General features: G+C 36.5%; 4 protein-coding genes and 1 pseudogene across 7 annotated transcripts; 3 read left to right on the top strand and 2 right to left on the bottom strand.

Annotated features, from left to right (window-relative positions):
- Window positions 1-13,021: 13,021 nt before the first annotated feature.
- Window positions 13,022-16,242, bottom strand: LOC137715508 (calcium-dependent protein kinase 17). The gene is made up of 8 exons (XM_068454857.2): window positions 15,440-16,242; window positions 14,972-15,115; window positions 14,708-14,860; window positions 14,479-14,591; window positions 14,148-14,315; window positions 13,845-13,972; window positions 13,597-13,696; window positions 13,022-13,481 (listed from the first exon to the last, which is right to left on the bottom strand). Exons 1-8 carry the CDS (start codon window positions 16,140-16,142, stop codon window positions 13,386-13,388), a joined length of 1,605 nt encoding a protein of 534 aa, XP_068310958.2. The 5' UTR covers window positions 16,143-16,242; the 3' UTR covers window positions 13,022-13,385.
- Window positions 16,243-29,026: 12,784 nt separating this feature from the next.
- On the bottom strand, window positions 29,027-38,780 carry CLT1 (CRT (chloroquine-resistance transporter)-like transporter 1). Its single transcript, XM_068454533.2, has 10 exons — window positions 37,643-38,780; window positions 34,291-34,436; window positions 33,724-33,761; window positions 32,979-33,094; window positions 31,784-31,883; window positions 31,659-31,694; window positions 31,270-31,320; window positions 31,013-31,136; window positions 30,180-30,305; window positions 29,027-29,642 (listed from the first exon to the last, which is right to left on the bottom strand). The coding sequence occupies exons 1-10, from the start codon at window positions 38,095-38,097 to the stop codon at window positions 29,470-29,472; spliced, it is 1,365 nt and encodes a 454-aa protein (XP_068310634.2). The 5' UTR covers window positions 38,098-38,780; the 3' UTR covers window positions 29,027-29,469.
- An 8,040-nt stretch (window positions 38,781-46,820) lies between these two features.
- LOC148697948 (uncharacterized) lies at window positions 46,821-47,853 on the top strand (annotated as a pseudogene).
- Window positions 47,854-50,121: 2,268 nt separating this feature from the next.
- On the top strand, window positions 50,122-52,440 carry LOC137715733 (uncharacterized). Of its 2 annotated transcripts, XM_088691044.1 has the most exons (4): window positions 50,122-50,348; window positions 50,578-50,611; window positions 51,804-51,960; window positions 52,080-52,440. In XM_088691044.1, the coding sequence occupies exons 3-4, from the start codon at window positions 51,805-51,807 to the stop codon at window positions 52,125-52,127; spliced, it is 204 nt and encodes a 67-aa protein (XP_088547170.1). In that variant the 5' UTR covers window positions 50,122-50,348; window positions 50,578-50,611; window position 51,804; the 3' UTR covers window positions 52,128-52,440. The 2 variants fall into 2 exon arrangements, with proteins under 2 accessions (XP_088547170.1, XP_068311177.1); XM_068455076.2 differs by lacking the exon at window positions 50,578-50,611 and having other exon boundaries at window positions 50,132-50,348.
- Window positions 52,441-55,804: 3,364 nt separating this feature from the next.
- LOC137715112 (rho GTPase-activating protein 7) lies at window positions 55,805-69,939 on the top strand. 3 transcript variants are annotated; one of them, XM_068454339.2, is made up of 22 exons: window positions 55,805-56,787; window positions 57,583-57,619; window positions 58,620-58,696; window positions 59,509-59,579; window positions 59,656-59,734; window positions 59,850-59,994; window positions 60,084-60,203; window positions 61,376-61,453; window positions 61,629-61,684; window positions 61,771-61,840; window positions 62,189-62,276; window positions 63,220-63,463; window positions 65,097-65,318; window positions 65,938-66,285; window positions 66,847-66,896; window positions 67,080-67,140; window positions 67,227-67,310; window positions 68,109-68,222; window positions 68,315-68,484; window positions 68,684-68,753; window positions 69,055-69,261; window positions 69,434-69,939. In XM_068454339.2, the coding sequence occupies exons 1-22, from the start codon at window positions 56,731-56,733 to the stop codon at window positions 69,617-69,619; spliced, it is 2,634 nt and encodes an 877-aa protein (XP_068310440.1). In that variant the 5' UTR covers window positions 55,805-56,730; the 3' UTR covers window positions 69,620-69,939. The 3 variants fall into 3 exon arrangements, with proteins under 3 accessions (XP_068310440.1, XP_068310439.1, XP_068310438.1); XM_068454338.2 differs by having other exon boundaries at window positions 55,816-56,787; window positions 57,580-57,619; XM_068454337.2 differs by having other exon boundaries at window positions 55,816-56,787; window positions 57,571-57,619.
- The last annotated feature ends 1,868 nt before the right edge of the window (window positions 69,940-71,807 follow it).

Here is a 71,807-nt window from a genome sequence, read left to right as displayed (position 1 = left end):
TCCAGGTATGATGACTTTACTTCTGGTTAGAGGATGCCCAAAATGGCGCATCACGGATCATCCTAGATATCCCAAACGTACATCCATAGTGAAAATTCCTTCGAAATCACGAGCTTCTAGCCGGCCACATAGTGGGCCTAAATAGGTGTAATCCACTAGTTAAGTGTTCCATCTTCTCTAGAATATGCTTCTGGTTATATTTGTATGAAGTGCAATATGGTAATATGCCAAGGAATTTTACTCCATTTTCCCCATTGGTTTCAATATGGAAATAATGCTCTCGAATATCCTTAAAGCTCAAAAGGCGTTCTTTCGGAATGAGTGAGTATAAGGTTTCCCTTTATGGTAAAATTAGTAACATTGGACAATATAAGGCAGTGCCATGCCCCACAATCAGGTTAGATAAGCCTGAAAGGTTGTCAGGGGATGATTAGGGATGAAGTTAGCACAGAACCAGTCAGCTAACTTCCCCACAAAACATACCTAAGCATGAGTTAATTGTATTAGTCACATATGGTAATTTTCGTTAATTAACTTTTATTTGAGAATAATCGTGACATCCAAACACCAATCTTAAATCCAAGAATAAAATAAATTATTCACAAAGTAAACCAAATATACAAAGGGGTTCGCCCAATACAGTCTTCCATGTCAAATTTTGCTCGCCAAATGTGTTAGGTGGAGCAAAATTGGTCTCACAGATTGACTACGGGAATGGTACTCCTCAACAAAATTGGTAGAGGCACATACAAGTGTATAACCAATGATCTATTTCATCAAAACTGAATTAGATTATACAGGGTTAAGGTTTGGGAATACTATTCCTTATTTTTTAAGTTTTAGGTGCCAATGATCATGTTTCAGGCATGATACCACCTCTTGGCAGGCCAAGATTCTACCATAGGTTGTAAAACAAACTCGAAATTAGATTGTATGAGATATAAACAGACCCAGACTTGGGTTCGGTAGGCTCCAATAGAAACTGAAGGGGTCTGTTCTATAGCCTCTGCTGAAGCAGAGCAATAACATTCGGTGCACCTCTGCCGAAACAGAGCATACCCTTTGGTGCACCTCTACCAAAGCAAAGCATGCATGTCGGTGTATCCTTGCCGAAGCAAGGCACCACCATTCGGTAGACTCCAGTCGAAACTGGGTTTATACTATTCGGTAACTCCCAACCAAATTGCTGGGGTACCATTATTTCACAAGTGTGGTAGTAATTAGATTCGAGAATTTAGTAAACTTCCACTCTTTATACTACTACATCAGGAGCAATTTAGATGCAAAAAGACGAGAAAGATTTTCTTCCAGTCAAAATTGGATCAGATATAAACTTCATAATTGTACTTATTCATGGACGTAAAAAGGATTCAATCATGTTTTGCTTTAGGCAAGAATTCATCTTTGTATAATTTACAACAGTCCATAGTGAGTCAAAGAGCCATAGAGTCCTTAGCAGTGAGTTACGTTCATTTGATATGCTTCAGGCATAAGTCTTCGAATCAAGATCATGGTGGAGGCTTATTTAGCTTTTCCACACCGTAACTGGCTACAATGATTTCGCAACTAGTCATAGTTAAGTAGGGTGTCACGTCTTGTATCCACATAAAGTAGTTTCTTATTTGAAACTTCCAAATCAATGAAATCGAACTTGTTATGGTTCGACAATACGCTGAATGGCAGAAACAAGAATGTGATTGGTGTTTTAGGAAATAAAATTTCCATAAACATCAAAGTTAGAACATTCATGTTCTAAGACATGTTTGGTTTAAACGGATTTAAGCATGGAGAACTTCGAGTCTCAACATGAGTGTTGTGCGTTAAGAAACTTTAGGTTTCTATGGCATTTTTCCGAAACTTCGAGTTCAGAAGTATGAACTTCAGGTTCATAAACCTGCAAACAAATGCAATATATACAAGACAAAAATATATAAAGCAAGGGAAAACAAACATATTATAATGGGTAGCTTTGGGACCCTTTGTGTGAAAGTTTAAGGAAACGGCCCTAAAAATGGTATGGAGCTTTAGGTCTAAAAATTATTATTTTAATCAGCCTGGCTACAAGCTAGCGAAAAAAATTTGGATTAATAAAATCCAGGCCCAAATATGGGCTAAGAAAGAAAAAGTGAAAACCAAATCACGATTTATAGGGTTTAGGGTTTCATACGGGCTAAGTAAATAGGCCCAAAAAACACACACACACACACTTTTTCTTTCACATGAATTGGACTGCAGGTCCAACCAAAAAAACAAAGGCTGAAAACCCAAAAAAAATTGGAGAATGAGCCCAAGCTCAGAATGGGCTGCTAGGCTGGCTGCTGATGCAACAGGTCTAAAACCCAAATGGGCTGAGAGGTTCTAGGCCCAAATTGGGGCTATTTGTTGGGTGTGGGCTGAGAGTAGTGCAGGTCCAAGGCCTTTAGGGGATGTAATCTGAGCCCATCTGCGATGACACACCCCAACCTGAAATGTCCACCTGGACTTTGAATCGAGCTATGATGGTCGACACCCAGAGGGTGACGAAGCCATAAAGTGTAGTGATGTGGAAAATGTGAATAAATTCGAACCTAAAAGTGCCTAAATATAAGAGTGCACTGGTGAGCGAGAATGAACCCATTTCACACGTGACGTCAGAGCATAAGTAAAGTACAGTAAGGTAGGATGAAAATCGTACCATCGAAGGTAACCATCTATACCAAGATTTGCCAAGAATCTTCGTCGACAAAAACCTCAACCACTAAAACCTGGAAGGGCGAAAAATAAGGGTGAGTAGGCCTAAAAATAAAGATTTGTAAAAACCTTTTTGAAAACATAATAACCTCTCGTCGTAAAACAAGTATAGTTTCCAAAATATACATACTACATATAGTATGAATATACTTACCAGAGTCAGCAGTATCTCAAGAATGCCATACGTCACAAACTTTCATAAATAAACGCATGACATCTGTAAGCGCAGTTCATGCAGAGGTATTATGACATGAACAGGACTGGGTGTAACAATAATATATGCTCTAGTACTACAATCACGTGAAGAATGGTGCTATGCGTAGCACATACGAGTCTTAATTGCCTATACCAATCTAGGACAGGACTGGCATCTACAATGGATCCAAAGTGAGCGTACGGTACGATGTGCACATATTCGTGAAAGTTTGGCTATGTAGTTGATAGGAGCATATTTAGGCAACTTAGTTGGCTTGTTCTTATGCATTTACGTTGTTATTTCTTAGTTCTTTAAGTCTTTTAAGTTATTTTCGTATGTTTTCAGGTTCTAAGGGCTAAAGGAGCAAAGAAGTGCATTTTGGAGCCTTTTGGAGCACTTTTGGGCTAAGGATGGATAGCTTATGCTTGGAGCCAAAGTGTTGGACGAAATTGAAGGCCTTGTATGCACTTTAGGACATAAAACAAATGGCCTAGCCCATTCTAACACCTTGCCGTGCATCCAACACACATTCTCTCCCAAAAACCGTACACACCATTCACCTTAGATTCTAATCAGCCAATCACTCATAAACCCTAAACTACAACCTCGCAGCCTCTCCACCATTCCTCACTCCCATTCCCCATCCACTCATTCATCAAACCATCTCAGCCACAAAAATCCCTTTAATCCGTAGCCTCCCATTGATCTATGAAACCATCTCAGCCGCACCTATTTTCTAACCCAAGGGCCTTTTCATTGTTTCATTTTTCATTTACATATTCATTCAGCCACTTTCACACACATATCAACCCTACATGCATTCATTCTTCATAAATCAGCCACATGCACCCATAATCATTCACACCTTGCAGCCACATGCATTCCCCTTTGCAATTCCAGCTTTCCACCAACCAACCTAGCTGTTTTTCCACTCTCTCCCATTCTTTAAATCAGCCACATGCACATTCACCCCTTTCTCTCCCTATAAAACCATGCAATGCATTCATACACACCATTACCATTCACGCCAGAAATTCATTCCCTCTCTCTAACACAGCCATACTTCACCATTCTTCATATTTTCTGCCCAAAAACACTCCTTGTCTTCCCCTACATCCATCCCTACCCTAAACACATCATTCTACATCATCCATAACCCCCAAAACTCACCAAAACCCCTTGTGCCGCAGCAACTAGAGGAGAAGAGGCCTAAACGTTCATACAATTCAAGTTTGAGTTGTTGGAATTTTTAGGTGTACTTCGTTCTTGATGTTTACTTTGTTATTACTCTCTAAGTTTGTTGTAATCATGAGTGGCTAAACCCCTAATTAGTTAGGGGAAAGTTTGAAGCCATGAACATATTTGAAATATGAATTGATTTCTTCCAATTGTGATTTGTTAAGTTGTGATTGCAATTCAATTATCTGTTTATTAAAAACTTGTTTTTGTATGTTGATTAGGGATGCATACTTAGTCTTCATGCATAAACTCGATGCTAGTTTATAAACGAGTTTCACCTAATCGTCACAAGTTTATAAACATGAGTAGTGAAGGTTGCTAGTCACAACCGCGTTAATTGAATTCTTGGCAAGAGTATCATGCATTCATAGTTACAATTGCCTCGTCAACACTTATAATTTTCATAGAGCATAATGATCTCTCATTGTATCTCTTCTATGCATTCATGTTGAGAACCATTGGAGAATGATTTGAATTGTCGCATGCATCATCCAATTCAATAACATAAGGAAAATTCGAGAGTTAATTAGTGCATCACGGTTAACTTGGGGTGTTGAGCATCGTAGTTAATGAAAAGCAATTGGAGAATCGATTCATATACAAATGTGTCATGTGTGGAGAATGGACCTCTAACTAATCCATCCATTATCTTGTTTTCAAGGAATTCGTTTTACAATCTGCCTAGTTTATTTACTTGTTTTGTTATTTCAATTTTCGTCAAATCAAAACCCCCCTTTACTTTCTTGTTCTTTAGTGTTTAGAATCTGTTTAGTTTACGTTTTAAAGTGTTTTGAATCAAGCCATAATTCTAAATTCGTCCAAAATTGGGTTTCAGGTCAGAAACTGCCTAGTTAGTGTTGTTAGGCAGTTTTGAGTCTTTTGAACTTGTTTTGAGTCCTTTGAGTCTTTGTGAACGTTTTTAACTTTGTTTTTATGTTTTTGAGTCAATTTAGAGGTTTTAGCAAGCCCTCCTAATCCTCGGTCTAGAACGATCCCTACTTGCATCCTTACTACAATTTGACAACAAGAGGGTTAATTTGTGTGCTTAACTATTTTCGCATCAGTAGTCATGCCACAGTGACTCGAGAACTCTAGTCAACACCACATTATTCATGAACATAAATATAATTAAGGCATCCCCTTATAATAAGCTTACATGAGCATCCCGTAGGATTATTTTATACTTTCCCAACCATGAGGCATTTCTTATGAACCTTAATTTAATTATGACAATCACATAAAGAATTCATTACTGGATGTATATATAGAGACTAAATAAATATATGTATATATCAAAGAAAAAACCTACTCACATTTCATGTCGTCGAGTCGAACCCGCCTCGTAGTATCGAGAGTCCTTGCGATGCGTTTTACCCAGAAACGAAACCATTTATATAAATACGCAACGTACGGAGAACTATTTTAAAACAATCGAATTTCAAAAAACGAAGGGCGGATTTGGATCCAGCACGTCGAGAAACCTAATGAGGGACCTCAGGTTCCTCCATGCGCTGCCACAAGTGGCTGTAAAGGCAGCCACACGCCGCACTCGCTGACTGCCCTCACAAGTCCACACGTGCCCATGTGCCTGCGAGTACAAATGTATTAAGCCCAGGTTTGGCCTGATTTCTGAGCCAACTTCTAGAGTTAATATCTAGATCAAATCACCACCAAAATCGATGATACAATAACCAATTTGAAGCTAGAAATGTAGGGAATCAGTTTATACCCATTGAGGGACCAATCGTGGTCAGTGTTGGCCAGGAATTTGGTCTGAAAGTGGTCGGATGGTCACAGTTTCCATTTCCCAGAAATCTAGAAAAATCTTCTCCCCCGTCTAATCCGCACTAACCTTTCCCCAAATCACATTCAAAGGTTAAAAAAATGGTACCAGATGACGTTTAAAAGGAAAATCAGAAGGACTTCAAGACTTACCATGGTGGTGCAATGCTTCTGTGCACATAGAGTGGAGAGAGTGTTCGTGTGGAAAGACGACAAGGTGAAGGACGAGATGGTGTGGTCTGGCTTGCTAGAATGGTCATTGTCGTGAATGGCTAACAGTGGTGTTGTCTACTGCAACTTCTTGTTTCACTGAGAGAGAAGAGAGTTGTTAAGAAGAGAGGTCAAGAAAGAGATGAGAGGGAATGTGAGAGAACAGATGAAAGAGTGACAAAGTGATATGGTTACCTGAGGACTCGCCGAAGTACGCAACAAACAACAATGGGGCTCTTTGCCTTGCGTTGCACAGAGAGCATAGAGAGAGAGTTTGAAGATAAGAGGTGATGGGTGAAAGAATATGAAATAGAGGTCCGAAAGAAAGATGAGGGGTGAGAAAGAGAGAATCATGGTAGTCGACGATGGTCCATGATTAATCCTCATGGTCGTGCTCGCCGTTCCGGCCAGAGTAGTGCAGTGTGACTTCTGTGTTTGTACAAAGAGAGATGAATACTAGCTGAGAGGAAGAGAGAGTGTGAAGAGAGAGAGAGACGTGACCAATGAATGAACAGTCCGGAAAATGGGGGGCACGGAAGAAAGAGAGAGACGTGACCAATGAATGAACATCGTAACTCTAATTTTGATTCCGCTTATGCTTACGCATTCGTATCATTGCATACTACGCAAATACACCAAAAGAACAAGTCATAAATCTCTCTAAAAAATGGTTAATGAAAGTCAAAATCCTTGCTTCTAGGGGCATTTTCATCAATTCACACTTTTAAAATTTATAAAATCGTAGAATTAGGAACAGGTTGTCACATGCGATAGGTGAGAGGTTTCATATGGAAAAATTAGAGGCCGATGGCATCATGGGGGCGAGCATGAATCACAAGTGTCGAGGTCTAGGCCGTCGTCGTGGAATCTTGAAAAGTGAGACGGTGGAAGATGGTTAGGGAGGCTCCAGGAATCTCAATGGGTATCTAAAGAAATCTGACAAAGTGTTTCGACCGGAAAAATTGATCGCCATCATTGAGATCGATGGTGGTGGACAAATTCTAGCATCACCACTCTCCTACAATCACTGAGATTTGGTGATGAGTGCGGCTACGGGCACAGTCCTCGATTCCGTTGAGGTGCAAAAGGCTAGAGGAAGAAGACGTCCAAAATGACGTCGTTCTGTGCTGGGGCCATAAGCTATATAGCTCAACTGGGCTTGGCTCAGCCGTGGGTTGCAAACCATGGTTTAGACACAGGCCAACGCGAGCTTAGTGCTCAAGCACTGGGCTCTCATAAATCAAGCCCAAATCTGAAACATATATATATATATATATATATATATATATATGTTTTCAGGCCCTAGTCGAGTTCTAGGGTTTTCTTCTTTCTTTTTGCTTTCTTTATTCACACATATTTAATTCACATAATAAAACTATTATGGATATAATGCATAAACAATTTATGTAGAATCTAAAATTTGTAAATCATAAAGTTGGGTCATGCATTATGGTGAAGGTTCATGCAATGAAGGTTGAAAAAATATTGCGATAAACACCGTTGTTTTAGAAGAACCTGGATTGCGTGATGAATATTGTGAACGAGTTTGTAAAAATTCTTTCTTCAATTTCGGCTTTCATCTTCAAGCTGGATTGCGTGATGAATATTGTGAATAGGTTTGTGGAAATTCTTTCTTCAATTTCGGCTTTCATCTTCAAACTTGTATCACATTCAACATAAGAAAAGAAAATAAATTGAATCAATAAAAGTATACGAATTCAATAAAATCAAAATTTAATCAATTAAAAATAATTGAAACGTAATACTCCCATGATTGAACATGAATAAAGTCTTTTTAGCACAGTGTGAAGAGCGTGCAAATAACGTGTTGTGGCCTATATTTAAATGAGGGATGCGGCCTAGATAGAAAGATAGTGGAGAATAGGCTTGAGGAATTATGTATTAATTCCCCAGTCCTTGTGCCTTTATTTATAGTAATAAGGAGGAGAGAAACTTGTTCTCCAAGTAATACAAAGTCTATTAGGAAAGATCTTCTAAATTCCAAAGGATTATTAATCTATCTCTACTTAGGATTTACACAATCACAATATTGATAAGAACATATGTCACAACAATATATATATATATATATATATATATATTATTTTATACATTAAACTCAAATGTTAGACTTCATCTTTATATGATTTGGGCATAACTTTTTCTGTTTGCTTAGATCATGTACATTAGCTCATCGAAGATTCATTGTTATCTTGTTATCTTGGAGGAGCTGATTTTCCTCGAGATCATATTTGCATTTCTACATTTCTAAAGTGACAAGGATAACCTATAGCCTTCATTAGTTAGAAGCCAAATCTGCAAGGGAGAGAATCTTTGTTAGGTACTTAGCTACCACATAGAGAATAGGATATATTCTTAAGTGATTAAGCTTGATTGTACTTATTTGACAGCTTTTTACTATATCTTGTTCTTAGGTGTGGTCTGCTGAATGACCCCCAATTTTCCAAGTGGAGATTTCTAGTAATCAATCTTGTTACATATCTAGTTCTTGTTTTTTACTCACTTTGTGTTTACATACAATTTGGATATATTGCTTGAGTGAGAAGTTTCAAGTGTAAAGTGTATTATTCATTACTGCGAGGAATCAAATCTTGCTTATTGTAAACTGTTGGCCTTTAATGAATCCGAGCAAGATCTATCCTCCCATTCATTTGCATCATCTGTTTGCAGTGTTGGTTTTTAGCTTTAAAGAGTAAGAGGCTTAAAACCTATTTTTATCTGCCTCGAAATTTTTGCATCAGTAACTACTCCCTGTGTTAGGATGCCAAGTGGCATCATCACAATGTGCCAAATGCACTGTCAAGATGACAGAATATTAATAGATAAGGTTGGTTTGTTAGAAGTTGTTAGAAGGTAGCTTATGGAGTGAGCTAGGAAAGTTACTATATAAGGAATGAGTTATAATAATTAGACAGTTATATTGTAATGTTGATTGGTTAATGCACGATATTACTATACAATTGTGAAGATGTAGAAAAGGTTTCTAATATTGGTATCAGCCAATCCAGGATTCTTCTCGATCCTTCGATGTTGTATGACTCGCCAAGTTTCCCGGAAAGCTATGGAATCCAGAGTTTCTAATCTGGAAACCATGATCGCCGATCTCAAAATTGAGTTCAAGAACAGTCAATAGATGATTCTGAAGCAGCTACAATCATTGGCGGCCAAGGGCAACGATGGTTCTTGCGGCGAGTCCTATGAAGCTATGCCGATGAATTTGAACCTGCAGGATGGAGTAAACCCTACTTTTGGCCCCAATTATGGTCGTCAGGATTATGGTCAGAATCCTACCTAGCAAGTGCAATCTCCGTTCTTGAAGATGGACTTCCTAAGATTCATGGAGGGTGATGACCCCTTGGGATGGGTTTATAAAACCGAGCACTACTTTAAATTCTTCAATATTGAAGACTCAAAGAAAGTAAAAATGGCGTCTTTCCACATAGAGGGTGAAGCTGTCCAATGGTTCCAGTGGGCAAAATGTCTCACAAATTACTCAACTTGGGAAGATTTCATGAAGATCCCTTGTCAAAAATTCGGACCCTCTGAGTTTGAAGATTTTGCAAAGAATTTGGTTAAGTTAAAGCAGACAGGAACTCTTCGAGATTATATCTTGGATTTTTGTCGACTATCCAATCGCACAAAAGATATAAGTCTTACTCTTCTCAAATCTTGTTTCATTGGTGGGTTAAAAGCAAAATTGAGGTATGATGTGAAGCTTCTTAAACCTAAAGATGTTCTTGAAGCTTCTGCATTTGCCCAACAAATTGATGCTAATCTCTCAGATTTAAAGGTAAAATCTTGGCACAAATCACCAACAATTCAACCTAGTTTTCAATCACTAGTCTTGGAAAATGCCACTAACCAAGCAGTGGTTGATAATTTTCCTAAGTTTAACAATGTTTGAAGGTTAACGCCTAAAGAAGTAGACCACTGTAGGAAAAATAGGTTATGTTTTCACTACAAAGAGAAATATGTAAGGGGTCACTCTTGTGAGGATAAGCAATAACTGCTTATTGATGTTCAAGATGTTCAAAATCCTGAGATTGCAGAAGTAGAAAATGAAGATTGGAAAATGAAGAACTAGAAATTACTGCATGTGCTTTATTCGACACTCTTGCACCTTCTACAATTAATACCGTGAAAGTTTCTGGATTTATCAAGAACTGTCCTATTACAATTCTTATTGATTCAGGCAACTCTCATAATTTTGTTGATATTGGTTTAGTTAAGAGATTGACTAGACACATTTTTAATATAAAGATTGCAGAATGGCTATAAAAGATACCTTGGCTCAAACCATTGTTAAAATTCAGGATTTCAGTTGCACTACATATGTTTATGTAGATCCTTTAAAGCGTTGTGAAGTGGTATTGGGAGTTCAATGGCTTCGAACCCTTGGACCAATTCTATGGGACTTTGACAAGCTCTATATGCAATTTTCAAAGGGTTCGCAGACCTTATGTATTATTAGTCAAGGGTCCTCTCTCACTCAAATTGAAGATATATCAGCTTTTCAAATGCAAAAGCTTCTACTGCAAGAAAGTATAGTAAGAGTAGTTCTTTACCTTATGGAAACTGATTTTTCCTAATTGCATTATGTGGAAAATTCTATGGTGGATCAACACTCTGAGCATCTCACTGAGCTTCAACAGCACGAATTACATTTCTTATTGGAAGAATTTGAAGTATTGTTTTCAAATCCTAGCACTTTACATCCAAATAGAGTTCATGATCACATAAAACCCTTAATTGAAGGCAGCAAACCTCCAAATAGTAGACTTATAGATATGGCCATGTGCAGAAAACTAAGATTGAGAAATACGTTCAAGAATTATTGAAAGCGTGTTTCATAAGAGTTAGTAATAGCACTTACTCATCTCCAATCATTTTAGTTAGAAAAAGGAGGGCACTTGGAGGATATGCATGGATTATAAAGGTCTTAATTGGATCACTATCAAGGATAAATTCCCAATTCCTCTTATTGATGAGCTTTTGGATGAATTGTTTGGTGCTCATTATTTTTCTAAATTTGATTTGAGAGCTGGTTACCATTAAATAAAGATGCACCTTAATGATATAGAGAAGACAACTTTTTAGAACACATGATGGCCACTATGAATTTTCGATTATGCCATTTGGTTTAACCAATGCACCTGCTGCATTTCAATGTTTTATGAATGAAATATGTATGCCCTATCTCATGAAGTGTACATAAGTATAGTTTTATGATATATTGGTGTATAGTTCAACTTGGGAATCTCATATACAGCACTTGAGAATAGTGTTTGAAATTTTGCAAAATCACAGTTTGTTTGTTAAGAATTCTAATTGTGCATTTGGAACATATAAGGTGGAATACTTAGGTCATATTGTATCCAAGGAAGGTATGGCTGCAGATTCTACAAAATTAAACTCATATACCCAATTCTGTTAAAACGTTGATAGGGTTTTTAGATTTAACTGGATAACACAAAAAGTTCATTCCCCATTTTGGAAAAATCATTGGTCCATTAACAACCTTAACCAAGAAAGACAATTTTAAATGGGATGATGAAGCTACAAGGGCATTTCATACTCTTTAAAGACGTCATGTTGTCAACTCAAGTCTTCACTTTATCAGATTTTTGCAAACCTTTCATTATTGAGAGTGATGCTTCTGGGCAAGGTATAGGTGCAGTATTGCAGCAGGATGGAAAGCTTATTGCTTTCACAAGCAAGGCTAAGTCCTAGGTTTCAAACTTTCTTAACTTATGAAAGAGAGATGTTGGCTATCATTCATGCAATTCACAAGTGGCATTCTTATTTGGTGGGCAGCATTCACTTCATAATTCAAACTGATCATCATAGTTTGCATTAATTTTTTTTACAAGGAATGGCTTATACTTAATTCCAACAGAAATGGGTGACCAACCTCATGGGATTCGATTATGAAATTCAATATAGACAAGGGTGTGACAACCAATTGCTGATGTTTTATCCAGAAGTCCATTAGTTACTAATCTTTCCTTAAATCAGGAATTCAGTCTGGAATGTTCGGCTATATCATATCCTTATTCAACTTAGAGTGATGATCTCAGAAGACATTGAGAAAGATACTTGGTTCATTAAGAAAACTCAGAAGGTGATGGCTACTTCATCTGAGTTAGCACCAATTGGGAATCTCAGGTTTCAGGTTGACAATCGATTTTCGAAGTATTGCAGAAGAAGGCTTGAGGTTTGGGCTTGCAGGCAGTAGCGTTGGCCAACGTTGACACTTTCTGGCAAAGGCTGGTAACCTCGACGAGGATCAAAAGGGAAAGAATGGTGGTTGAGCTATGCGAGGTGACGCAACGGCATATGAGGGACGGGTGTTGCAGAGGGAGAACCTGGTGTTGGGGTTGGAGAGAATGGTGTAAGTGGAGAAGACGATGGCAAGGGTGTTATGGGGGAGGAGAATGGGGGCATGGAATTGGAGAAGAAAGAAGGGAGAAGGGATGGTAGGGGTGCGGGTTGCAGAAGAAAGAATGGAGGGAGAGGGTGTAAGGGACGGGTGGGGTTTTTTTTTTTGTGTTTTTTTTTTTTTTTAATTTTTTAATATTGAAGTGGGCCCATATTGACACGTGGCGCTCATTTATTATCCACATGGGCGCCACGTCATCAGTTAGCAGAAGTTCTAACGGAAAACTTAACGGATGTATGAAACTGTCCCAAAATTAAGACTTGAGGTATGACTGTGGAATAAAAAAAACTTCATATACCAAATGTTGAAAACCACGAAACTTTAGAGTAGTAAACTGAAATTAACCCTAAAATTTTAGAAGAAAAAAAATACAAACAAAGAAGCTTGAAAAGATTGTGCAAGCATTGTCTAGTGTCTTGTCAGCAAGTCAACAAGAAGTCTACTAATGGACAAGAATAGATTATACATTAGTTAAACACGTACAAATTGATTCCTAACCATTAGTTAGCGATGAAATACATTTGACGTACAATTTTCACAAACCAACACACATTGAGTTTTCTTGAGCCACCTCCTCTCCCATTCCCTCCCCTTTTCTTGTCTTTTTTATAGATACTGTACATGATGAACATCCATGAGCACCCAAATTAGTTTCTCTCCCGAAATTATTCTTCCTTAATCTCGTCGGATAATTTAAATTACGCATGGTGATGGCCACTTTCCCCAGTTAATATGTTATCTGCATGCTTGTGTACCACCGCAAATTGATCAAACAAATACATCCTCACGCCGCTTCTTCGGGTTGGCTTCTGGGTTTCCTTTTCTCATCATTGCTACAAATTCATCGTAATTAATTCGACCGTCCTGCAGGACATTATCCAGAAAAAAAATATGTTAATTAGCATCACAGTTAATTTCATATTACTATCTGTATTCAATTAATCAAAACTGATCATGCATGAATTGATCTGGAACTTACATTATCAGCGTCAATTTCAGCAATGATTTCCCTGATATCCCTTCCATCATGCATGCCGTATTCGCGGAGGACTTGCTCTAGTTCTTCCGTCGTGATAAACCTGATAATCAGAATGCATTTTGGCAACATTGTTATAAATAAGATGTTGACGATGATGAGTTATAACCTTACTCACGGCTTATGTAACTGAAATTTAAGAGCATTATGTAAAAGGAACACAAAAACCCATCTATTTGATCTCTGCATACCCGCTGCTGTCTTTATCGAAGTGTTGGAAGGCAGTGTAGAGATGTTCTTCTTTATCCATCCGGTTCAAGTGCATCGTTGCTGTGATGAACTCATCATAGTCTATGGTTCCGTTGCCATCAGCATCAGCCTAATGAAAAGACATTAATTAGAACCAAATGTGCTAGGAATTAACGTAGTTTATAAACCAAATTTACATGCATGTGTATGGCGACTGAACATGCACAGGTAAAGCATAAGTAAAAGCATTTCCGACTGAGAAAAAAAGAGATTTAGAGAGTATAGCAAAAGGAGCAAGCACTCACTGCTTCCATTAATTGTTGAGCTTCAACTTCAGACAGCTTTGTCCCTTGCTTAGCAAGTCCTTGCCTTAGCTCTTCAAGTGTTATTGTTCCACTGTTGTCTGTATCAATGCCCTTGAACATCTCTTTTAGCCCCATGATTTCTTCCTCTGATAAGCATCCCGCAATTACCTATATATAGTATTCATATGCATGTTCATTTCAACAAATTAAGTAACATGCTAAATACACTTCTTCAATTCATCAGAGCTTAAAACATCAAACACAGATACGTAGATGTATATTTTATATTTATGGTGAGTGACCAATAGAGAGATAAGGATGAAAGACATACCCGAAGCGCAACTTTCTTGAACTGGTTCATTGCTTTAAATTGTTTGAGCCGGCTGAGCACAGCATTGTCCAGAGGAACGTCAGGTGCTTCATCATCCTTAATCCATGGATGATCTGTTGAAAACCATATACATTATATATGTAAATGCATGTTAGAAATCATGTTTGGGATGTATATTAATTAAAACTTGTATTATGTAAGTGTATGATTTTATCATTAATGAACTTACTAAGAACTTGGAAGGCTGTCAATCTCTGTTTGGGGTCTGAATTCAACATCCTCCTCACAAGATCTTTCGCTTGAGTTGATATTGAAGGCCATGGGTCGCTTGAAAAGTCTAGGTGGCCTCGTAAGATTGCGTTGAAGATTCCATGTTCCGATTCTGTCAATCAATCAATTATTAATCTATAACTTATAATGAATTCTATCTTGCATACATAATTAGTTTCCATCTCCCGATTAATTGATAGACTGATTGATTAAATTATGTTACCTGCCCAGAAGGGAGGAACTCCACTGAGAAGAATATACAACATGACTCCAACACTCCAAATATCGACTTCTGGCCCATATCTCCTCTTCAACACTTCTGGTGCAATGTAATATGCACTGCCCACAATATCCTTGAATACTTCTCCTGCACTTATCATCACATAGAGCATTAATTTTTATATTTGTCGATTGGAATCCGATGAACAAAGTACAAAATTTAAAACATTCCTTTTCCATATATCTCGTAGTTAATCAAAATGATTTAGCGCTCGGTTCAAAAAGCCATTATTTGGCTGATTGAAAAGAACTAACTAGAATTCCGAGCTACCATTAACATTGGAGATGAAATTAGGTTAAATTTACAAACATGATTACTGAGGCTAAAACCAAAGCTTGAAAATATGTATGTGGTTTAATTGTTACATAAATGAAATGAAACGAAGAGACAAGATTATCCTTAATTACATACCTTGTTTGTAAAAGACGGATAGACCAAAATCTGTAGCCTTGAGCGGAGAGTTTTCATCTTTATTGAGCAAAAGGAAATTCTCAGGCTTTAGATCTCTGTGAATAACGCCCATGGTATGACACGTGTGCACGATCTGAACTATAGTCCTTAACAAGGCAGCGGCAGCGCGCTCCGTGTAATGTCCTTTTGAGATGATCCTGTCGAAAAGCTCACCTCCGGCGCACAACTCCATGACCAAATGAACGGACTGCTTGTCCTCATAAGCTCCCTTGAGTTCCACAATGTTTTGCTGCCCCGTCAAATGATGCATGATTTGTACCTCCCTCCTCACATCCTCAATATCCTCCTTGTTCACCAGCTTCCGCTTGGCAATTGTCTTGCAGGCGAACTGCTCTCCCGTGGCCTTGTGCGTGCACAAGTGGGTAACACCGAACTGGCCCCGCCCCAGCTCCTTGCCGATGTTGTACGTGGTACGGACGTCCTCCATGGGGCGGCCTAGGACGGGTCCAATAGGGCCCGGCTTGGCGACCTTTCCAGGGTGAGTTGGGGAGGCGGAAGGTTTATTGGGGTGAGTAGCGTGGCTGGAGGGGTTGGGGGCGGAATTGGCAGCGCTAGGGTTATTGTCCGTGGCATTGTTGTTGTCTCCCTTATTGTTGTCATTGGGGGCATCCTCGGTGTTGCGTTGAGAGCAACAGTTGCCCATGGCGGAAGAAAGAGAGAGAGAGAGAGGTAGGGATGTTGGGCGTGGCCAAGAGAGGCAATGTTGGATTAATTTTTGGGGCTGAAGAAAGGGTAGGGGTGGAGAAAGACAATTAGGAAAAGAAAGAGAAAGAGAAAGAGAGAGAAAGGTGGCAAAGGAAACAAGGGTTACAGGTTGGACTGACGAGGGTAATGCAGAGTACTGATGACGAGGGATTGTAGGAGTTTGGTAGTTTGGTAGGTTTGGAAGCTTGGAAAGGGGTTTGAAACGGTCTTAGGCGCGTCTCCTATGTGGGAGCCTCTCATTTTTGTATATTTGCCATATTTTCCCGGGAAACGGTAACAATCTGTTAGGCTTCCCTCTCTACGTGAACACAACTCTTCATCACAACCTACATTTTGTATACATATATTTCCGCATTCATAATGCAACATTGTTAATTAATAGTTAAATTATTGTTACAACTGTTCTAGAAATTTAATATTATTTTATATTATCAACTTTTAGGTAATTCCCAGTTTACTACCATGAAATTTCTTGATTTTCAATATTTCATACATCAAGTTTTTTCATCTTAATATGATACGTAAATGTGATAATTCTGGGACACTTTCATACATCTTTAAGCTTTCTGTTAAAACTGTCATTAACTTGTCACGTGGCGCCGATGTGGACAATGATGGGGCGTCACGTGTCAACTTGGAGACCACATGGATATTAAAAATTAAAAAAATAATAATTTTGAATTTTGAAATTTAAAATTTAAAAAAACCTAAATTCATGAAAATGGAGTCCTACCATCAACCTTGTATCAATGTCTGAAGTTCTACAGAGGTGGACTAAAAACAATACACGGTGATACTAAGTCGTTCACCGAAGGGGAGTCGCATTTTGCCGACACCAAATTTTACATGGATGAAGATATGGTGTCGGAGGCTCTCCCTGCGAAAATTCAATCAATAGGCAAAGCTAGGCCTGGGAAGGAAAAGCAACAAGCAGTGTCTCATATGAAGAAAAGAAGTGACAAGCAGTCAAAGGGCTCAACGTTTGAGGAGAGCGAAGCATTCTCAAAAGGATCGAACACACCAGTCCTTCAATACATCCCGGTGTCACGAAGAAAGAATTAGGAATCCTCATTTGAGGAAGAGACAAACAATGAGCATTCGAGAAAGCTGTAGAAAGAAAATGTAAAGCTCCTAAAAGCAACCATGGTCATGCATCTACCTAACCTAGAAAATTCAAGCGTTTAGAAGCCATTGTTACAGAGTTTTGTCAGACCGATTCAAAGTGTGACAGAGCATGACTTTCTTCCCACCAAGAGAACCAAGGTAAGAAACTCTTTACAAGGACCTCATACCCCTAAACACATGATCCCAAAGTTCCATCGAAACCCTACCACAACCCCACCGCTCGTACGCACGACGTCTCTCCAGCTCGCCGTCGCATGCCTTCGCACATCGAAGAAAGGGGCGTTGTCACTTGGAAAGCAATCCCTCAAACCATTAGAGGCAATGGGGTGGGAGAAGCGGAAGATAGAAATTATTGAAACACCAGAATATTGTAAGAATTAATCCTACTTTTTGAATATGCTTAGGGTTTTAGGTTTTGTGATTTTTCAATTCTGATTTTTAGGGCTTTGTGACTTTTCCCTTCCGATTAGTTTTTCGTATGTTTCTAGAATTTTGTTTTGTAGTGGGTGTCTCCATGGTTTAGTGTTTTCAATGTGCATGTCTGGTTTTCTATCTCTATTTGATGGTCCCAATTGCATTGCTACAAAAGTAAATAAATAAATAAATAAAAACCTTTAGTGATGGTCCCCATGGTTTGGTTGTCTGATTTTTGTCTTCATCAGGCTTACAAAACCCTTCTAGTCTTACATGTTTCTGTTTTATGGCTTTTAAAACCCTTGGTATTGACTTTGTAGGCATGCTAGATTTGTTTACCCTCAAGATTAACCATGGTGGGAAATGGTCCAAAAATGCATATGTAGGAAGGCTTGAGGATTGGTTTGACTATTGATAGGAGCATATTTAAGCAACTTTGTTATCTTATTTCTTTGCATTTATTTAGTTAATTTCTATTTATTATAGTAATTTAAGTTATTTTCATATTTTTGTAGGTCCAATTGGTAAAGATGACAATAAATGGCAAAATGGAGCAATTTGGAGCAGTTTTGGGCTTGGATTAGATAGCATGCGTGGATAGCATATGGGCTAAACGTTTTTGGTGTTTAAATGGTGCTAGACATGTGCTAAAATCTAGAGAAATTAAAGTTGAGGCTTAGATGGCAAGGAATTACACAAGAAAGAGGAACCCTAATTGGAAAGGAACATTATCTTATCCTATCCTATCTTAGAGATAATTAGGGAAATCTGAGAGATAATTAGTGTTGTTCACAGTTAATTTAGGGCATTGTCATTCATGGTTTATAGGAAGAATAACTGGAAATCGATTTTTATGCATATGTTTCATGTGTGAAGAAGAATCCTTTAGCTATCCTTTCATCCATATTTCATTCACAACTTAATTTACTTGCTGCCCTTTACTTTTGTTTTAATTAAATTCCTCCAAAATCTCCCCCCTCATTGTTTTCATGTTAGTTTAACTTAGTTTTCAGTTTTATAAGTTTAGTTTAGCATCCCTTCTAATCCCCGGAATAGAACGATCTCTACTTACTCATACTACAATTGCATAATTTATAGGGTTTAATTTGTGTGTTAGTTTCTACCACATCAACTATGTAGACAAAGACTTTACGTCTTTCTTTTTAGATTGATTCGGTGGTTAAGGAGTTAGGGTACGAAGGGTTCATTTTTGTATCATTATAGGATTCTTGGGATGTCTCATAGGAATGGATTAAGGCTAATTGAATGTGACCAAGATGTGGATAACATGTGCAAGTATGTTCCAGGATCTAGGGAAATAGAATTGTACCTAGAAATCTAAACCCAAAGCAAACTTCCCTAAAACATAAGTTTTTGATGAATCTAGATGAGAGTGGCATAGTAAAAAAGGGGTAACTATAGAAGATATTGAGGATCGGAGGGTTGCACTATATATTACAAAGGGTAGTTGATCAAAATTGAAGAAACTAAAGAAAAAGAAGGTGATGATCCCTTAGAAAATGACTATGCATTTTGAATGAAATAGCCTACTATACTAATTTAGAATATAATAGATACGAGAGTGATGGTAGTGTAGGTGTTGGAAGGAATGACAATAAGGGAGGACAAGGAGTAGAAAATGAAGGTGGAGAAATTGGTATTGATGAAGGTATTGATGAAATGGCTAATGAAGGTAATATTTTAGCTGATGAATGGGCTGAAAATGTGTTGCTGCTGAAAGTAATCTTGAAAACATTTAATTTTGCAATTTTATTGAAAGTATTCAATTGTTTTGTACTGAAAACACTTTTTTGAATAATTTGCATTGTAAATGGTAGGTAATGCAGAGGATGACACTACTAATAGTGAATTTGTGGACAGTGACTACATTTGGATAATGAGGATGGTGGTGCAACAGATGAAACTATTCTTGATGATCTTATTAGAGAAGTTGAAAAGGGTGAATGGTTTGGTAATGATGGGAACTCAAACAACCAACATCCTGAAGATTTTTTAATGCAAGAGATGTAGAAGATGTTCCCCTCAATGATGGAAAAGATGACTCAGATGGTCTGCACTGTGTAGATGAATCAAGTTCTAATGTTGATGAGAAGATCATCTACCATAAGTTCAATAAAGAATTTGACAGGGATAGGGGTGGGCACTTGAAACTGAAAATCAAAACCGAAACATGAACCAAATAGAACCTCACTGAACGGTTCAATTTTGCAGTTTTGAAACCAAATCGTAGTGTAGGACAACTGTTTGGTTTCTATTTTTTGCTTTTGAAAACCACATCGAAACCGAAAACACACCTCAAATTAGATATCATGTTTTAATTAGTTGTTTGTTAGAATCCATAAATTTAATATGGACTCAACCACACTAGAATGTCATCTCTTTCCACTCGTATTCGACAAAATCAAATTATCGCTCATCAATCTCTTCTCTCTCTCTCTCTCTCTCTCTCTCTCTCTCTCTCTCTCTCTCTCTCTCTCTCTCTCTCTCTCTCTCTCTCTCTCTCTCTCTCTCTCTCTCTCTCTCTCTCTCTCTCTCTCTCTCTCTCTCTCTCTCTCTCTCTCTCTCTCTCTCTCTCAATACTTATTTGATGACTCATCTCATCTCTTCGACAAGTTCAACAACACTAGCCAACTTTTTAGTGGCTTAATTTGTTAATTTATTTTCTTCTACAACATCTAAGCATGATGACAATAGTAGTTTCACACTGTTCCTCTTCTAAAAAAATCACAGCTTAGAATAACCTTAACTTTTGATTCAGTATAATATGTTACTATAACTTTATCTTTTGATTCATTTTATTTCATTTTTGCAAATGTAGAAGGGTGAAGATGAACAAGTAAATAACTCTTATTCAAGAAAACGTAGTTGGATTTGGGATCATTTTACAACCTATTACATGATGAAAAAATGATGAAAATCAAGAAAAGGGGAAGAAATTTGAGGTGGGAGTAAACGGTTTGGAAAATGAGACCGTCTTATGCGTAGATAGGTGTAAATTTTAAATTTTACTTTTAAAAATAAAAAACCGAACCGAACTAAATGGTTTGCTTTCATTTTGGTTTGGCTTCATAATCGCACCGAACCGTGCCATAAAAAGTTTCAATTTAGGTTTCACTCAAAACCGCACTGAACCAAACTGTGCTCAATTAAGATGAAGGTACTGCCTTATGATGATGATCATGTATATTCCAGAGGATTTACATTTGATTGGATGGTGTCACTTGAAAGGAGCTTTCAAAGGCTAGTTATTGTTTGCATTGGGAATGGATGCAAATAACCAAACTTGGGTTATTGCATGTGCTATAGTAGAGAATGAGAACAAGGACAGCCGGGTTTAGTTTCTGGAACTACTTGCCGCTTATCTCAAAATTGTGAACCATTACAATTGGACTTTTATTTCTGATAAACAAAATGGATTAATACCAGCTTTCCTTGATAAACTCTTCTTTTGGTTGCGACGATTGCGACAAATTTTCTTCTTCAACAAACTCGAACTGACTAGAAGAATCAAAATCCTCTGTCCCCTTGAACAAAAGCTAATATAAGCTCTTCTCTATTCCAAATCTACCAAAGAATTTCAAATTTAAGCACGTTGGAATTTCAAAAGTTGATATGAGCTCTTCTGTGTTGAAAATCTATTCAGAACCCTTGAAAGCTCAAATATTGAGACTTAGGTCTTTTTGCTTGTGAGAGTTGTCTGATTTTAACTCTAAAAGTTGTGTTTACATCAACAATGTTAATAAACTTTGGAATAAAGCCAGCAGCATTCGGTTGAATTTTTAACCTTGCTTCTGGCAAATACTCAAAGTTTGTAAATCTACGATCAACTTCCACCAGACCACCGCAAGTAGCACCAATCTTTTGAAACCAATTGTTGGTCCAAAGATGCGGCGGCAATCCCTCAATAGCAATCCAGACACCATAACTGTTTTTTGAACATCTGATTTGAGGCTTTGCACCACCCAGACAACAACAAATCTAGAAAATCACTCACTGGCATTCATTTCAGTTTCACATAGTAACACATCATCGTCCATAAATGATTCGAAAATCATTAAATCCATGTTTTAAAACAAAACCCAAGATAAGAATTATCCATAAAGCAACAATACAAAAAAGAACAGTGCTTTAGAGATTGATTAATTAATGATGGTTCCGCTAATACTAAGCTTTGGCTTTTATATTTAGGGGTTTCTTTAACATTAATCCTTGAAAAAAAATTGAAATTTAATAAAAACCTAGTGTCAAATTACATTTGAATTTATTAATATACACATTTTAATTTATTTTTTCACCAAAAAAAAAGTTCTTTTAATTTATTAATTTTATTTAACATTTTTCAAACTTGAAAGACTCAACTAATGTGCCCAAATGTTAGTACCAAAATGTATGTATTGAATGTCTATACCGAATTTATTATATTGACTTAATATACCTAAATGTTAGTACCGAAATATATGTACCGAAATATATGCACCTAAATGTTTTATATTGAATTAATGTACCTAAATATGTGTACCGAAATGGATATCCTAAAATGTATTAAATGATTTAATGTACATAAATGAAGAACACAATTATATTGTAAACAAAAATTAGTTTATCTAATTATTTACAACAAAATATATTATGAAAAATCAAATGAAAATTAAAATTATATAATGAAGTATAATTAATACATTAAAATTAGGAAGAAAAAGAGAAATAATTAAAACATCAAAATATAATTAATAAATAAAAGATTAATGTATTAAGGGACCAATATTAGATTAGATTTTGATTTTACTCATAGAGAAGGAATGAGGAGTAAGAAGCTCTTAACACTTTCGTCCTTCCCCTTTCCAATTTGATAGATTAGGACTTGCGAGATTGATTCAAAGAGAGAGAGTGTGGTAGTGGTGTTCAAAACTTCACTACAATCTTCTAAATAAATTTGGAATCAATTTTAAACGAATGTGTCGCTCATGTGTTTACTAACAACTATGGATTTGAAAAGAAAAGAAAAAAAAGAGCAAGTGATTACAAATTGTGTTTGCTAATAGGATACGTTCCTTTTCATGGTAAATAAACATGTCTTTATCTCATACAGTTATGAGAATGGGTACAGGATAAACACACTCCCTCAGTAATTTCATCTCATGCCTTCACTTTTCAAGTATGTCGTACCCAAAATCAACATGACCAATCTACTTTTAGATTCCTATACTTGTTGGTAAACATATTCTTTGCAAACACATTCCTTACAAATAAACTTGCCAACAGTTTCGACAAATAAAAATTAAAAAAATAAATAAAATAAAATAAAAACTTGCCAACAACGTATAAAGTGTTGTTTCTCTCTCTCATATCCTCATACATTACACTGTTGTATTCATTCTTCCTCAACTGAGAAATATACAGACAACTCTACCCAGACGATAAACAGTAGCTCAAACACTACAAAAGATTAACAACTGTGTTGGAGAACAATTCAGAAATAAATAAAAATAATAGAAATAATAGAACTTGAAATACTTTAATGACGAAAAATATTTGCTATACATAATGAAATAACATGAATAAATACAGGAATTAAATTGGTACTAACTTGATTAACCATAGGTAGAGGCTAGCGCAAAAGCTATATCTTTCGTACAGTATTTCCGTCCCACTCTTGTGCTTATGGTTCTACAACGTCTGCTCGACTAAGATACAACTACCTAATTCTATAACCCGCACTAGATTATAAAATTCTAGTGAATTGTTTTGTGTGTTTCCTCTCTGGAAATTTTGTACGGAAGAGAAAGAGGAAGAAAATGATGATTCTATTTGGAAACTGTGATTGCAAATATATAGGTTGTTTCACACCCTTTCAAATACCTGTTGAGCATATTTGAAAACACACAACTCTTTCTAAGATCTGTGCCTCTTAATTAAACGTTTATTAATTAATATGTTAATTAAAAAACTTAATCCGAAATTAAAAGTAATGAACTTGGATTAATTTTAACTTCCAAGGCCCCAAGGCCCAAGGCCCTTGTCTTGATTAATTAATATTAATTGTACTAGGCTATATTATACAAACCTAATCCACATAACCATAAGGCCCAAGCCTTTAATCCATTTCCAAATGGTCCAAGTTGTAATTACTAAAACAAAGGACTAGAACTATATAAATGGCAATGGGAACTAAAAGTTCCCCGATGTGGGACACTAAGAGTCTCAAAACTCCAACAATACCTCACATTTTGAGACGACTACGTGGTCCTAGAGAAACTAAGATACAAGAGTAAACAATAGATGTGACATACATCAAGAGAGGTCTCTTTTGGACTTAAACCTACCTTAGTATATACTTATCGGATTTACTAGATGACGCAATGAATATAAAATCTTGAATTGTTCATCTCCGCAGTAAACCAAGACAATAAGAAAAATATATGCCACATAAACACATCACAAATTCATACGTTTGTATTCTTTTTGGTCCTAAACAAATCCTAGATTCATGAGAGCTTTAGAGAAGGTAGCCATATAATTCTCATAAATGCGACCCCACATTTACTCTCATATAGCTGATATTGATTAAGAATAGGCTGCTACTATTCCACTTGATTTACAAGAATCAATATCATTAAACTAATGTATCATACACCCGTCAGCAGTCACCACACTTCTTCCATCATAGGAATAGGTTTGTAAGTGTGTTTCTTCTTTGAATCTAGCCAAACCAATTTGCCTATTAAACCTAGATCATGGGATCTCCAATCAACTAGGTTAGGTTTCCGTTTGGCAGCTTCATTTTACTCTATTGGTTTTAAACCCATTCTCCTCGATGTATGCTTAACTTGCTCTCTAGATAAACCTTTAGTAAGCGGATCCGCAATATTATCTTTTGACTTGACATAGTCAATAGAAATTACACCACTAGAGAGCCATTGCTTTATTGTATTATACCTTTATTTAATTTGTCTAGACTTCCTATTGTATACACTATTTTTAGCTCGATATTGTGCAGCTAAACTATCACAGTGTATACATATTGTCGTTACAGGTTTAGGCCATATGGGAACATCTTCCAAAAAATCTCTTAGCCACTCAACTTCTTCTCTAGCCTTATCGAGAGCTATAAATTCTAATTCCATCGTTGATCGGGCTATGCACGTTTGTTTGGAAGATTTCCAAGATATTGCTGCTCCTCCCAAGGTAAATACATATCCACTTGTGGATTTCATATCAGTACTATCAGATATCCAATTCACATCAGTAAATCCTTCAAGAACAGGAGGATACCTCATATAATGCAATCCATAATTCATTGTATGCTTTAAGTATCTCAATACTCGAATTAAAGTTTCCCAATGATCATGCCCAGGATTGCATGTATATCTACTAAATCTACTCACTGAGTATGCTATATCAGGCCTTGTATAGTTCATAATGTACATATGGCTTCCAATAACTTGTGAATATTCACGTTGAGATATAGCATCACCACTATTTTTCTTTAGTTTGCTATTGGCATCAAAAGGAGTAATTGCATCTTTACTTTCCAAATGACCATACTTTCTAAGTGTAGCTTCTATATAATGGGATTGTGTGAGAGTATCCTTCTTGGTTTCTTTTGATTTTTATACCAAGAATCACATCAGCTAGACCAAGATCTTTCATATTGAAACTTGATTTCAATATCTTCTTGGTCCAATTTATTATCTCTTTATTAGTTCCCATTATAAGCATATCATCTACATATAAACACAATATAAAGCAAGCATTTTTTTGAGTTTTTGTGTAGACAGACTTATCACACATTTATCTTAAACCCATGTGTGATCATACTATGGTCAAATTTTTCATGCCATTGCTTTGGAGCTTGTTTAAGCCCATATAGTGATTTCACAAGTTTACAAACTTTGTGTTCTTGACCTTTAACCACAAACCCCTTGGGTTGTTCCTTACATATTTCCTCATCTAAGTCTCCATTTAAGAACGTAGTCTTTACATCCACTTGATGTATTTCCATGTTATGGAGTGCAGCTATAGCAATCAACAATCTTATTGAAGTAATTTTCATTACAGGCCAACTATGTATCAAAGAAATCCAAACCATGTTTTTGACGGTATCCTTTAGCTACCAAGCAAGCCTTATATTTGTCAATTGTACCATCTAGTTTTAATTTCTTCTTAAAGATCCATTTGTACCCAATTGGCTTATTGCCAGGGGGCAAATCTACTAATTCCCATGTATGATTTTGCATAATGGAATCTACTTCACTGTTAATTGCATCCTTCCAAAATGGAGCTTCAAGAGTGGACATGGCCACCTAGAATGATTAAGGTTCTGTCATAGTTAATAAGGTCACCAAATCAAGTCCAAATTCCTTTCAAATTTTTGTCATTTTACTCCTTCTAGGTTCAAGTTCTTCTTCTTGAACTATAGACAAGGATGAACCATCATCATGTTGTCTAGGTTTGTTATTAACCTCGGATACGTCATCATGTAATCTCTTTTTCAACAAATTAGACTTGCCTATTTTGTATGGAAATATATCCTCAAAAATATTGCATTTATAGATTCTATAATAGTATTGACATGTATATCGCTTACTTCGGAATGAAAAACTATGAATCTATAAGCTGAACTATTAGATGCAAAACTAATAAGAACATAATCTATAGTTTTAAGCCCTAATTTTGTTCTCTTTGGCAATGGGACTTGTACTTTTGCCAGGCAACCCCACACTTTAAGCAATTTAAACATTGGGGGTTCTTTCTTTCCATAATTCATATGGTGACTCCTTTCTCATTTTAGGTGGAATCGATTCAAAATTTTATTTGCAGTAAGTAAAGCTTCACCCCACAAATTGTGTGGAAGCCCAGAGCTATTTAACATAGAATTGATCATGTCTTTAAAAGTACTATTTTTCCGTTCGGCAACACCATTTTGTTGCGGTGTATAGGGAGCTGTTGTTTGATGAATTATGCCATGTGTGGCACAAAATTTAGCAAAGGCATGAGACTCATATTCTCCTCCCCTATCGGACCTTAAGACTTCAATGTTCTTGTTAAGTTGATTCTCAACTTCTGCCTTATATGTCTTAAACATATCCAAGGTCTCATCTTTACTATGAAGTAAATAAACATAACAATACTTACTGAAATCATCTATAAAAGTTACATAATAGTTCTTTTCACCACGAGTTGGATATGATCTAAAATCACACAAGTCACTATGAAATAAATCTAATAAATCATTGGATTTTTCATGCACTATTTTAAGGCTTTGACTTGCAAATTTCAATTCTGTACAAGTCTCACATTTAACATTATCTAAATAGTCAAGTTTGGGCAGCAAACCTACCTTATGCATTCTAAAAAGAGAACGAAAATTTACATGTCCTAACCTAGAGTGTCATAAATTAGACGAGTCAACAATATAAGCAGAAGCATTATTTATTTCATTCATAGCATTAGCAAGTACATTCAGTTTGAATCATCCATCAGCAAGGTAACCCTTTACCACAAAAATTCCCCCTTTAGTTTATACAAACTTATTGGACTCAAAAACTAATTTGAATCCCTTATTACTAAGGATAGGACCAGAAACAAGATTCTTCCTTATATCGGGGACATGCAGCACATCAAGAAGGGTTAATTCCTTTCCAAAAGTGAATTTCATAACACATTTCCCTATTCCAGCCACAACAGATGCAGATGCATTTCCCATGAACAGCTGCTCGTTCTTCTCTACTTTCTGGTATAAAGAGAACATATTTATATCACCACACATGGTGAGTTGCACTAGTATCTATCCACCAATCAACATGGTCATATACAAGGTTGATTTCAAAAATCATTGCAACCAATGCATCCACATCATTTTCAATTAGGTTTGCGTAGTTGTTGTTGCCTTGATTTTCAAGACCTTGATCCCTTCGATGGCGACATTCTTGAGCCCTATGGCCTAGCTTTCCACAAACCCAACAACTTCCCTTAATTTTTTGAAAGTCTTTGCCTTTCACACCAAGGACAAAGTTCTTTTCCTTCTTAGTTTTCTGGAATTTCGGCCTTTGCTTTGATGAACTTCCTTCAACAACATTCGCCTTGGCTTCCATACTAAAAAACCAGGCCTTTCTCATTCTTTCTATTATCTTCCTCAATTCTTAGCCTTACAATGAGATCTTCGAGGGTCATCTCCTTACGTTTGTGCTTGAGATAATTCTTGAACTCCTTCCAAGAAGGTAGCAATTTCTCTATGAAAAACACCACTTGAAAAGACTCATTGATCACCATCCCTTCAACATGAATGTCATGGATGATTTTTTGGAGATCTTCGGTTTGAGAGACAACGGACTTGGAATCCACCATTTTGTAGTCCAAAAATTTGCCCACGACAAATTTCTTTAAACCAGCATCCTCGGTTCTATATTTTTTTTTTCTCAAGTGATTCACAAAGTTCCTTGGCTGTCTTGCATACCACATAGACATCATACAGTGAATCATCTAATGCATTGAGAAAATAATTTCTGCAGAGGAAATCATTATGATTCCAGGCATCTATAGCCCTCAAAGTTTCTGTAGGAATATCATCTCCTTCTACACTAGGCATAGTCTCACGCATGACATTAGCCAGATTCAAAGTTGTCAAATAAAATAGCAGATAGCCTCACGCATGACATTAGCCAGATTCAAAGTTGTCAAATAAAATAGAATTTTCTGCTGCCATCTTTTGAAGTCTCCACCCTTAAATTTCTCAGGCTTTTCAGAATGAGGTTTAGTTCCTAATTGTTCCATACTATTAGAAGATTGTTGGAGAACAATTCAGAAATAAATAAAAATAACAGAAATAACAGAACTTGAAATACTTTTTTGACGAAAAATACTTGCTATACAAAATGAAATAACAAGAGTAAATACAAGAATTAAATTCGTACTAACTTGATTAACCACAGGTAGAGACTAGCACAAAAACTATGTCTGTCGAACAGTATTTCCGTCCCACTCTTGTGCATGTGGTCCGTCCCACTCTTGTGCACTCTTGTGCATGTGGTCCGTCCCACTCTTGTGCATGTGGTTCTACAATGTCTGATTGACAAGGATACAACTACCTAATTCTATAACCCGCACTAGATTGTAGAATTCTACCGAATTGTTTTGTGTGATTACTCTCTCGAATTGTTTTGTATTGATTAATTAATTAATATTAATTGTATTAGGCTATATTAGCCAAACCTAATCCACACAACCATAAGACTCAAGCCTCCAAATGGTCCAAGTTGTAGGTACTGGGACAAAGGACTAGAACTATATAAATGGCAATGGGAACTAAAAGTTCCCCGATGTGGGACACTAAGAGTCTCAAAACTCCAACAATCACAAAGGAAGATTACATGTAATAGACTTACAACAAACAAAAGCAACTACCAAACTCCCTACGAAATCAAACTCCGCTCTCTTTCCAGCAAATGCTCTCACAAAATTTTTTTTCTCTGGGTCATGAATGCGCACACCGGGAACTTTTCTTCATAGGAAAAACAGAAAATTCACAATCAAGCTTTCTTGTTTTCTCTCTTCAAATATGACGGATCTTCATCTCTACAGCTTGTGAATGAAGTTTCATCAATGGACATTGGCCAATTTCCACACAAGGAGTAAATCCTTCTGTATTTTCCTCCTGTCTTTCTTAACCATGACGAGACCAATCCCTTGCTTTTTGGCTTTGACCATCAGACAGTAGGAGGTGATGGGGAGGCATTAGTTGGATAGACTGAAGGTGTCCAGGCATAGATGAGCAAGCCAATTACAAGAACAACGGTCCCAGAGACAAAGCCTGTGGGCAACGAGGCTGCAACACCTAGGTATGGTAGTGGCAGCGTGAAGACATACACAGATATCGGCACTGCAATGCATGCCCCAAACGATGCCAACATATGAATTTGGTCAATCCACAAAGCACAAATAACAAGAGGAAAATATATCAAATTTAGTCTCCTATTTGTTATGTTGTAGTTACGGGCTTTTGTTGCTATTTTTCTGATGCGATGCCCGCTTTTATGGATTTACTCATAATGGGAAAACTGAACTGTAAATAAAAAGGCTAATAAACCTTCCAATTATCCAATAATGTCTGCCTTTAAAAAGCTAATATATGTTTAAGGCAGGTTGGTTTTAGTTTTTCAGGTGATGTTCTAAAATTTAAATCCAAACCAACGCCAAACCAAATGCACAATGCATGGTGAGCACCGACCATTTAGTGACCCATCATTCAGCTTCGTGGAAGAGCAACCACATCAACGAAGCCAAAATTTCAGGTTTCCCATTTTGCATGAACCAACTATGGTAGTTTAGTTGTATATACCTTTCAAATGGATTTTTTTTTTTTTCCTCTTTTAATATCAGTCTTCATATTGAAGTTACTGCAATAAAATTGACATACCTGAAAATGTCGATGCGAGGGAAGATACCACAGCAGAAGATATCTTGAGAAGATGCAGCAATGATATGTTAAAGCCCATGTTGACAATAACAAATAGTAACGGGAGTAATGGAGCACCATCACATCCTGTAGCCAGCCAATATCAATGTAATCAAATAAGTTACTCCAGTGGTTTAGATTACTCAACATAAGTAAAGAAGGACGAAATGATATTTTAATATTGAGTGGCCCTAACAAACCTATATTGGTGTTTTATATTCTCAAATGCAGACAACAAATTCTTTGCATAAAATGGAAATATTACGCTTCTCTTTTCTTATTTTGAATAAGTAGCATTGTTGTATGGAAGACAAAGAAACTGACAGATATATTGTTCTATGCAAAATATGACATGTACGTACTATGCCAGACAATTATTCTTCTATTTTTTTGTGTTTAAGCAAATCTACCTTGGATACAAGAGCCTAATGATCTGAATTTCAAACGATATGAATGACCAAATCTGAGAGAGAGCCATCTCGTAAATAAATCAACTAGATGGGAAACAACATACATTAAGCTTCCCACTAGTTCCCACACCACCACCACCCAACCGCCACACACCCCCCCCCCCCCCCCCCCAAACAAAAATCATTGGTTTTTCTCTGAAGCCATTTGATTCTTTTTGCCTTCATAGCCATTTATCGTAAATACATTTCATTTAAAAATTGAATATCGACAAATTAAATCTGAATAAGAAAGCCAACTGTAGGCTGAGCTGATATGATATTTAGTATGAGAAATTAAATGAATTTAAGTAAGTTTCAAAGAGAATGCAACAGATAATGTCTTACCTGTTGATAAGGTACCCATGTTTAGAAAGCAAGCTGCACCGTCTTTAAGATAGTTTGGCAGTTGACCAAATGGAATCCCCCATAATTTCGACATAAACGGCAAGAGGAGGCATATGAATAGTGCCTGCAATTCACATTTACAATAGATAATTGGCTTTCATTACAATTTTTTTAAGAAGACAACACAACAAGGTGAACTCAACTTCGGGACACCAAAAACCTAAATTTGAAGTCACTGTTTGACAGTTGATACTTACTTGGAAAGCAGATCCAAAGGAATTCACAACAAATAGGTCCACCGATCTTCCCTGTAATAGATTGAATGTAATAATAATTCTCAGATCAAAAGAACCCAAAAGAATTAATCTCATTAGAAAATAAATAAATGAATTTGTTTGATCTCTATACCCGATTGTGTTAGAACGTTTAGAATAACATCACATTCCAATAAGTTATGCCATATTGATTTTCGGTCTTGGTTTCAGTGGTAATTCTTATTTTTTGTGATAACACATTTTCGCAACTCAAATGCAATGTAGCCATATGGGTTATATCCTATATCTTGTTGCTTCCAAATCCTTTAGAAAGCAGAAGATACAACGAATCTAGGAACATAGAAATGAGAACTGTACATGGCCATTAGTACCTTTAACCGCTGACGAGCATCCAGAAAGATTACTTCCTACAAAACGATAAAAAGTTTCCTGTTACAGGGAATGTAATAAAATGTCAAAACGTCAAAAAATTAAACAACCATAAAAATATTACAACCTTCAGCACTGTATCAGCTGCTTGGAACAAAAATGAAACTATCATGAGAAGACTCCAAAATACACCAGCTTCTTTTAACGAATTTCCAGCACTAGATCCACTTCAGACAAAGACAGATGTAAGTACTTGACATGCTAACACTGTACATAAGACAATCAACACGAACCTACTTAAGAGGTATCCAAATTCTACTTGAGACCAATTTATAGAGATAATTGACAACTGCAGAATGGACTCAGAAAAAACTAAAAAGTAAAATAACAAAGATCAGTTTATGAAGTAAATCACGTAAGATTGGTTTTGTCTGGAATTTTACAGTTTGACCATTTGACTTAGTGAAACAATCAACTACTTAACAAGGCCATAAGAACACAGGAGGGAAGAAGTACGTAACTGTGGTTGGGGTAATTAGGATTTTTTCCATTCCAAAACTTATCAAGGATTTTTTTTACCCAAGTTTTATCAACGAAATCAAGAAAATACCCGCAGTTTCTCTATAATTAGAGAAAGGTATTACACATCTAAGCTTTTTGTGTCAACTTTAAACCTATAGGAAAGGATCTAGTAATCAGTGTGATGGCCAACGCCCATCAATGCTGCATATGTGATCAATGCAATTAACACCTTATAGTCATATGCGACATCCACGACACTCCACAAGTTAAAATCCACCTCTAGTGCATGTGTGTGGCTGTCCGTTTCAAGTTAGTTTGCCCGTATTTTTTGTTTTCTTTTCGCAGGGGAGTTCCTTGAACCCAAAGAGCATCTGAGCAACAGAACCTGTAGGGATGGAGGCAAAATTTTCAAGTTGGCTGGGCTATACTTATCTTTAGAAGAATTGGTTGCCTGAAAATACAGGGGCTGGCCTTTATTCATGCCGATTGAATCTATAATCCTAAATAGTTTTGAATTCTCAGTGCTTGTTCAGAATCTACATTACTCTGTGAGACAGCTATGACCAAAATATTGCAAGTTAGTTTTTTCTTTAAAACCAGTATCCTCGAGGAAGCTGCACTTGAAGAATACTTTTTCAATGTTTTTGCCCTCAGTCAATTTACATCACTCAAACTTCACAATCCACAGAGGAACAGATTGGTCGTGTTGACACAGAAATATCAAATGAATATAGTTCATACACAAGCTTCATCGTAAGGTGATAAGTTTAATCAAAATGATGTTAAAGTATATGTCTTACCTTGCTACAGTTATGATTACACCAATGGCTACAAGAACGCACCCTAAAAGTTGATTGACCCTGTATCTCCTTCCAAGGAAAATAATTGACAGGAGAATTTGCCAAACAAGAAACGTCTGCAAAATAATTATGAGAATAAATCAAACATCCAACTTTCAGTATTCCATTACTTGCGTCAAAAGGTGCCAAGCCATGTCATTTAGTGGAAAAACATATGGAGATTTGGTACAAAGGCTAATTTTATCATGTCGTTTTCCTCTTTTCAGCCAATCCAATTGTTATGTTTCTCAACTGCAGTCGGCTTGAGTCCACCAGCAGCAATTTTTTAATAACACGAAGTGAAATTTTAAATCCCAGAACACTGACTGATTATCCCTGGCATAAAACTTGACCAGCAGAGTTCAGTAGTTACATAGTTCCTACATTGGTTCTATTTGTTAATCGGCTTGCCTATAAAAACATTAATATTTTTAATTGTGCTGCATGCTTCAACTCCACTCAGTACTCTACCAAAATTTTAATATTTTTACATGTATAATTGCATTTATTTCTCTTTTTTCAATTTCGTCTCTAAAGCCATCATCTAATTGGACTGTCCCTTCATTTCAAACCACAACGTGCTAGCTTAGGAAATTCACAGATACACTTATTTCAGAAAACATGGCATAATTAGAGCACCAGAACAGAATTACTTATATCAGAACAAATAGCTGTATCCAGGAAGTGAGCACTGAAACCGGCTTACCTGAGACAAAACTGGAATTGATGCTCCACAAAGAATTGCTGATTCAAGAAAGAGGAAATAAATAAATAAATGATATTTGCGTATCAATCTTAATGTTCAGCAGCAAATAATGCTTAGTATTATATGAATACTCAAACCCTACAATATACAACAAATTCACGAACAGTACTACAAAGCTTGCATAAGAAGGGCCAACATTCAGCAGTGGGTTGGTTTGCCATCATACAGATACAACCAATAAATTCAAAATGAGTGCATGAGAACTAGTGAAGACCCGGACTTGACAAACATAAATGTTAATAACGAATAAATTACATCAAAAGGAGATTTCAGGACTGAATCAATTGATACATGATGAAGATGAAAAACTGAACATAATTATAATTATATCTTAGTAAAGTGAAACAAAACTATAATAATGATGTTGAAAAAGCATCACATAACTTCCCCAAGGAAAGGACGAGAATGATGATGTTGAAAAAGTGAAACATATCAAAGAACAGCAAAAAAAATTCCGAAGATTTGCCTTGAAAGAAAGTAAGATTGAAATGTATTACAAAATGTTACCTCCAGCTGCCATCCCAGTAGCAGCACCAAGAGCTTCCAAGAGGCCAACAGCAAGAAATGGAGCTTTTGGCATGGATAGCATCTCATCAGTAACAATACCAGCGCGATACCGGAGATACAAGACTGAGAAATATACAATTACATATCTGAGAAGCAAAATTAAAAGGCAGCAATTGATGTTAGTCCATGGTATTGAAGCGTTTGAGGTATTGCTTGTACACCTCCCTTTAGTCAATGCCATCAATAAACCATAACTCGAAGTAGGAAAAGGAAGCAATAAATAAGTGAAAGGTATGCTTTATCTATACAAAATGGTAGTGACATTAGTAGAAAAACATCAATGGTAAAGTTTACTTTTCGAATAACATCTATATGACTTTTTCACAGTGAAAGTGAACAAAAAGCCTATCAAAGAAAAGTCATAAAAATATTTGAGGCAATGGTGTGGGGAAGATTCACATTAGGTGATTAGTTCATATCACATTCACAGAACAATGGAAAAAACATTGAGGATACCTTGCTGTCGTTTCAGAACCTATTAGCTATTGGCAGTTAAGGGTTGATGGTTCTCATAAGGTGATAGCCTGATAGGAGATACCCATCTACGTCTGGTAACGATTTCAATGATAATAAATTTTGGTATTCAGGCTATTACACCTATTAAGCCTGATCATGAACTCATAAACAAGTTGCAAAATATTCAACCATACAATTGGGCATGGTTTGGGGAGAACAAATCAGAGTCTAACTAGTTCCTTTTTTTATCAAATGGATTTAAAGTTAGGCCAAAAAAACCCCTTCTCATCATAACATAAACTCAGGTAAGATAGTACACACGCGCAAAACAATCTCAATTTTATTTTGACATTTTAGCATTGTTTATAACTTGCGTGTCCTCATAGCAAAAGTAGGTCTATGTTACCCAAATCAATCATCAATGTAGTCCAACGGTTGAAAGATCCTAAACCGTACCAAAAAGAAATGCTGAACCTAAAACCTGTAACCCTAAACCTTAAAACGTTATAATTGCCAGACATAAGAACTAAAAATTTAGATGATTCTATATGTAAAGAATTATTAGATGAGAAAAGTTCAAAGAGAAAAAGACATAATTTAGAAGGAGTTGCTCGTATTTTATAAAACTTCTTTTCTTTTTAGTCCAAGACATATTTTGCACTAATCTTCACTTGCTAGGACGTAGTGGGTCAAAGAAGAAGGCCCAAACCACTTGCCAAAATAAAATAAAACATTAAAAATATGTTTGAATTGTAAAATTTGAGCAACTCATTTTATTCCACAATATAATGAATTGCTCAAGTTTTACAATTACGCACTATTTTTAATGTTTCTTATCTAAATGTTTATAATATTGTAAATGCAAGGAATACCAACAATATTATAAATGTTTCGTATCTAATTGTTTATAATATTGAGTTTTATAAAGTACAAGCACAATGCAAGGAATACCAACAATATTTGTAGATGGAGACATTGTACAATAATTCAATTTAAAAATTATTTTCATGCTTTTTTTTTTTTGGAAGTTAAAAATGATTTTAGAAAAATAAAGCATGAAAGTTGTTAGATATCCGTAGCTTTTATTTGTGGACCACAAACCCAAAAGCAAAAAGAAATGAACAGGACAGGAGGGAGCTCTTTGAGCACCCACTTGACACACACTCATTCAAAAGGCACAGATGGATGGAATCAAATATAACAAGAAGAAAGAAGGGCAGGATACGATAATCATTACCACCTCTCCTTCCTCCCTCCCCCCTCCCTTTTGACTTATGGGAATCAAAAAATCTGCTGGTAAATGGTTTAGATTCAAATTAGGCCCACCCACTATCTCTGCAGTTTCGCAGCGTCTCCCTCTTTATCCACCCTTTTATTTTCCATTAGAAAACTAAAATAAAAGTCACACACATCATATTATTATTCCTACACACCTTTATTTTCAGTCATCGAATTAAATAAATAAAACCAAAATAACATTCTGGATTAAACAAGTGTGTGCAAGAGATGAAAAGAATATGCATCATTTCCCTCAAAAGAAAAGTAATTCCAAACAAGTCGATCTGGAATGTCCATTGCTAGCACAATATATTTATATACAGTTGCTCTAATTTATGATATGGAACTCAATTGTCACACTGCTCTGGCCAACTGCCTTAACTCACATATGCATATACAATCGCTATATACACATCCATGTATCTATTTCTATACATAATGCATAGATAGGCACTCCTAGCACGTAAAAGACAGAATAAAAGGAAGGAAGGAAGAATTTGCAGTGTGTAAAACATGAAAAGTAGAAGTGGACGAATCCAACTTGGATTCGACAAGGTAGTCATACTCGTTACTCACCATAAAGAAATTCACAACTAGACGAGTCGTCTCCTTCTGCTCTATGGTTGTCATTTTCACCTCATGAAAAAATCACCAACTTTTAACATATGTTTTTTGGGTTTATCTGACATGATCCTCCCACCAAAAACATTTAACAAATCACAACCCTACAAAATTCGATTCAACAAATCTCAAACCTTCAAAGTTGAATTTTACTTCGTCTGAATCAAGGCTCCCTAACGATGAACGGCCCACTATTTGGACACCCTACCATTTGCACTCATTTCGCGGATCTCACTTGTAAACAACTTATACACTATTTTCGTCGGGTTTGTGTCAAAGACATGTGTGAGTTTTTGTCCACATTACATGAAAGTCATAACACGAATATACCGTCGGCACGGATATACACTCGGAGTCCCGTGTCATGTAAAACGAGATCAGGTAAGATGACCTAAAATACAAATGTGAGGAAACGATGTCGTTGGACGACAACTATTGTCGCCGTTAGTGTTTGTAGTATTATTGTTTCTTCTACAGTTTAAACGGTCAACTAAACGCCCTGAAAACCAGTAAATCAAATGATTGTGGCCGAGTCTTGTAAATTCAAAACTAATTTCCAAAAGCACCCAAAACTGGAAAAAAAAAATAATTAAAAAAGAGTAGTGCTATTCTTAGCACAATTTTTTTCATATTTTTTTACCATCTTAAATAGCAGATGAGGTAGACAAGTTACATTATTTAATTTTAATTTTTTTATTAATCAGAACACTTAAATAATTTTAAATGACGGAAGAAGACTTCTCGTATACTACAATCATCATTTAATTAACCATCTTTTTATTAATTATTAATTAATATTTTGAAATTAAATGTTAATTAATTTAGATGTTGCGGCTTTCCACGATACCACTGATAAACAATTATGACATAAAAATAAGATAAGAATAGTATTATTAATTAAAAAACAATCATGAGAGAGAGAGGCGGTGTCAGTTACCCGAAAGTGGCGAGCTGAGCGAGAAAGAATGGGTAGTGTTTAAGGGGGACCAGGGCCAGCTTATAAAGCACCCGATTTCCGACCCCCAGAACCACCGTAACCGCCGCTGCAACCGCCATGTCCACCCTCCGATCCTTACTACTCCTTTCCTGCTCCACCGACGCCCGATACTCCCCCACCGCATACGAGCACGGCCCCGCCTTCGAGCTCTCCGCTCCTTCCCCGCCCTCCGATCGCTCCCACGCCCCTCTGGAACCCACCGCTTCCAACGTCCATGTCACCCGCCGCAAATGCTCAGACGGCGTCGTCCGCAGCGGGAATCCTTGCCGGAGAATACTCCCGTAATATCTGTGCCGGAGATGTGAGATCTCGGGCTGCAAGCGTGGTGGTTCCCGGATGCAAATTGGTGGGTCGGGAGCTCCGGCGCCCGCCCATACGCGGTGGATACTCGACATCGTAATAGGAAGTTGTGGAATTGTAAATCCGATGTTTTGTAATAATTTCCGTATACATAGAGAGAAAGAGAGAGACGTGATTGTTTTGTCGTCTGACTCCGAGAGACGCGTGGGGGCTATTGTTGTTTAAAAAGGAATTAGATCTCTCCTCAGTGGGAATCCGGAGATCAAGTGATATTAACCGTTGATCAAAAATCGTATGGTTAAAAAAAAAAATTCAACAGTAGGGCAGCCTTGTTTATGCATAAAAATATAATAAAAAAATTGTAATCACACAATTTTTAATAAATGGTTAGTATCACTTGATTTCCAGGATCCCCAGTGAAGAGATCCAGAGATAAAAACCTTTGGCTGAAGACTAGTGGTAGGTGGTCTCGCAGATCTTTCGGAGAAGGGTAGCCTAGTATGTAAGCACATCAATGAAGGAACCCTCAAACGACCCGTCTAACAGGATAAGGGGGGAGATCCTCAGTAGTGGTGACCTCTTCACTCTTCTAAGGACTGATACATGTCCATTTAAAAAGGACTTCGAATCCTCGTGAAATTAAACAAGAAAATTCAAAAGGCTTGGTTGGGTTTAGAGAGACTTTTTAGTATTCTAAAAACACGATTCAATAGTAATAATACGAGAGTTTTAATAAAAACGACTTGAGCCAACTTTTTTTAAACCAAAAACCATTTACAATTTTTATTTAATTAAAATGGCTTGAAATTTAATGAGAATGACAGATGGACCATATAGCGCCAAAAAAAAAATTAAATCCCATAGGCTGAAGCAAAAGCCCAACATGCAACATCAAGTTTTTCTTCCGGTTTTGTCCCTAATAGCTGTTCATACAAATTTGTTAACACAACTTCACATTATTTACAAAATTATCATCGAGCCCATAAAAGTCAAATAAAACCAAAACTAATTTAATTTTCAATTTTTTCCTCCAACAAACGGTTGCAACCATTCCCCAGTTAAAACTCATATCATGACATGATTAATTCAAGAATCACGATCCCCACTTTCATTTTTTGTCTCTGGCATCCACCATCCGTACTTCCATTTTTCCTCTACACAATTCCCACAAACTAAAAATATTACTTTTCAAATTCAATTTAATAAACAAGAAACTTACACTTTTATAAAGCTCTTCCCAAACAGAAAAATAATCTACATGTCCAAATAAAATAGGTAACTCATGTAAATGGTGGATTGTCTTGGTGTTAAAGTTATATTTTCAGCTTGTGCCATTGCGGGTTTAAACTTTTTATCCCCTTAATATAAATTAGTATAGAATATAACTTGTACTAAAAAGAATAAGTAATTAGTATAGAATATCGTTTGTACTAAAACAAAAATTACACATCAAATTAAAATTACATAGCAATATCCCATCAAATTATCTTTTACATCAGCAAATCAAGGGCCTTGAACTATAGCCTTACAAGCCGCTTGGTTATGTCCCAGCAACAACCTGAAAACAAATCAACAAAAAATGCATCGATGTCGTACTAGAAATTTGATACTTTATGATTCTTCAAGTAATAAAAAAGATCAAATAGCTAAAATATCTCCACAAGCAAACAAAATTATCAATTATAAACACATAAAAAGTTTCTAAAATCTAAAATTTTCGAACTGCACATTATTTTTAAAATTGAACGCTACCACTATTTCTAGAGTTGAACACTTATTATTTCTAGAACTGTGCACTAGCACTACCACTATTTTTAGAACTGAACACTAACTATTTTATAACTAAACACTGATTATTTTTGGAACTGAACAATAACTATTTCAAGAAATGAACACAGTACTATCATTATTTTTTAAACTGAACACTGGTACTATCACTATTTCTTAAATTAAACACTAACTATTTCTAAAACTAAACACTGATTATTTCTTAAACTGAACACTAACTATTTTCAAAACTAAACAATGTATTATTTCTTAAACTAAACATTGACTATTTCTTAAACTGAAGATTGACTATTTCTAGAATTGAACACGGGTATTATCACTCTTTCTTAAACTGAACACTGGCAATATCATTATTTCTTAAACTAAACACTGACTTTTCTTAAACTGAACGTTGGTACTATCATTATTTCTTAAACCGAACGCTCATTTTCCCCAATTATTCACCCAGGAACAAAAATTTACGGTGTTATGAACTAAAAACCTTCAAGTTTTCCAACTTCTGTGAGCTAAAACTAGCATTAGGAGATTCAAAAGTTCGAAACTCCGCAAAACAAATCAAATTTACATATAAATAGTTATATTTAACATGACAAAAATAGAAAGTAAAGGAACGTGACAAAAAAAAAAAGAAATTGTCAACGTGATGAAACTAAGATGCTATGTCTAGTGGCTTGGGCCAATGAAGCACAATTGTTTGTTCTAAAGTAAATATATTTCCCTTGTTCTTAAAGAATAGTGAAGCATGACTTATTGGAAATTCTTTTTGATTTACGATTTGCAGAAAAATAAGTGTGGGGCAAGAATTTGTTATTTTGAATCCAGTGATGTAGTGCTTTTGTTTTATGTTTCAAAAAAAAAAAAAAAAAAAAGAAGTTAAACGTAGAAAAAATAAAATTGAGAAAAGAAAAAAAAAAAAAGAAAGGTTGTAAAGAAGTGAGAATGAATTCATAAGTGTTGGTTGTTGAAGAAGAGTCCAAAAATGTGAATCTAACCTTAAAGTTGTACGAATCTCCCATTTGTGTTTAAAGTTGGGTGTTGCAATCGAAAGTTGAATTCTAAGTGTTTATTTCATTACTTTGCTTACTATCACTTTAAGAACCTTTATTTATCCTTAACATTTCTTTGTTAGCCAATACCTTAGCCCCATTACAACCCTTACACTTTTATCTTGATTGTTATGAGATTCAATATGTGGAGTTTGAAATTGGTACGGGCATATAGAATCCCTGGTTCTCGATTCTAAGTAGTGGCATTCCGTTCATGAGATACATGTTTGTATTAATAATTCCAGAAAGTGTCTTCTTTATTATAACATATGTGAGTGCTAATTTACATGTTTACATCAATCTTCTCACATATGCTTAGTATAGGGAGTGTAATCAGAAAATTTGTGTGAAAATAGAGAGTATAGCTGGTGAGAAATTGAGTGAATTCTCTAAGGCATGTTACTACTTTCAAATGTTGTTGTAATTGATTACATGCAAGCTAGTGAGTGGTTACAGCGGTTAAGTATAAGTTAGAGAGTAAGGATTGCTAAAATATATGTAAGTAATGATTTTTAACATGTCATGTTTCATTGAAAATCTCTGAGGCAATTGTTGGAAGGTTTAGGTTTTGTTTTGTTTTCTTTGTTTTGCTCAGGGACTAGCAAAAGTTAAGTGTGGGGGAATTTGATAGGAGCATATTTATGTGACTTTGTTATCTTATTTCTTTGCATTTACTTAGTTAATTTCCATTTATTTTGGTAATTTAAGTTATTTTCATATTATTATAGGTCCAATTGGTAAATATAACAATAAATAGCCAAATGGAGCAATTTGAAGCAGTTTTGGACTTGGATTGGATAGCATATGGGTTGGACATTTTTGGTGTTTAAATAGTGCTAGATATGTGCTAAACTCTGGAGAAATTAAAGTTGAGGCTTGGAAAGAAAGGAATTACACAAGAAAGAGGAATCTTAGTTGGAAAGGAACATTATCTTATCATATCTTATCTTATCTTGTCCAACCTTATCTTATCTTATCTTATCTTATCTCCAGCTGCAAGAAAGAATCCTAATCACATTCCAACACTCTCCACCTGATTTATAGAGTCCTAAAATAATTCAAAATGCCAAAACCTTTTCCTACTTGGATTCAGCCATTTCCCCCATATATATATGAAATTCCAACAGCAATTTAGAGAGTGCTATGCCTACCATTCATCCATTGAAGTTGTTGGAATTTTTAGAGTTCATTCTATCTTTGTTTTAAGTTCAATGTTTATTTTAGATTGCTTTTCAGTTATGATGAACATGTGTAACTAAGTTTCTTTTTAGTTAGAGGTGAATTCGAAGCCATGACTATATGTTTTATATAAATTGATTACATCCAGTTATTGTTTCATAAAACATGAATGCGATTTACTTATTTGCTTTATAGAGAACTTATTCTTGTATGTTTATTAAGGGTGCACACTTAGTTTGCATGTAGGGATTTGATGGTAGAATATAAGAGAATTTCACCTAGTCGTTATGAACTTATATTTGTAAGTAGTAAAAGTCACTAGTCATGATTGAGTTAAGTAAATCCTTGGTAGGAATATCATGTTTTTCATAGTTACGAATGTTTTGTCAATACTTATGATTTTCACAGAACTTAATGATCTTTGAGATGAATCTCTATCATGCTTTTCATAGTTAGGGAACTTGAGAAGAATAATTTAATTGTGTCGCTAAGTCCAATTCAATGAACTTAGGACAATCTGAGAGTTAATTAGTGTTGTTCACAATTAATTTGGGGCATTGTCATTCATGGTTTATAGGAAGAATAACTGGAAATTGATTTGTATGCATATGATTCATCTGTGGAGAAGAATACTTTAGCTATCCCCTCATCCATATTTCATTCACAACTTAGTTGACTTGCTGCCCTCTACTTTTGTTTTAGTTAAATTCATTCAAAATCCCCTTACTCATTGTTTTATTGTTAGTTTAACTTAGTTTTCAGTTTTATAAGTTTAATTTGTGTTCATTAGCATCCCTTCTAATCCCCGAAATAGAACGATCCCTACTTACTCGTACTACGATTGCATAATTTATAGGGTTTAATTTGTGTGTTAGTTTCTATCACATCAGTAGTTTAATGATGAACAGAAATGTGTGATGTAGAAATGATCGGCATTCAACGAGGTAATAAGGCTATCGATTTGTACAGTAATTTGACAGCCCGTCTAGGATTATTTGTACCGTTGGTGTAAAATGACGTTTTTGCCCTTAATGGATAATTGTTATTTGCGTGGTTGTTTTGGGTGCTTGGTTGGTTGCATCTCAGCCACACATCCATCTTCATTTCCATCATCCTCTCCCGTTGACTCTCTCTATCCCAAAGTCTCTCTCTCTCTCTTTCTTCTTCACTTATGTACGGACAAAGATTAAAACACTCGAAAATGCTACGGATTGAAGTGGAAAACCATACCTTTGTATTTATGAGGTTCATACGAGTTCAACCATACCCATTTCTGGTAAGGAAACCTTTGTTTTCACGTAGAACCCAAGATGTTCATTTCGGGGTACTGTTCATGCACACGTAAAATCGTGTGTTTTTGGGAATTTCAGGGTCATAGGAAGCTTGGTGAGGTCCTTAGGAAGCTCGGGGTGGTTTGTTTGAAGGATTTAGACGTCAGGATCGTGAGTTGCAGGTTTGGCCGGATTTTGTGAAGTTTCTCCGACGAGATTTCGTTGGTTTCAGGGCTTGAAAGTGGTAAGGTTTTGTTCTAATTGTTGTAAGCTTCATTTTGGTACCAATTTCATGAAATTTGGTTGAAAAACGAGTGAGAAACAAAGATTAGAAAATTTTCCAGTTTTCCGACGACGGCGACGGCGACGGCGCTGGAGGTTGGCCAAAGAAGATGACGTAATATTCCGTTAGTTTGGACGGAATATTCCTAACGGCGTTAGGTTAACTTTAACAGAATCTATTAGTTTTAACGAAATATTCCTGACAGCGTTAACTGACACCGTTAGTGTGCCAGGCACGCGCCTGTGCGTGGGTAGTGCGTGTGGCAGTGCCTTGGCTAGCGCGTGGGGGCGTATGAGACGTCGAAAAATTATTTTAAAAATATGGGGATGTGTCGTGAGGTTGAGTAGATCACGTTGGTGTATTCATACACCCCATTTGAGCATTGTATGAGAAGTTATTGTGTAATGTTGGTTATGTGCTTTAAATTAACGTTTTTATAGTTGTTTCGCATATAGGTGAAACCTATCCCGATGACGAGCGCAGTCACTCGAGGCAAGGGGGTTACAACCCTTCCACATACCAGTGAGTGGGCTTTTGGTTTTCCGTATATACCTATATACTTGTGGTTTTTCCCAGAAAATGAAATAAAATGTTTATATGTTTTAAATGTCATGCATTGCGTTTGCCTATTTAATTATGCATTGGTAGTTGCATATGTGTATGTTTGGTGCTGCGGACGCACAGGTAAGTGTCAGGTAAGTTATGGTTTATGTTTGTGATTAGTAGTGATGTGAGATACGTAGAAAGCTCATAACCTGCACCCCCGGTGTTGTGCTCCCGCCCAAAGTAGGGCACAGTCCTTCACGTGATGTTCACCTCCCGCACCACACACTCATCCTGGATCCAAGTTAGGTGCACAATCCTGTCTTACAGACCACTTTAGGTGGTTCCGACTTGTAGGTGACCCGTGATTATTCGCCCAATCTTCACGTGATCGTAGCATTTGAGCGTATCTATTTACACCCAATCATGTCGTATAGACCACTTTAGGTGGTTCAGACTCGTGTGCAGGTATAGTTAGTGAGTTGGAGATTTGAGCTCTAGATTCAGCCGTACATGTCACGTTAGGTGACTCCGGTTTACAGATTACATTGCATTGATTGACATTCCCTGAGTTACTTACCTTTTATGTGGAGGCATTCGACATGGCATATCTTCTGAGCATGTTTTCTATATATGAGTATATTCTATTTTTCTAGGAAAATATACAGGTTTTACGGTGAGGGGTTAGAACTTTGATAATGAAATGATTTTGAAAAGCTTTGTTTTTGCCCACTCACACTTTCTGTTTTGCGCCCCTCCAGGTTCTAGTTTGGTTGCTCTTTTGGTGGCTCACGAGGAATCCACAGCATATCTGACAGATTATCACTAGTGTAGGACCACCTCTGGGTGTGTTTAGCTGATGTTTGTTCCTTTGGACTGCACTAGGTTTTCTGTGCTCTGAATATTATTTTCCACACTTACGTTTGCACAAGTATGTTAATTACTTTGTGTGTAGTTTGGTTTTTATTTGTTCGTACTTTTATTATTATTCTTAGCTTCCGCACTTTGCACATAGTTATGTCACTCTCACGTGACGGCGAGCACGCCCTGATTTTGGTCGGGGTGTGTCAGTAATATATGCAAGTAAATTATATAAGTGAACACTACCCTTTGACTTGTACATAAAATGTGTAATGGATTATATGGGTAAATGGTCAAAATAATGTTAAATTTAAAATATAGTTCTCATTCCCTATACATCTTTCTTAACCCATGCCCAGCCTTCATTCGAGCTAATTTCTCTACCCTATTTATTTCACAAGTCGGGGAATCCATTGATATTGATTGGAATTTAACACTTATTTTACCTGTAACAATGCTTGGCACTATGAAAATGTACTATATGCGGTTCCTCTAGAGGCCTTAAAACTAACCTCGATTCTTCCCTTCCATCAACTCTACTAGCCTCGTGTATTGAGACGCTTGATCACTTTTCTGCACTTACCCTTTTGCTGAAGTTGTCTGCAACTAAGTTTCTTATGAAAGATTGTGAATGACAATGAATGTTGTATTGGTTCATTTTGTTGTAGGCCACTTGTCCATCGAGTCGTTAGCAACCAAAGTGATTTGATAGTCCTAACATAATAAGGATTATGGAGTCTTATCCCTTGCAATTAACCTAGAGGAAATCTGATAGATTTTATTACGAAGATGTTGAATCATGGTGGGACTTAAACACTAGAGATATAGGGTCTATCTTCACAGCCAATGATAGGTCGGGTGTGATGAAAACCCTAACGATATAAATACCACGGTTAAGTCCCTACTTTCATATGCTTGTTTTTCTCAATCACACCAAACCCTATTCACGATAGAAAGACATTTTGAAGTATTGGAAGTAGAAGACAACCAAGTTCTGCAATGGCTTCTTCTACCTCGAGTAATGTTCACGTAAAGCTGTTATTGCATGCATGCATATTATATTGGTTTGCTGCACTGAAACATGGTCTGCGTAATCCTATTCCCTTATTGTTTTTGTCATTGAATGCATGCTTGTACATGCATCTCATTTGTATATTCCTAATGTAATCCTTACATGTGGTATCAGAGCCTTCCAATAAGGATAGGGTTTGTATTAGACCATATGATCAAACTGACAGCACTTAGCTTGAATAATTTAATGCTTCTACTGCTAACAGATATATAGAAACTATATTATGTATTGTATTTGCACTGCTGTGGTTTGTTCAAATGTTTTAGGAAATGATATCCTACAAGAAAGTTAGAGAATAACAAGAAGAAATCATGGATTTATGTGTTGTTATAACACTAAATCAATATATATATATATATAGTGTAAATTTTAAACAAAATTGCAATGACTAATTTTCTCAAAAGTGTTTAGATCATTATTCTGGTTTATTATTCAAAGAATTTGAAGGTGATTTGCTTGAAGTTAGTGGATAATAATCTGCTCAAAAGTGTTTATTATTCAAGCCATTCAAACAAATCAATGTATAGTGATACATGAAATCAACAAGATTGCATTATTCATCTGCTTAAAAGTGTTGAAGACATGTAAATTGGCCTTGTGTTTTATGTATTAGCTATGCAACCCTAATATAAACAGCATCTATCCAAAGATGATACTGTGTTTATAAGAAACTATTGATGGAAAACATTATGTGAAAGTTTTCCTAGTTCTGTTAAGTATTCTAAAGTCAAAAAATCTATTGATTGACTTATGTACATATGTTTCAGACCCTCACATGACTTCTCTGAATTTCCAAAACATTGAAACCCTGACTGGTTCCAACTTCAAGAAATGGAAAGAAGATATGCAGATTGTGCTTGGAATGATGGACATCGATCTGGCAATCAAAGAGAAAAAGCCTGCAAATCTCACTGACACTAGCACAGCAGACCAAAGGAACAAATATGAGAAATGGGATAGGGCAAACATGATGTCCTTAATGATCATGAGGAAATCCAGGATTCAATCTGTCAAGGGAGGGATTCCAAAACTAGAGAATGCTAAGGAATTTTTTGCTGCAATAGGAGAGAAATTCAAAGAGTCAGGGAAAGCTGAAACTAGAACCTTTCTTACATAGCTTACCTCCATGAAATTTGATGAGGTTGGCAGTGTGAGAGAACACATTCTCAAGATGGTGGACCTGTCTCAAAAACTGAAGGATCTCGAGGTCCCTACGACTTATCAGTTTCTAGTCCATATGGCTCTCAATTCCTTGCCATCCAGGTATGGACAACTGAAAGTCTCATACAATACACAGAAGGAAAAATGGGGAATTGATGAGTTAATTTCGATGTGTGCACAAGAAGAAGATCGACTTAAAGGTGACAAGTCAACGGAAGCAAATCTCATTCAGGCAGCCAAAGCCACAAATGCTGGCTCATCTTTCGTTGCTAGTAACCTAAAGAATAAGGTTTTTTTCTTCTCCATTTAAAAGTGCTAACACCTCTAAAGGATCTCACAAACTCAAACATGTGAACACTGAAATTGAAAAAGAAAAGGAATGCTACTTTTGTAAGGAAACAGGTCATTTAAGAAAAAACTGTGTTGGTTTCAAAAACTAGCTTTCCAGAAAAGGTAAAACTTTCAACATTTTTGTGTGTATTGAGTCTAATATGGTTTATATTTCACTTGAGAGTTGTTGGTTTGACACTAGATGTACTATTCACATCACTAATTCCTTGCAGGGCTTCTCAAAAACAAAGGAGATAAACAATGAAGTCTACATGTCTATGTTGGGAATGAGAGCAAGGTTGCTGTCGAGTCAATAGGGAGTGTTCAACTAGTTTTGTCTTCTGGTTTTATTTTAAAATTGAGTTCAGTACTTTATGTCCCTTCCATGAGAAGGAGTTTGATTTCAGCTTCAAAGTTAGTATAGCTAGTTTATCCTTTGTTGGGGACCAAGAAAGTGTACGTTTTTATGATTCAAATAAATTTGACACCTTGCTGGGATATGCAATTCTTAAATTTGATATGTGGCAAATTGCTGGGATATGCAATTCTTAAATTTGATATGTGGCAAATGAAGTGTACATATATAGATGAATGCTTTAATGCTTAGCATATTGGTTCCAAAAGAATGATCACCTCTGAAAAATCTCATATGTTATGGCACAAAAGGTTATGGCACATCTCTAAGGAAAGAATTGTCAAGTTAACCAGCCAAAACCTATTGCCACCACTAAACTTCAATGATTTTAAAGAATGCAGAGACTGTTATAAAGGAAAGCTGACAAACACAAGGAAAAGTGGTTCAAATCAAAGTCAAGACCGGCTTGAAATAATACAGACTGACATTTGTGGACCATTCCCAACCAAAACTATATGTGGAAAATCATATTTCATAACCTTTATTGATGACTTTTCACGATATACTTATGTCTTTTTAATGTCAGAGAAGTCAAAAGCATTGGAATGTTTTAAGCTTTACAAATTAGAAGTTGAAAAACAGCTGGAAAAACACATTAAAATTGTAAGATCCGATAGAGGTGGTAAGTACTTTGGCAGGTATTCTGAAGTTGGAAAGCATAAAGGTCCCTTTGCAACCTTCCTTCAAGAGCATGGCATAATGGTGCAGTACATAACCCCAGGTACTCCCCAACAAAAATGGGGTTGCAAAACGAAAGAACAAGACCTTCAAAGACATGATTAGATCAATGTTTGCTCATTCCAAGTTGCCAATCTTTCTATGGGGTGAAGCACTGAAAAACAACAAAGTACATCTTGAATAAGGTGCCAAGTAAGTCAGTGGACATGGTACCATTTGAGACATGGACTGGAAGATGGCCAAGCTCTTCATTCACTTCCATATATGGGGCTGTCAAGCTGAGGCAAGGTTCTATAATTTAGCTGAGAAGAAACTAGCCGTTATTTTTAATTTAATTTATATATATATTTTAACAAAATTTGTTGTAAAAACTGTAAAAATTCTTTTTTTTCCCCTATAACTTCTAAACCATTAAACATTACATAACATTAAGTAACATGAAACAAAATTAAACAATATTAAACAACATAAAAATTATAGAACATTAAAAAAAAAAACATTTAACAACATGAAACTTAAACAATATTTTTAAAAATATTTAACAACATAAAACTTGAAAGCCCTATATCCACCCAATTTATAGCCCAAAAAAAATTCAAATCCAATGGCTAGCTGATGTCATTTAGCCGTTGGATTTAAATTTAAGTTGTAGTTTTTAAATAATAAATTATGTTTGGCCCTTTGACTCTCAGCTGAAGATGATTTTTTGTGAAAACAAGCCCTATAGCCCATCGGTTGGAGATAGTAAGAAATATGATTATGTACTGTTCATTAAAATATTAATTTCTTAGAGCTCTAGAAGGCTTGGGTTGGAGATGTTCTAAACCCTAAAATCAGAATTTATTGTAACCCATCTTAAAACCCCAAATTTGAACCCAGAACGAAAAGTCGTTGCGTGAGTCATGGTCATGGTGGTGGCTGTTTGGTGGTGTTTGAGTTTTTGGGTGAGGGAGAAACCCAACCAATGCCGCATGGTTGGTGCGCTCTTTCCACCATCTCAGAAATTCATGAGACATGGCACACGATGGTCTCGTTTGTCAACGGAGATCTCATCGGTGCCAGACCGACCCTTTTAGATCCGCTTCAGAGAGATGTTGTGGAGGTGCTTGGAAGGGATCATGGTGATTTTCTCGAGGATCTTGTTATGGGTGTGAAGTCAAAGCCATGCGCCAGTAGCAACGGTCGATCACTCGGCAAGGAATTTTCTTCACTGGTTTTGTTCGGACGCAACCCATGGTGGTGGATCCCAAAGGAAACAAGAAACTGGGACAAATTTGGTGGTGGAAACAAGAACTGGGTTTTGATCCTAGAGGAAGATTGGCGGTGGAAATAGGAATTTGGGGAGTTTGGTGGTGGATGGAGAATAGGAATTTGATTTGTTTTTTTTTTTTTTAATTATAATTTTATTCATTAAATAGTTAATTAATTTTTAATATTTAATTAATTTCTCAATTTAGTTGGATGAGCTAGCGGACCCGCTGCTTATGGTAAGATCTAGTCATCCATCTCTATTTAGAGAGATGGACAAATAGTATTCGTTTTTTAGCCCCAGACTCCCGCAGCCTCCTCCTTTTCATCTCTTTCTTCTCTGTCGGCCCCTAAATATTTCTATCAAATTTCGATCCGTTCGAGTCGCCGTGGACAGCCCGACTTCACTCCTCTCTCCGTCGTTTTTCACTGTCGATCCAGCCCGCATTACTTTTCCGGCCGTTTTTGCAGGTACGGTTTAGATTTCTTGAAGTTTTCCATTTGCCTTTGGTTTAAATTTTGGCGAGAAACATGAAATATTTCTGAAATCTTGTAATTATGAGCACTCACAGTCGATATGTCTGTGCTATAGAAGATTGTGGTAATTCTTCTGGGTTTTTATAATTTGCCTAAATTAATCGTTTTTTCCGAATGAATTTTGTAATTTTTGTTACTATAGTTGCACTTTCTCTTTGTATAGGAAAGCATCATTTGCGATTCGAATCCCGGTTACGGTAAGAGAAGTCGGAATCCAATCTTTCATAGGTGTCGCTTGATACCTTTTCCAATGGATTGGCTTGACATGAATATTTATTGATGGATATTTGCTCTTGAAGTATTTCTTAAAATGCGAAATGCACCATTTTGTTCTTCGGTTTTTTTATCGTTGTCAAATGGATTTGAATGTTTTTTTTTCCTGGGAAATGAATATCATTTGAGCTCCTGTTTCATCTGTTCCATAAAACATATCATCCAAATAACCACGTCAACTTGAATCGAATTCTGGAATAATGCTGAGAAATACGATACAGAAGTAATAACCATTTTAGTTCACTTGTGTGCTAGTTAGACTGTAGAGTTTAGGGTTAAGCGTGTATTACCCGCATGATAGCATTAATCATAAGACTTCTCACATCATTGTCAGTTCAATTAAGCTGCGCGTGATTGTTTCATGATGATTTATTTCGATCTTGTAGTTGTTTCATTTATTTCAATCTTCTTTATTCTTTATTATTACATGTAAATGGTTCCATGGAAATAAACAGAATGGAGTCAGATGATGTATTTCAATCTTCTTAAATCTTATGTTTGTTTTTATTCTTCTCATTTCATGCAATTGTTTTCGAAATTAGAGCATTGTTTGCTGATATGTTCTATGTTGAACTATTGTTCCTGAGTTATATTGGGGGTCATTGTTACAATTCTACTTGGGGCATCTTATGTAATAAAGTCCAGGTCGTTTGTTGTCGTAACTCATTTGAAATGATTGTATGGTAGACAAGTATTGTTGCCACGAATGCTGGTCTATAAGTTCAGGTTGTTAGTCGGCTGAATCATTTTTTAGTTAAAAATCCAACATTAGAAGAAGCTAACTGCTGCTATTCAGCCCGAGCTTTGTTTGTTGATTAACTCCAATTAAGCCCATTATTTCCAAATTTGGTGAGCTGCCCTTACTCCCTTTTTTTCAATGTGACTATGGAAGGATTAGTGTATGGTCTAATGGGGCAGTTTGGGTATATATAGAAATTAAGGCCCTGTGCCTCCCCTATCTGGTTTGTGGTGCTTAAGCACGGTGTTGATATTTTGAGTTGTGATTTTGTTGGAACCTCTACAATATAGAACAATATGATTTTTCCGCCTGTGGAGAAATGTAGTTTTCGGAAGTTACTTTCATAGAATGACCTTTTAATAATGTCTATAATACAGGATGTCAGAAACACCCTTCCGACCACGTGAGCAGCTCTATGAGAAGCAAAAGATTTTCCAAAGCATCCACAAACACACATACCTGAAGGGACCATATGATAAGATTACATCTGTTGCCATTCCAGCTGCTTTAGCTGCTACTTCATTGTTCCTTATTGTGAGTTTCTAATTACTTCATTTCTTTTAAGACTTTGTAAGTCTTTTATATGAAAAAAAGCGTAGTTTTCCTTGCTTTTGTTGCAATCTAATTGTAAGTTCTGGTGGCATTTTCTCCAGGGACGAGGGATCTACAACATGTCACATGGGATTGGAAAGAAGGAATGATGCAGCATAGGAATGACCGTCGGCTGGCAGACAAAGTCTGAAGATTTATGTGCTCCCAGTCTCTGGTAGTGTTGAATTTTTTCTGTTTGTGGCCTCTAATAATTGCTTAGTAGCAGATTCTGTACTTCCATTGAAAGGGGGAGCTTTTACTTTTGAAATTTCTGCTAATGGGGTTTCCTGTTTGATAAAAACTGCACTCGTTTAATATACTTAAGACTTCAGTCATTTGTATTAGACGTCTTTCTCAACTGTTGCGTCGTTTGGTCTGCATTTTCTATGCTTAGAAATGTGTATCAACTTGGTTTTTACTCCAGTGATTTCGCTTCGTATGCTTTTGCTTGAATTGAGTTGCAATTTTTTCGTAGTTGTGTCACATTCTCAGCTTATTTTTTCATATGCTTGACCGATATGTAGAATATTTCCGGTGAATCTAACTGCTGCTTCAGCATCTTCGACATATTATATTCTACCCTTTCACTAGCACAAGCAAAATCTTGTTAAGAAACTGCTGCGAGCGAGAGATTCTCGTATCCAAAGTTGTAGTCCCGGTGGCACCTTGCTACATGTTCAAAAAGGTGTATAATCTATCCAATGAATGATCGACAAGGGGTGAGTTGGTGACATGAGAGAATCTCTCGTCCCTAACTTCAAATTGTCAGGCCATTCCGGATCATCGCTCCACATATCTCGATACCCACTCTGAAAACTGCGCCTTTCTATGTTTCTACTCAAATAATTCCTATTTCTTACGCATGCCACCCAAGTGTTATTTGAAGCATCGCTACCTAATCAAATGACTACGAAAGTAGAACCTAAAACTCAAGTACTAGGGTTTAAAATAATCTCAGGTTGCTAAAACTGCAAAGGTGTTTATGAAAGATTTACAAAGTTCCATGCATCCCACTTTTTAACCAAGGTTGTCGTTATACCGTTACGCTGTGACAAAAACTGATACTTTCTTCCATGGAGGTTGGAGAGGCGAAGGGACTGTAAGGTCTCGTTTAGTGTATAGGATTGAATTGGATTGAATATAAATGGATGACTCCCGAATTTGTCTAAGTTGAAAGGTAGGTCGGAGTTGAACTAATCACGAATGAAACTTTTTCCGAATGTGTCATCACTAAGATCGACGGACCTGATGCCGAATCGGCCTACTACAAATGTGGTGAAAGTTGCACACGCGCCATGCATGCGAGAACTTCGTTGGTTTGGATCAACTTGGATTTGGATTTGGGTACCAAATCCAACAAGAGAGCCTGTCGAGCACTAGACGGAATAGTTCGATCCCAAATGTAAAGACCATCGATAGAGTGGCCGTATTTAGTGCCAGAAAATTTGCCTCCTTAAAACACATATTTCCAATAAACATACTCGATACGAGACGTTAAAAGCTTTATATCCTCAATGGTAGTCTTCAATCTCCACGGAACTGTACTTTCATGTGTTATAATTTAAGTTGAATAGTAAAGTTACTTGATCATGTTCTAAATACACCTAAAAATTACTCCTTTTTTGGGGGCTTAAAAGTACTCCTTAAGCGGTGGCGATGCTCTTGCCATCCCTTAATTGTGGTGCTCGTATTATATACATTGTTCCTAAATGCCATGCATTAACTGTATCGTTTTCGGAGGCAAAATTTGTTGGACTATTGTTTGGTTGGTTGGCATAGAATACATGTTCCTAGAATTTGTGTTTGCCTGACAAGGTCTCATGACACCTTGGCACCAGGGTCGGTCTTGAGAATTTGGGGGTTTTAGGTTAGCCTTCGAAGTGGGGTTCTAAAGTTGTTTAACCCTCGATCCTTTGCACATTCATGTATAAAAAAATCACTACATACATTAAAAAATCTATTTCTTCATCAAATATCATTGAAGTTAGTATCAAAAGAAGAAAGATATACAAACATTAGTTAAATATTATTATTTTTGTGTTTTTAGATGCAAATGTACTAATTAAGTTTACAAAAAATTTAACAATGAAAAGCTAAAAAGTGCTGACAAACACGTGATAATATATGGTTTGAATTAAAAGAAATACTAACACTTGTTTGATAATCATATCATTTTTTTTTCTTTGTTCTCTACTTCAAACAGAGAGTATATTTCCAAGCCACAATAATAAAAAATCTCTAAGCATCAAATAGACTATGGAAACTCATGTCTCAGCATATTGCTACATATGTGCATGAAGCATGCATCTACGTGATTGTTTACAACAAGAATCTCATTTTTTAGGATTATCTGTAGCCTTTCTGTATCGAAATTTGTCAAGTGCGCCGTCTTAATTTTACCTGCGAACCAGTAGATCAAGTAATGCGATTATGGTCGACGTTTTAATTCAAGTTACAACAGTAATACTGTAACCTTATTTCAAATTAATCTGTAAGGTGTTTTAGTGCGTCAAGCCCCAAGGTAACCAGTATTTGCATAATCCCACCTATCTCAAGTAGAAAAGGAAATTTACCCTCACAAGTCATTCACTTAATAAGTTAATGCAGTCGCCACTGATCTCCAAGGAGAAAAAAATTTCAAACTTAATATATAGAAATGAGTTTGTTAAATCATTAAAATGCCAAAAATCAAGAAAATGACAACCAATGCGCGGGCTGGGGGTCTACTATTCCCGTTTTGTTGTCTTGTTTATGTCTCCTTTGTATTTGGTTGAAGGAGACATCAACGAGACACCAAAATCGGGACAGCAAACCCCCCAATGCACATATACATGCAGCATGGCACGCGCACAATGAACTATTTTGATAATTCAATGCTATACATAATAGGAGGAGGATTCGCTCATCTCCAAATCTCTATTCCCTTCCCTCCCCTCCTATTTAAATGGTTACGATTAAGTCATATCAAATTTTGTATTGATTTTTTTTTATAGAGAGAGAAAGATAAAAAAAACTGTGAGAGGACGGGATGGAAATGAATGAAAATAGGAGGGAAAAAAATCCTACTCCCATGTATATTAATATCTCTGTCATATCAAAAGCGGTGAGTCCAACATCAGCATATTTAGGAGTAGGATGGGAGATAATCCTCCTCTGCATATTTAAGCATTAGCATCAACTGCATTGTCCCTATGATCAATTTGACCCTAATCATGAGAGGTTTTTTAGTGTGACTGTCACACGGGATGGTACACCACCTGTTGCTATATAAATGGTAGGATATGTATGTTAAAAAGTTAATAATTTGAAAAATAAAATTTCTCATCACTTACATAAAAATACGTGATATACTCCGTCACAATTAAAAATTTCTCCCCGGCCATTGCTCGTCTGCCACATCCCATTAACAACCCGACATACGTCTAACGAATTCTTACCATTCTTAACCACAGGTAGAATTGTTAAATGACAATAACTTTTAAGACTGAATAGCACTTGCCGTGGTAAAAAGGGCGAAGTTGCTGTTACTTTAAAAAGAAACTTTAATACACATGGAATATTGAAAAAAAAGAAAAGCAAAACACATGGTATGATTTGTATTTGTATGTCCAAAGTACAACTGTTGGTGGGGAGAGTGTAGAGTCCAACTGTCCAAGTCTCTTTCAGGGCCCGTGACGAAGGGAAAGTAACGCGACTCTTTCGACTGATTATTATTAGGATATGAGAGAGAGAGCAGGATTCTCTCAATTTTTTTCTTCTTCTCCCTCTTATTTAAGCGGTTATTGATACTTTTAAGGAGAGAAAAACAAAAAGAAAATTGCGAGAGAAGAGAAGAGGGCTTACTCTTAAAAAAAAAAAAAAGGGTTATCTCTCTAGAGTCTAGATCCTCTCCGCTTCCAACTGCCAATTTGGTTTTGTTTTGTTTCCCCTCCTTTTTCCTTCCCTCCCATTGGTCAGATTTCTCCTCCATTGAGACTTATCGTCGACTGCACACGACCACACCCTCTCCCTCCTCCTCCTCCTCCTTCACCTTCAGTTTTAAGCAAGTAGGTGAAAAGCAAAGCCCCCCCTCTCATTACTAATTAGTACCCCCATTAAAATACTACCACACCCACTGCTCCCCTCTACCTAATCCATTTACTATCATTTTCAATTTTATAAATAAACTGCATTAACGAGTTAAATTATTTATATTAAACAAAATGAAAGATTAAATTTGCGTTATGCATAGAAATTATTATTTTTCGCCGGTAAAACGCCATCTTTATTGATTATTATTTAATTATTAACAACCAAAAAAACAGAAGCAAAGCAATTCCTGCTCCTAGGACTTGGTAAGTATAACAAAAATAGAGATCCATAAGTCATCTTTTTGGTTGCTTTCACTGTCATCCTCCTCCTTGTTTATCTTAGCCAGGCACTCAGGCAGCGCAGCAACTCCGGTCGTTGCCCCTCCTTATGAACTCCAACCATCTTTCTCGCTCTCCCCCTAAATCTTAAACCCTAGAAAAAGCCTCTCTCTCTCTGTGCAAAGTTGCCAATACTCTAGAGAGAGAGAGAAAGGGCTTTTGGTTTCAGATCGCGGATATCTCAGCTCAGCTCAGCTCGCTGGCCGATCTACGCCGTCTCGGCCGAGTTCGCTCAATGGGCGGCTCGGACGATTGAAATGCTGGCTGCTGCTGCTCTCCGCGATTTCGATGTTAATCGGACAAAATGTCCGCTTCTTTAGCTGCTTTTGAGCGCCCCCTACGGCCTGCTGCTTCTAACACGGTACTCTTTCTTCCTTATTCTGGAAAATTACTAGAACTCGATTGGTTTTTCTTCATTTGTTTTATTTTATTTTTTGAATATTTGCTTGAATTCCTTTAGCTGGCTTTTGTGGGAAGCCACCAAAGCTGATGTTGGTGAAATGCGGTTTTTCATTTTTTTTTTATTTTTAATATTTTGGATTTCCTTACATCATGGTGGAATGTCCGTTGCAGATGTTGTGAAAATTCGTTGTATTAGATTGATTTTGTATCCATTTTCTGTTCTGATTGCTGGAGGAAGGTGTAGAATGGAAAACAGAAGGAAAAATAGACTCAAAGCAATGGGAACACTTGTTGGTGTGGCAATGCACTTGTCGAAATTATTGAACTAGTGCTTAGGCCGAGTTTAATCTGCTGTTTTATTTTCAAGTAATGTGATACAGATTTGGAATGTTTTGTTTTATGATATGGAACACAAACTTCATTAAGACAAGACGGATGCAAAACAAGATAGGCAAGTCTAGGATGAAACTGCAATGCGTTTCCTTTTACCCGAACGAACCCAAACATGCCCAAGTTTGAGGGAATTGACGGAAACTTTGCTATTTTAAAGAGAAGTCAATGTTTTTATCAATCCTTGATTTTTCAAATGAGTTCTTAATTCTCAGAATTGCAGTCTGTTGGTTATCAATGTAACCTGATCGTGTTTCAAGTGTTCATTTTCATCCCTTGTGCTTAATTTGCAAATTAGTTTTACTTTGTGCTCCGTCGGTGGGTAATATTTTCATTCCTTCTAACACATCAGATGATCCAGCAGGTCTTCAAGAGTGGCCCACTTTTCATTTCTTCTAAAGGTTGGTAAACATCTCATGTTCCTTACCCCGCTCCCCTTAAACAACTTTGGCTGCATTTCCAGCATGTTTATGTATTTGTTATAGGACTCATTTGACTTTGACGTGATTACATTAGTCTTCGAAAAAACACTGTAAATATGAAATTAGATAATTTGCCTTTATAATGGTATCCGTATTTGGAAAAAGTTCTTTATAATCAGCATATCAATTCGTTGTATACATTAATTGCTTTGACCATTGACCTAATGTTTATCTGTTAGGTCTATGGAGTGTAGTACTAGGAACTAAGTTCTTTGGAAGTCTCATAAGATTGAATCATCCTCTTTTTAGACTTAATAGAAGATTAATGAGGGAGATAACAATAATACAACAGAAATGAAAGGAGAGAAATGGAGCTAAATCTACCACTCGGAAAATAACACTCCTAAAAGAAACACCCAAGGCACATATTTAGTAAACAAAACATTTTATATTCACGGATATTGATATCACATTCATTTATCTGATTTATGGATTGATAAGTTGCTTTGACCTTATCCGATATCCGTGCAGCATCTTATGTAATTCAAATAAACCGCATGATAGGCATTAGAATATGTTTCTAAAATCTGTTTGTCGACTTTACTGTTTCAAGAGAAATAACTTCTTTTGCTTGGTCTAATTAGTAATTATGAACCACTTTTAATATATTATAAGTATTTAAAATATAGGACGAGGAGTTCTTCCAATGAGTGTTTATTTAATTTTTATAATGAAAACCTTCCAAACCAGTTTATGTTGCATCCTATATGTTAGAGGTCTTGGGGACAATTGAAGATTTTGCTTCTTTCCTCTCATCGATTGATATGTTAAGAGTAACTCGGTTTTTGTGTTTGATTTTGTCAATGGGTCTTTGAACTTTTAAACTTTTTTTTTTTCTTTTACGCATTTCATAGTTTGTTGAATCACCTCTTCTTCTCTCATTATTTATATATTCAGTTTTTATTTATTGACTTTGCAGGAATAGGCTGGAAGTCCTGGAAGAAGCGGTGGTTTATCCTCACACGGACTTCTTTGGTTTTCTTTAAAAATGATCCTGTTAGTATTAATCAGTCTTCTATTTACCTCTTTTTTGGTTATACCAATATGTTCAGGCTTCCTTTTGCTTTCCTTTTCCTTTTCCATAATTTTCCGCATTAGTCTGCACGATTCAATGTAGTTAATGGAAAAATTGGTTGGTCACTGAATTGATGTGTGAGTTGTATTGGTTCTATAAATGGTGGACTTGGTACATTTAGTTTTGATGGTTTATTTGTTGGAATAAAAGGTTCACACCTTAGTATGTTTGAAAGATATTACTATTCTACTATGTGAAGAGATATTGAAACTTCTTCTATTGCCTCATGAAATGGGATGAATCCCTATTCAGACCTTCATAATGTGATCTCGGTGATATGTGAAATTGTTGTTGTGGAGTTGCATATGTTCTCTTCCTTTAGTGTTCTTGTGTTCTCCCCACTAAAATGCATGGTATCCCATTTCCACCATTCCTTATTAAAATGTTACATTCTCGTCGAATAACTGATTGGAGTACAATTTCAATTTAGTCTGTATTTCAAGTGTTTGCTGGTTGGTTATGTGCTGGATTTTCCATAATAACCTGCTAAACTGAGGTAGGACCTTATTGATTTTTGTGCGTGTGCGTGTGTGTGTGTGTCTCTCTCTCTCTCTCTCTCTCTCTCTCTCTCTCTCTCACTCACTCACTCACTCACTCACTCACTCACTCACTCACTCACTCGTAGTCTCGTACGCACAGACTTGCTCGACAGTTAACTGCAAAGTGAATGTTGTTTTTGTTTTTTTAATTTTTTTTTTTTTAGGAATGAATGTTGTTTTACTTCTTTGTACAGAGTGCACTTCCACAAAGAGGCGGTGAAGTCAATTTGACTTTGGGGGGCATTGACTTGAACAATTCTGGGAGGTATGCATGGCAACAATGACTGTTTGTTTTATTATTATCTGCAATCTGACTAATACATGCAACTGGTTTCATGCAGTGTTGTTGTTAGAGAAGATAAAAAGCTTCTGACAGTTTTATTTCCTGATGGACGTGATGGGCGGGCCTTCACTCTTAAGGTGACATTTTTGTGATATTTTTTTTTGAGAATTATTTGAATATATAATATACTTGCATGGTTTCTGCTGATATGTAGCATGTAAGTAATAATTATATGAGTTTTCAAAATCACAGGCTGAGACGTTGGAAGACTTGTATGAGTGGAAGACAGCCCTTGAACATGCCCTTGCACAAGCTCCAAGTGCTGCCCTTGTAATGGGACACAATGGGATTTTCCGTAATGACACGAATGATACACTTGAAGGGTCCTTCCATCAATGTTTGTACTTTTTCATCATTACACATTCAATGTCTCATGATTTCATCTATCTTGAGCTGGCATATTTATATATAATTTTGGGCTTTCAGGGAGAGATAAAAGGCCTGTTAAATCTTTGGTTGTTGGAAGACCTATTCTTCTTGCGCTAGAAGATATTGATGGAGGTCCTTCCTTCCTGGAGAAAGCTCTTCGGTTCCTGGAAAAGTTTGGTAAGTTGTGATCCATTTAATATTAACAAGATCTCAAACTGAAGGGAAAATTCCTTATTATGTGTATGTAATATCACTATATACAACATAGTAATTTCTGAAGGTGTTAATGTTACCCTAGAACCCTTACTTATTCCAGACAAACTTATGGAATAACCTTTGTTTACCCATCATGTTTGTCTCGTGCATCTATCTGTATCCAATGTCAGATTTACCAAAAAGTCAACTAAATACAAATTTTGAGATCGGATCACAGGTTTTATGTTTGAACCGTGATCCGGTTTGCACGATCCAAAACGCGGTGGGTTTGCAATCTTTGCTGAAATGGGTGATCCATTCTCCTTCTTCAGTTTTAATTTTTCATCTCCTTTAGGCAAAAGATTATTTAGCATTTTGGAGTTGTAGGAATTCTGAAAACTTGAAGAAGACAAAGAGGAACAGTATCGGGGAATCCTCTCCTCTCCTCTTTTTTTTTTTTTTTTTTTTGTTCTTTATTACTTTTACCAATGCCAAGAAATAATATGAAAAAAGCTTAGAGAAAATAATGTATTAAATCTTAACTACCGAAAGTGGCTTCAGCTTGGTAAAGTAATGTATAATGTTTATAATTACTATAATATTCGTTTACATGCGTGAAAATTATGCAAGCTATTTACCATAAGGAAAAGAATCCAGATAAAACTTTAAAATGAACCCATAATACTGTACCAAGTATACCCCCTAGCGTACTCCATTCCCATAAACTACCGTACCTTGTACCCTTTCCCGTTTTACTTACTGAATTGACCCACGCCCCATGCAACATTGAGGTGGACATATATGTTGGTGTTTTTATCATGTGCGGATTTTGGGAATTGATGCATTTGACACCCTTCATCTGTGTCAGCTCATTACACTCATATCGGAGTATGCAAAGCATAGAATTGTGTCTTATTTCACATATTGGCTATGCAGAAGTCAAGATACTCCCTTGCATACCAGTGTGGAGACATCATCAGTACAAACTGTTAATCCTAATTGCGTACGAAACTATCTGGAAGCACCAGTCTGGGAATTGACTCATTAAGTCATTATACTGGGAGAGATACCCGAAGAAAAATAACGTTAAAAAATATATATTTTTGAGGGTTATACTAAACAGTTTTATAATTTGTAATTTATTTGCCCCATAGGTACTAAAGTTGAAGGAATATTGAGACAGTCTGCGGATGTTGAGGAGGTAGAACGTAGAGTACAAGAATATGAGCAAGGTATCCATTTTATTCAAGTTGAAAGTATCTGCAACGTCTGGTGGATTCTGAAAACATAAGAGATTCTATTGAGTCTCAGTTGGATTTTTTCACTTAATTTTAGCTCATGCCCTCAATTTTCTTGGAAGCATGCATTGATTTCCAGCTTAGTCCTAACTGTTTTTGATGTTTGAAGGCAAGACTGAATTTAATCCGGATGAGGATGCTCATGTTGTTGGCGATTGTGTCAAGGTACTTTCCAAAATTTGTTGATGTCATTCGTATTCGGTATGAATTATGCTTTACTTCAATATTTAGTCAAGCTGTTTGATCTGCAGCATGTTCTGAGAGAGCTGCCCTCTTCTCCAGTACCAGCATCTTGCTGCACTGCATTGCTAGAGGCTTATAGTAAGTTTAGCTGTATGTTGTGCCTTGTGAATTCGTAAATCAGTTAGTGGGTTCTTTGTTTATGTGGGGAATTAAGTAACAGGAATAATTTATGAGACTGTACAACCACATATGTGAAGTCATATTGCATAGAAAAGGTTGGCCGTTAGTCTCATGTGTAGTTATCCTTCTGGACATATTAAATGATACTTTTATGCATGATTCAGAGATTGTACCAAGTCTCCATATCAATGTTTCTGTCCTCTCATATTTTCCTCAAGTTTCTGAATCATTTGTACAAATGATCACATATATTTTAGTAATGGAATAAAGTTTTTTAACTGTTTGCTCTGTGTTCTCTTTGACTAGAAATTGATCGAAAGGAAGCTCGGGTTAGTGCAATGCGTTCTTCAATATTGGAGACATTTCCTGAGCCAAATCGCCGTTTATTACAGAGGTAAGCTGTTCTCTTACATGATGTGAGATGTCTTCCGTTGGTAAACCTTAAATGGTTTGTCAATGATGGCCTACTCATAATGTTTGATATGCCTAATTCTGTTCTCTTACATGAGGTAACCTGTTGCCTTACATGATGTGTGATGTCTTCTTCCTTATTCCTTCGGCCTTCTGAGTCCTAGTCATAATGTTTGAGATGCCTAATTTTGTAGTGCACTTGTACATAATGCATGAGTTTGAGTTTTATGGGAACTAGATTTTCATAAGTTGGCTAGGAAGGCATGCATGGTAGTTTGAAAGGTGATGTACCAAACAATATATAAGCAAGGATGAAGATGTCAGGATTGGTTGAAATATTGGTTTTGAGGATTCAAGGATATATTCATGAAATATGGTTAAATATTATGAATACAACGGATGCTTGTTTTAGAAGTTGGAGATTTTGTACGAAACTTTAGGAAATGTTAATCTAATTAATAGAATGTCAGTTAGATGTGTAAATTTCATAGTAGATTGTTGATAAATAATGTGACATGTCAAAAGCTCTCTCTCTGAGCATGAATTTGATCAAATAGTTCTTATTGTTTTACAATATAACAGTCACCTCTTTGTCTATACATTTATTCGATAAATGTATATATATGTGTGTAACAGTTACTGCTAAAAACTTACTAGGATTAGTTCTGCAATTATTGTAAGTACTACATGCATAGAACTCTGATGCATGAGATTACTTAGAAGCATGCAGGTACTAAATTTTTTGCAAGAACCTGTTTTGAATGTTAAGATGCTTTAGGAAACAAAGTTTTATCCACGCTGAGTATATCATATTGTAGGGACAACTACTACATATTGATCTTTCTCATGGATATGCATTCTGTTCAAAATTATGCTAAACAATCATATTGGTCTATAACTTGCTTTTCTCCTTTTTCTTTTTGCAGAATTTTGAAGATGATGCATGTCATATCTTCTCACTCTGATGAGAATCGGATGACTCCATCTGCAGTTGCTGCATGCATGGCACCCTTGCTCTTACGCCCTCTATTAGCTGGTGAATGTGAGCTGGATGATGACTTTGATCTTAATGGTGATAATTCTGCCCAGCTTATTGCTGCTGCAAATGCTGCAAATAATGCTCAAGCAATCATCACAACTCTTTTGGAGGAGTATGAAAACGTTTTTGATGTAAGACTGCTTAACGATAGTTGGTTTATTACATTCTGTGTTCTTGGTATTTCTTAAGGTGGATCCTGGATTTATAATTCTCATTCTTTTGAACTGCATAAATTCATTTACTACAGTCAACTATAATAATCGTTGAAACATGTGAGGATCTCTACTGTCCTTTTAACATCCCCTTTTGTCGTCAATTTGGGGGGGGGGGGGGGGGGGGGGGGGCGGGTACCATGGGCTTAGTGAAGATTGGTTGAACTAATTTTCCTCTTTTTTTTTTTTTTTTTTTTTTTTTTGTTGAGAAGAAACGAAAGAATTTTATTAAAAAGAGAGAATTTACATAAGTGGAAAAGAGTTCCACCTAGAACTGGGAGTAAGTAGCAAGGACCTTTGATGTAATGCTAATTAAACAATGGTAAGGCTAAACCGTATCATTTTAACGGCTGCTAACAAATCCCTTAGTATAGATTGGTTGAACTAATGAAGCTACTGGTACCAGTCATAGGTGCATGGTCATAACAACCCAGACTTAGTTCCTCAGAGATATATCTTGAATGTGTTGATATGATGATTGTAGGAAGTTTGTGAGGTGTTAGGTTGGTACTCATGTTGGATGTTAGATTCATTTATATATCTGAGTGTATTGTAGGGAGCACTATAGAAACTTCAGCTCTTCAGTGGCGGTTTAGGCTGGGGTGGGGGTGGTGTAGAGTGACTAGGAGCACGAAAGATTTGATGTTAAGCCTCCTTTGGGATACCAGACTGGACATGCTAATATTTTGGATGGGACCTAATGAGATGGTTAATACATTGTGGCTTATCTTTGCTTGATCTAGGACAAGATCCAGTCTTTGTGAGTAATGGATTACCAGCTTATTGACATGTTAGTACTAGTACTATATCATAGGTAAGGTCTCTATATGTTGCGTCCATGACATGGTGATAGTGCCTGCTTGAGATGGCATCCAACTCCTAAGTGTCTTTGTGAATGATAGAAAAAATTGGATGCAGTTTTAGTTGTTGAAGAATTGGTTGAGGTGTATTGGCTGAAGAAGAAGGAAGGTGTTGTCGTAAATTTGCCTTCCTTCTTGTCTAAAGTTATGTGTCTTGTCAGAGATAAATGCTTATCCGACATTCTGTCAACTTTTCCAACACTGATAACTTCCTATGCAGGCGATGTGTTCTATCAAATGATAGGGCTATGGGGTTTCAACTGCAAATCTTGCATTTCACAGTAGATGATAGGAGATTTCATTTTTGGGATTAGTGGGTGCTATGCTAATTTATCTTTTGAGAGAGATGTCAATATCTACTTCTGTAGGAACCTTTTATATCACTCACTCTGTAATACACTCAAATAATTTACTTCATTTTACTTTAATTGTTTGAACATTTTGTTTTCCTGGATGCTATCTTTCTTTGAGCGGCATGGCTCATTGTCAATTAGATGACATCTCTAGTAATTTTAGTACAAAATAAATGATATATTGTTTAAACACAAATTGAGATAAAAAAAAGTTACTTTTGCTGACACTGATTCTTATGGTCTTCCATTACATGCTATTACAAAGGCTCTAAATCTTAAGTTCGTGTTAGATTTTTCAATTATGCAAAGTGGTCTTCACTTGTTAGGCTTTTGTTTCAGGATGAAAATCTTATAAGGTGTTCCATCTCCGCTGATTCTCGAATTGAGAATAGTGGAAGTGAAGATTCATCTGACGATGAAAATCTTGATCTGAAAGACAACGGTTACCATGATGCAGAAAATGAAGTTGATCCGGAAACAGATGATGACCCGGATCGAGTTCATAGTGGAAAGTTGAGTGAAAGCAGTGGTTATGCTGGCAGTGACCTCTATGATTATAAGGTTCTCTCCCTCTGTCTCTCCCTCACACCCGTGCTTGTGTTATGCTCTGATTTATGTATGGTTTTAAGATTTTTTTTAAGTGTTAATGGCGGGTTTAGAGTCTGTTTCTCTTGTGTGACGTTAATAGGTTATGCCTTCCTATGCTGCTGATTGCGTTGACTTTCACATAATTGACGCCAGAAATGGCTTTGGGGTCCTCTGTGAGTTATATGATGTAGTAAAATTATATTTCATTAGTTTGATACAAACACCGGGAAGATGTTTGTAACATTATGCTGGTGGTTCTAGGTGGAACTCTTTTCCACTTATGTAAATTCTCTCTTTTATATAAAATTCTTTCGTTTCTTCAAAAAAAAAAAAAAAAAACATTATGCTGGTCATCTGACCAGATACTGCTAAAAGATCTGTCACTTTTACCTCTTTGGTTTAATTTTTTTTTTTCATAACCTTGGTCTTTGATTAGCTCTGGGTCTTTAGGAGTCTAAGGGACGTACTGAGTCAATTAACTTATATGCAAGTTACTTATTATTCCTTTTTGATTTGATTTTCTTCTCTGTTGAAATATTCAACTGCTGGAGTTATAATATTTCTGATTGACATGCAAGTTGGTGTCATACAGGCATTTGGGGTTGATGATTCAGATGTTGGATCACCTAAAGGAAATCATGCGTCAGCTGAGAGTTCAAGTTCACATGTTCCTCAAACCATCAGAGATCCAAATGTTGAAGTCGTGGAAAGAGGAAGCAAACCAATTAAAGAAAATGAAAATTTAATTAGTGAGACAGAAACACCTAGTGCATCACCTGCTGGAGATTCTTACAGATCAATGGGAGAGATTCTGTCAGCAATGGATCCAGGGCATCCTTTACCAGTGTCTGGACTTGAATCAGGAACTGTGAAGAAAGTGGCCAAAGTTACAGGCTCCCATCATAACACAAAGCGATCGGCATTTTGGGGAAGAAACAATGTGAGTTGTCATTTGTTGTTATCTGTTTTGTTTGAAGTTGATTTTCGGGTTAACCCAAGCAGCAGGTGAATTAAAATCTCAATCAGTAAAGAAGCGGTTTTATTTAGCTGATATTCAATAATCGGTTTTATTTAGCTGACATTTAATAATCAAACTTGATAGGTCTTCCTTCTTTTAAAGTCAAATTAACTCTGCATGAGAGAGATGTGGATCCCCTAATGTTTTAGACAAAATTGAGAGATGGATTTTTTGTATTGGGTTTAATTCTTTGCATTGAGTACAAAATGATTTATTTGATACCTCTTACAAACTGTATGGTTTCATTATCATGGAGCTTGTGCATCATTTATTAGTTTGTTGACTTTTAATGTCCTCTTCTTTTCTTGTTTTCAATGTGAATTCGGAATCTAGATATTTTTTTGGGTTTTAATCAGTATGTGACATGATAGCCTTATATTTGTGCATACGCTTTGTTTTACAGGAGATAATAGCTTAGCCGGCTTTTACAGTTTTGTTTTAAAATCCAGTGGCATCTGACATTCTTCATTAATTGTTATACAGGCAAGAAAGACACCGTCAGTGGAATCAGTCGATTCTTCTGGAGAGGAAGAGTAAGTTACTCATCATATGCATATGTAATTTTGTACTTTGTTGTAGCAACATTCTTAATCCACATGCTACCCTTTGTTTAAAGCTTTACAACTTTTAAGTAGCTGTTAACAATAATCTGATATGCGCTGTAAGTTCTACAGTACTTTCAGTAAGTTAAATAATTTGGTTTGTTGTTTTTTTAGGCTTTCAATTCAGAGGCTTGAGATTGCGAAAAACGACTTGCAGCAGAGGATTGCGAAAGAGGTAGCTATACTTCTGCTTGACTTATTGTAATGTCAAATTATAGAAACTGGTACTTTTACTAACCGGATTAGACACTCATGTTATAGGCTAGAGGAAATGCAATTTTACAAGCTAGTTTGGAGAGAAGGAAGCAAGCTTTACATGAGCGGCGCTTGGCACTGGAACAAGATGTATGTTCATGAAAATACGCCAGACTAATTTTCTTGCTCCCTTAATGTTTGCATTAGAAGTTTATCATGCTACATTTTATATTTCTGCTTGTTTGGTAGGTAAGCTTAAAACAAAAATCTATCTGCATGAGTCAACAATTTGGAATGAACAAGTTTATAATATTAGGACCTGACTAGATAATAGAAGGAATGGAACAAAGGATGTGTTGTATATTTTTGCCTGCATTCGATGATGTTCTGGGGTTTAATCTTCAGTTTGACACCAGGAGGTTGGCTTCCGAATTTCTTTTACATGAGTGCAATTGAAACACAATAACCCTTTTTGGACTTTCTAAACTGATGCACTTCTGTAGTGGAAATAATACCTCACAATTACACCTCTGGTCTGCAGTTTCCAAATGCAATTAGACAGGGCAAAAGTTCTGGTTCTGTCAGTTGCATAGGCAACTGGCTAATGTTCGTGTACAGCACATTTTATTTTATTTTATTTACAAGAACACTTAATTATTAGTAATTTAATAAACTTGATCAAGTTACAGAATTAGACTTGATGTTAAAACCTTCTTACTGGTTTTTTTTTGGTGAAAAATCTGCTTACTGTTGATCAAAAGAAAATAAAACCTCCTTACTATATTATTAGTTCTAGATTGTCTATCTGGGAGCTAGATCTTAGGTGTGTGCATGTATAGTATTTAAGGAAATTGATTGGTAGTACTTTGCTTCTTAAAAGTAATTTCCCTCTTTGCTTTTTGGCTGTGTATTAGATCTTCGATTAACTATCCGTTAATGATGATATAGGTTTCAAGATTGCAAGAGCAGCTACAAGCTGAGCGAGATCTTAGAGCGGCATTAGAGGTTGGTTTGAGCATGTCTTCTGGACAGTTGGCCAGTTCATGTGGCGTGGATTCTAAGGTTTGTGTAGATTGTAAAGGATTTGTTTTATTTTAATTCTGTTTTATATCATTTATCCAAGCCAGATTCTTATAATAAATTCTGGTGTGAAGACACGGGCTGAGCTTGAGGAGATAGCCCTTGCTGAAGCAGATGTGGCCAGGTTGAAGCAGAAAGTTGCAGAACTTCACCATCAACTTAATCAACAGCGACAGCATCATTATGGTTCTCTCTCTGATGCTTGTGACCGTTACCAAAATGGCCAAAATAATAATTCCCAACAGTGAGTGTGCAGAACCCATCTCTTTCTCAAAAGAATAAAAAATGCTGTAGTAAACCCAAGACTTGTAAACATCGGAAAGTAGATTGCTATATGTTTTGAGGGTTTCATCAATGCAATTTACAGAACTTTAGTACTAATAGGAATTTGTTTGGATCAGGTCAAGAATTTCTTTTGATTTTAAATTGTTTGCTTTTTGCAGGAGGTTTCTACAGCAAGATTTTGATGCAACCCTTGCCTTCTGTAATCATGAAAGGAAACAAAGGAATGAGGTGAGGTGTTATGTTTTTTTATCTTCGATACTTCATACTCCATTTTAGGAAGCATTCATACTTGGATATTTTTCATTGATATGTTAAATGTTGTTTTCTCGATGTTCCTCTTCCTTTTTTTCTTCTTTTTTTTATTTTTTTTATTTTTTTTATTTTTATCCTTGCACTACCTATGTCTCTCAGTTATATAGTCATCCAATTCCAACATAGCTGATGCTTTCACGTTTATGCCAGATTTCATCACATTTTTATTTCAACCTTGTACTTAACAATCCAGTACTCCTTGACTATTTTGCTACAGGAGAGTTTGCTGGGGGCAGATTGGAGGACTATCAAAGGCCAAATTTTAGCATCTGCCAGCAGTACATGGCAGCCTTCTAGGAAGCAATTCATGGATCCGGCTAGCAGAAGTGAATCAAAAAATACTGATGCATCGACAAGTTTGTCTGTTGATGAGCTTTCTGCTGTTGATTCTGCTTCCATGCCATCGACTTCAAGAGCCCCAGAGGCAAGTGTTTCTTTTTTGCTGCGACTGTCATTTGTAGCTTGTGGTTGAGCTTCTCTCTAAAAATTAAAATTTTGCTATTTTGTTTCTTCGAAATCTTATCTTGTATTAACTCTGGAATGGTTCCCACCTCATTCAAACAATTGTAACGTATTGATGTTGACTATGGTTCCAGGCGGTGGATTATCCAAGGCATCCATCAACAGCATCTTCTGCCTTGGTAGAACTAACAACTCGCCTTGATTTCTTCAAGGAAAGACGTTCCCAGCTGATGGAACAGCTTCATAATCTTGATTTAAATTATGGCACGACATCTTTGCAAGACTCAGTTTATAGACCATCATCTCCACCGTGGAATTGACTGGCGGAGGAGGTACCCATCAAATGAGTCGGAAGAATGCTGGACACTGTGTTGTATATTCTTTGACAATGTTTGCATATAAATAGTCATGTGGTACTCTTGTCTGATAATCTTGTTTCATACTTTGCTCTTTTTGTCTTTTCGTAGTGGGGATGTGAACGGAATTCAGGTGAGAAGTGTGTTCATTTTGTTCAGTGTATTGATGATTCCTTTTGTTGGGGTGACAAGGACCCTGTAAACTGTAAACAAATCTTCTGTTGTTGTGTCCATAGGTGAGGTGGGGTGATGCTATTGAATTATAATATTTTGCATTCAGCAAACTTTTTGATGTCACCCTACATTTTTCTTACCGCATACTTTAATTTTTGATCTTCTTCAATTCATTCAATCCGATGACTGAAAATTAAGAGAGGTGTAATAGCACCGCCCTTTTGTTTTTGTTATATTCAAGAGGGGGTGTGTGATGGCACCGCCCTTTTTTTATATTGAAGAGGGGGGAATCAAGTCTAGGGGAGTTGAGAGTAGAGGGGGTAAATGCTCACAATCATTTGAGCTAAAATCTCCCTTGTTAATTCTTGTGATGATTGTTCATTCCTTGTATTCATTTGGGGACTGTATTTAACACTTTGACTTTTAAACGGTAGTGATTTCATTATAATTGTACAACAAAGTTTACATCCTTTGCAAGAACAACCATAGAGGAATTGGAGAACGTTTTGTGTGTACCTACAACATGGGCCCGTGAATAAGCAGCCTGTGTTAAGATATTGTGTTTCAAGGATAAGCAGTTGAGGATTTGTTAAATTTCAACGTAAAGGTGTCAAAATTGTGTGTAAATACAAAAATAGACACGTTGATAGCGGTGGAAGTGTTGACGGCGATGGTGATGGTAATGACAATGGCAAGGGTATGATGGTGGTGTCAATAGTGGATTGTGGTGGTTGGTAATGTAGAGGTAGCAAACTAGTAATGGTGGTAGGGGTGGTGGCGACGACGACAATGATGATGGCAATGACAATGGTGGTGGTGTGATGGTGGTACTAATATTGGGGTGTAGTGGTTGGCATTGTAGAGGTAACAATGGTGGTAGGGGTAGTAGCGATGATGTCAACGGTGATGGTAGCGACAATGGTGAGGGTATGACGGTGGTGCCAATAGCCAGGTGTGGTAGTTGATAGTGAAGAGGTAGCAATGGTCGTAGGGGTGGTGGCGATTACAACAATGGTGATGGTAGCAACAATGGTGAAAGTATGATGGTGGTGCCAATAGTGGGGTATGGTGGTTGACAGTGAAGAGGTAGCAATGATGGTAGGGGTGGTGGTGATGACGACAATGGTGCACGTATGGTGGTGGTGCCAATATGGTTGTTGGCAGTGTAGAGGTAGCAATGGTGAAGAAGTGGCGGTGATAATGGCGGTGGTGATGGAGGTGACAAGGGTGAGGGTATGGTGATGGTGCCAATTGTGAAGTGTGGTGGTTGACGCTGTAGAGGTAGTGATGGTGATAGGGGTGATGTCAGCAGCATTGGTGGCAGCTGTGTAGAAGGTGATAGTTATGGTAGTGGTGGCGGTCACTTTGTTCTTCAATGGAGAAAATTTATGTAGAAATGCAAAATGACATTTCTAAATGCCTCTTTTGTAATTTTATTGTATTTTCCTCCCCAAAGCTGTAAAATGACCAAAAAACCCTGTTGGGCTAAGTGGAATCCTAAGTGGACATTTGAGCTCACTTCATATTTTATCTCCTTTTTTGCCATATTCTTGTTGTACTCATCCACACGAATGCGTGAGCGCGAATGAAATGAAGTGTGGAGCTAGAATGAAGATTTTATGAAGCACGAAACGATAAGGGTAATTTGGTAATCTTATCCACATAACTATTTTGGAAAATATCAGTTTCCTATATGGAAAAATATCCTATTGTCTTTTTGTGTGTGAAATATTTTCTTTGTGGGAAGGTATCTCACTGACACAATCCTTCCTTCACTCCCTCTTGGTTCTCTCTCCTCTATCACTTTTTTCTCTCTACAACCTAGAGAACCACCGCCATCTCAGGCAGATCGACACCAAAAGTACCACCATCTTACTCACCTCATCGCCACAAAACCACCCATGGGTTTTATTTGGTGAAAACCCGAACAGAAGCCTTGGTTGGAGGAGCCCCGATGCTCCCTTTACCTTCTCGATGA

Source organism: Pyrus communis, chromosome 3 (genome assembly GCF_041283825.1).
Source record: "Pyrus communis isolate YQ-2024b chromosome 3, ASM4128382v1, whole genome shotgun sequence".
Classification (NCBI taxonomy): Eukaryota; Viridiplantae; Streptophyta; class Magnoliopsida; order Rosales; family Rosaceae; genus Pyrus; species Pyrus communis.
The sequence above is the reverse complement of the archived record's forward strand: the minus strand, read 5'-3'. Positions and strand labels throughout refer to the sequence as shown.

Excerpts from the sequence above, each read along its gene's own strand:
- LOC137715112 (XM_068454337.2), top strand. The coding sequence starts at position 56,731 with ATGTCCGCTTCTTTAGCTGCTTTTGAGCGCCCCCTACGGCCTGCTGCT. Across the intron at positions 59,735-59,849 it reads GGCGGGCCTTCACTCTTAAG|GCTGAGACGTTGGAAGACTT; the intron begins GTGACATTTTTG and ends TCAAAATCACAG. Across the intron at positions 68,754-69,054 it reads AAAGGAAACAAAGGAATGAG|GAGAGTTTGCTGGGGGCAGA; the intron begins GTGAGGTGTTAT and ends ATTTTGCTACAG.
- LOC137715508 (XM_068454857.2), bottom strand. The coding sequence starts at position 16,142 with ATGGGCAACTGTTGCTCTCAACGCAACACCGAGGATGCCCCCAATGAC. Across the intron at positions 14,592-14,707 it reads GACAGCCTTCCAAGTTCTTA|ATCATCCATGGATTAAGGAT; the intron begins GTAAGTTCATTA and ends GGTTTTCAACAG. Across the intron at positions 14,316-14,478 it reads TCAAGAAAGTTGCGCTTCGG|GTAATTGCGGGATGCTTATC; the intron begins GTATGTCTTTCA and ends TACTATATATAG.
- LOC137715733 (XM_088691044.1), top strand. The coding sequence starts at position 51,805 with ATGTCAGAAACACCCTTCCGACCACGTGAGCAGCTCTATGAGAAGCAA. Across the intron at positions 51,961-52,079 it reads CTACTTCATTGTTCCTTATT|GGACGAGGGATCTACAACAT; the intron begins GTGAGTTTCTAA and ends CATTTTCTCCAG.
- CLT1 (XM_068454533.2), bottom strand. The coding sequence starts at position 38,097 with ATGTCGAGTATCCACCGCGTATGGGCGGGCGCCGGAGCTCCCGACCCA. Across the intron at positions 34,437-37,642 it reads GCTCAGCTCGCCACTTTCGG|ATATGTAATTGTATATTTCT; the intron begins GTAACTGACACC and ends TTTGCTTCTCAG. Across the intron at positions 29,643-30,179 it reads CCTCGCATCGACATTTTCAG|TGCCGATATCTGTGTATGTC; the intron begins GTATGTCAATTT and ends CATGCATTGCAG.